This window comes from Arachis stenosperma, chromosome 4 (genome assembly GCF_014773155.1).
Source record: "Arachis stenosperma cultivar V10309 chromosome 4, arast.V10309.gnm1.PFL2, whole genome shotgun sequence".
Lineage (NCBI taxonomy): Eukaryota > Viridiplantae > Streptophyta > Magnoliopsida > Fabales > Fabaceae > Arachis > Arachis stenosperma.
In genome coordinates this window covers 1870807-1931754 of record NC_080380.1, presented here as the reverse complement: position 1 = coordinate 1931754, position 60948 = coordinate 1870807, and the positions used below count along the sequence as shown (strand labels likewise).

At 31.4% G+C, this 60948-nt stretch overlaps 5 protein-coding genes across 9 annotated transcripts in view; 2 read left to right on the top strand and 3 right to left on the bottom strand.

The window, feature by feature from the left end:
- Nucleotides 1–2167: 2167 nt before the first annotated feature.
- On the bottom strand, nucleotides 2168–3949 carry LOC130974391 (stilbene synthase 3-like). The gene is made up of 2 exons (XM_057899266.1): nucleotides 3680–3949; nucleotides 2168–3367 (listed from the first exon to the last, which is right to left on the bottom strand). The coding sequence occupies exons 1-2, from the start codon at nucleotides 3855–3857 to the stop codon at nucleotides 2376–2378; spliced, it is 1170 nt and encodes a 389-aa protein (XP_057755249.1). The 5' UTR covers nucleotides 3858–3949; the 3' UTR covers nucleotides 2168–2375.
- A 6240-nt stretch (nucleotides 3950–10189) lies between these two features.
- LOC130974389 (probable acyl-activating enzyme 16, chloroplastic) lies at nucleotides 10190–22615 on the bottom strand. 4 transcript variants are annotated; one of them, XM_057899257.1, is made up of 18 exons: nucleotides 22268–22615; nucleotides 21544–21735; nucleotides 20518–20632; nucleotides 19708–19795; nucleotides 18728–18939; nucleotides 18244–18362; nucleotides 17562–17711; nucleotides 17399–17466; nucleotides 15988–16093; nucleotides 15222–15380; nucleotides 14493–14546; nucleotides 14333–14413; nucleotides 13482–13619; nucleotides 11667–11826; nucleotides 11406–11485; nucleotides 11154–11299; nucleotides 10561–10618; nucleotides 10190–10473 (listed from the first exon to the last, which is right to left on the bottom strand). In XM_057899257.1, the coding sequence occupies exons 1-18, from the start codon at nucleotides 22400–22402 to the stop codon at nucleotides 10381–10383; spliced, it is 2154 nt and encodes a 717-aa protein (XP_057755240.1). In that variant the 5' UTR covers nucleotides 22403–22615; the 3' UTR covers nucleotides 10190–10380. The 4 variants fall into 4 exon arrangements, with proteins under 4 accessions (XP_057755240.1, XP_057755242.1, XP_057755243.1 ...); XM_057899259.1 differs by lacking the exon at nucleotides 22268–22615 and adding an exon at nucleotides 22007–22080; XM_057899260.1 differs by lacking the exon at nucleotides 22268–22615 and adding an exon at nucleotides 21834–21980 and having other exon boundaries at nucleotides 19708–19800.
- A 9889-nt stretch (nucleotides 22616–32504) lies between these two features.
- Nucleotides 32505–39323, top strand: LOC130977094 (serine/threonine-protein kinase rio2). The gene is made up of 13 exons (XM_057902102.1): nucleotides 32505–32885; nucleotides 33046–33092; nucleotides 33184–33254; nucleotides 33434–33547; nucleotides 33658–33833; nucleotides 33931–34019; nucleotides 35218–35335; nucleotides 35481–35554; nucleotides 36366–36413; nucleotides 37473–37641; nucleotides 37852–37938; nucleotides 38192–38278; nucleotides 38873–39323. The coding sequence occupies exons 1-13, from the start codon at nucleotides 32802–32804 to the stop codon at nucleotides 39050–39052; spliced, it is 1344 nt and encodes a 447-aa protein (XP_057758085.1). The 5' UTR covers nucleotides 32505–32801; the 3' UTR covers nucleotides 39053–39323.
- Nucleotides 39324–41594: 2271 nt separating this feature from the next.
- LOC130973259 (squalene epoxidase 3-like) lies at nucleotides 41595–47790 on the top strand. 2 transcript variants are annotated; one of them, XM_057897706.1, is made up of 8 exons: nucleotides 41595–41992; nucleotides 43330–43441; nucleotides 44943–45117; nucleotides 45270–45441; nucleotides 45573–45791; nucleotides 45944–46219; nucleotides 46443–46721; nucleotides 47550–47790. In XM_057897706.1, the coding sequence occupies exons 1-8, from the start codon at nucleotides 41747–41749 to the stop codon at nucleotides 47553–47555; spliced, it is 1485 nt and encodes a 494-aa protein (XP_057753689.1). In that variant the 5' UTR covers nucleotides 41595–41746; the 3' UTR covers nucleotides 47556–47790. The 2 variants fall into 2 exon arrangements, with proteins under 2 accessions (XP_057753689.1, XP_057753688.1); XM_057897705.1 differs by having other exon boundaries at nucleotides 47518–47790.
- An 11943-nt stretch (nucleotides 47791–59733) lies between these two features.
- Nucleotides 59734–60948, bottom strand: part of LOC130976019 (receptor-like kinase TMK4) — a 4273-nt gene continuing 3058 nt past the window's right edge. Inside the window, exon 2 of the mRNA XM_057900753.1 lies at nucleotides 59734–60586. Coding sequence (XP_057756736.1) covers nucleotides 60069–60586 — 518 coding nt within the window. The 3' untranslated portion in view covers nucleotides 59734–60068. The remainder of the gene's footprint in view (nucleotides 60587–60948) is intronic.

Below are 60948 nucleotides of genomic sequence, written 5' to 3'. Positions count from 1 at the left end.
AAAATTTCAATGCATCTATTAGTTAACTTGTTAAAATTGTTCATGTGACCAGAGAAGCAGAAAATTAGAAAACTGAGGTTGGTCGTATCCAAGTAAGAGAAGAATGTGTCAATAGCTTATCTACATAATGTAGTATATAACTTCTCCCAAGTAATTTTTTTTTTTTTAAATGTATATCTCAATTCTGGTGCCTACAGATTAGATTAGCAATCCTATCTAATTAAATTGAGTAGAGTTAGGTACTTACAAATAAAGAATATATTGTCACTCCTAATTATGAGCAAGGAATGTCACTTGACAATTTAGGAGATCTTAGGCATTAAAATCGGAATTAGGAAATAGGGCGCCTAAGTCCCATTTATGATTACGTAGTTTTTATCCAATTTCATAAGTCATAACTTTGTTGAGAACCTTTATATTTTTACGTTGTTAGTTTGTTACTTACCTGCTTTTAATAGATGGAAATCATTTAGATAAAAATATTTAAAATATTTTTTTTAAATATTTTTTAATAATTAAAATTTAATATATATAATTAATTAGATTGTATTATTTTTATTAAAATTAAATTAAATAAATTGATTTAACAAAAAATTAATAAACTAAATTTTTAACTAATTTAAATTAATATTTTTTTATAAAAAATAATTACAATAATTTTATTATAAAAAATGACTAAAATATTCTTATTATATATATATATATATAATTTTAAAAACTTTAAATTCTAATTTTATAACGACACAAAAAAATTAGAATTTAAAATTTTTAAAATTTATATATATAATAATAATAAAAATATTGTAATAATTTTTTATAATAAAAATATTATAATTATTTTTTATAAAAAAATTTTAATTTAAATTAATTTAAAATATAATTTATTAATTTTTTAACTAAATTAATTTATTCGATATAATTTTAATAAAAATAATATAATTTAATTAATTATATATATTAAATTTTAATTACTAAAAAATATTTTTAAAAAATTATTTTAAACATTTTTATCCGAACTCCCTTAATAAATATGGATCATAGTGCGCTTCGTTGATAGACGAAAATGATGAAGGCAAATTAAAGTATTGAGTTACACTTTTGGCTCTTTTGAGTTGGCTAGCTACTTGCAATATCTCCCTTTTATTGATTTTACTCTAGTCAATATAAGTGGCTTTTCTGCGGCCAATACATAGCTAAACTCTTAGAATATTATTATGTCTAGCTGGATTTGTGTGATATGAACATAAAAGGTAATGTCAAAGAGACCATAAGATAATAACTTAAACCTATTTTATTTAATTTAATATTTATTATTTTATATATATAATCTCTATAATTATAAACTAACACTACAATAATTTTGACAGATAAGAACAAAAATTTTACGACGGTTTTATAAAATGGCCGCAAAATGACAATCTGCGACGCATTTAGCGGCCATTAAAGATTAGAGCTGCAATTAGGCTTATATTTAACGGCGATTTTTTTCAAATTGCCGCTATATTTCAATCAGGTTTGCATTTGACGGCATCTTTTCGAAAATAAGATAATTAGTAATTAATTAATATAAAATAAAATAATATTGAGTTGATTTAGGTTATTTTTTTATTATTTTCCAATCATTTTAAGAGTAAATAAATTACTAATAGCCTTGTTAAGAGATATTTCTTATTAAGTATCGATTATGATCCAAATCGAATCATGATATTGTTACTGGTTAGTCTCTCTAAATTTGATTACGAAATATATATATATATATATATATATATATATATATATATATATATATATATATATATATATATATATATATATATATATATATATATACCAATTCATATTTCATAAAATTAAAAAAATATACCACTTTTGTTGTTTGATTTCAGATAACATCGTCCCATTTGCAACTTCCGTAAAATTAACTTTATTATCTTCAAGCTTGTATGATAACGCTTTAAAAGTTAGACAACAAAGTAACATTATTATATAATTATATAGGATACTACACACAATAACAAAAATTACAAACATAATACTATCAAGCTTTATACTATCATAGCTAATACTTTTTTACTTTATTATAAATGGAACCTCATAGGAAGGTGCTTATAGTTGTTTTTGGATGAAAATGCAACCCAAATATGCTATGTGACATGTTGCTCAAGACTCAAGAGAAAAGAATTTGATTTATACTTTAGTAACAGTTACAAACTTTGATGTTAAATCTTCGCATAAACAAATAACTATAGATAACTTTGTCTAAGTTTTTTCTCAACTAATAATATATGGGCCAATCAAGGCCTTATTTAGGAGCAAAAGAAAACTATTAAAAAATAACACAATTCCATACATGTAGAGATATATAATTAAGCGCGTCAAATAGCCACACTGCGGAGAACAACGGTTTCAATAGTAAGACCAGGACCAAAGCCAAGAAGCACACCCCAATCAAGTCCTTCACCAGTGGTTTTAAGTCCTTCTTCAAGAGACTTCTTCCTCATCAAATCCATAATGAAAAACACACATGCACTTGACATGTTACCATAATTGCTAAGCACGTCTCTAGTGGCTTTCATCTTTTCTGGTTTCAAGTTCACTTTTTGTTCAACCTGGTCTAAAATTGCACGTCCACCAGGATGTGCAATCCAAAATATTGAGTTATAATCAGATATACCCAAAGGATCAAAAGCTTTACTGAGTGCGTCGTTGATGTTTTGTGAAATAATATCAGGAACACTCTTGTTAAGATAGAATGTAAGGCCAACTTCACGAAGGAGACCACCGATGGCTCCATGGCTACCAGGGACAAGTTTTTGATCAGTCGAAACAATCTCAAAGAGAGGCTTCTCAACTTCTGGCACAGGATCAGAACCAATGATAATCGCAGCAGCTCCATCTGCAAACAATGCTTGCCCTACAAGACTATCCATGTCTGTCTCACTAGGACCACGGAAAGTGATTGAAGTATTTTCAGAACAAACGATAAGCACACGAGCATCCTTGTTGTTTTCAGCCAAGTCCTTAGCCAAGCGAAGGACAGTGCCACCAGCAAAGCAGCCTTGGTGGTACATCATGTACCTCTTGACGCTGGGGTCGAGCCCTAAGAGTACGATGAGTTCGTAATCAACGCCAGGCAATGCAACGCCACTGGTGGTGCAGAAAATCAAATGTGTGATCTCAGACATTGGCCGACCCCATTCCTTGATGGCCTTAGTTGCAGCCTCTTTTCCAACTCTTGGTACCTCCCTAATCATCATGTCTTCCCTTGCATCCAACGACGGTGCCTTGTATGCACATATGTTAGGATTCTCTTTCAATATCTCTTCTGTTAAGTACATATGCCTATTCTTGATCTGTGTTCTCTCACCTGAAATAATAATGTGTGATTCACATCTATCATTATCTTTGACAAAGTTTAGAAAATGATATATATAACGATAATAATGTTATTCTTAAATTATTTTGTAGTGACTTGAATCTTTAAGTACCATTTTAATATATAATTTATTTAAATTTGTAGTTATAGAAGTAATATTATTATTAATATTAAATAGTGAATATGATATATTGTATAATATGTTAATTTTGCGTTTTAATTAATATGAAAGTAAAACAATAAAAATTTTTTTTGATAAATATTTAATAAAACAAAACTAAAACACATAATAAAAATACATACAGATGCGCTGAAATTTTTTCTTGAGATCAGTCATGTGCTCGCTATTAGTTACTCTGAAATAATAATCAGCATATGTGCTCTGATCGACACAATTTGATGGATTTGCGGTGCCAATCGCCAATACAGTTGCAGGACCTTCTGCTCTTTGAACATTGCGAATCTCACTCACAGACACCATCTTTTTTCTCAGTTGTGTTTTTTCGATAGAAAAGCTTCGCTATGTTCTTTGGGATAGCAAAGCTTATTAGCTATGTTGTTTGGTAGTTTGGTGAAGACTTAGGCACGGAGAGGGGGATATTTATATGCATCAGATTAGGGGCATATTTGGAATTAAATGGTCGAATTGGAACATATATTAAAACGTGCTCAACTCAAAGTATAGTAATTAAACTCATAATTTCGTAGATTCATACCATCAGCAGATGTATTCTGACTTCTTGGTTGTTTTATTATTTTACTTTGACTATAATTGATTTTATATATATATATTTGTGTAGTTTCAGTATAATTCATGATATTGTCATTATTGTATGTGGATGGCGGCTCAGATTGTTGGCATCGCATATTTTTCTAGTGATATATATATATATATATATATATATATATATTTATATCTTAAATATAAAATTTATCATGATATTTTTTTTAAATTTAAATCGATAAAAAAATATAACATGAATATAATATTTGTTACTACAGTAATTCTAAAAAATAATATTTAAAATTATTTTATATAACATAATATTTATAATTTTATATATATACATAATATTTATAACTATGTATTTATTATGTTTAAAATTATATAATTATTTTAATAATAATTAATAAATATTAAATAGATCATTTTAAATTATTTTTAATTTATTGTTTATATTATTTAGATTTTTCGTTCTCTACTTAACAAAACCGTAAAATTTTATATGTGTGACGGCTATTTGAATAGATGCAGTGGTTGGGCAGCACATGCTTCGTTAGTACCATTTATCCATGTCAAGTTGAAATCTCTTCGAAGCAAAAATGTGGGTGTGTTATTTATTAATTAATTAACTAGTACTTATTGTATATTTATAAGTGATGTTATCATTTTTTTATATAAATTTCATTATTCAAATTGAACATGTTAGTTTGACTTGGCGTGTGAGGGGTTTGGTGAGTGCAATGCAGTCTACCACCACATATGAGGAATCTGGTATTGATTAATTAGTCTTATTTGACCAAATTAAACAATAACATAATTGACTATATTAATTTATAGTTTTTATTAGATAGATATTTTACAATAAAAGAGAGTTTGATGTAGTTTAAAGAAACCGCAATAGTTTAAATAAGGAGTTAAAATCTGATAGCTAGTTAGGGTGTTATTAGTTTTTTAAAAAATTGGAAAGTGATGGGTTTATAAAAATTTAATGTAATTAATATATTAAATTTAAAAATTAATTAAAAATTGATAATTTATTGGCTAAATAACATTTTTCTAATTTTACGATGCTTTTAAAAAAAATATTACAATAATACATTTGTTTAAGATATTCCAATAATTATGTCCATATCAGAAGAGGCAAAGCCGCAAAGGTTGCCAGTCTTCATTGGCAACAATATAAATATTATTTTGCTCTTTTCTTAATAATTAATATATAATAATATAATATACCCACTTGTTAAGAATTATTACAGATAAATGAATAAAACCATAATTGAATAAAAGGAAATACTTTAAGTCTTTAACCAATAAAAAACATTTATCATTTCGTTTTATATTACATTTTTTTTGACGGAAAAAAAATTATTTAAGAAAATAATCAAACGACATTTATATATTATAGAAAAAATATTAGATTTAAAATAGGTTAAATTACAAAGTTGGTCCCTACACTTTTAGTGAAATTATAAATTGGTCTCTACATTTTAAAAATTTGTAATTAGGTTCCTAAAAAAATTAAAATTTACAATTTAATCTCCACCGGTCAAAAAATGTTGATTTAACAAAATATTTTTAGAATATGATGAGAATATTCTGTTAAAATAGAGAATATACTGTTAAATCAAACACTTTTTAAACGACGGAGATTAAATTATAAATTTTAATTATCTTTAGGGACCTAATTATAAGCTTTTAAAGTGTAGGGACTAATTTACAATTTTATTAAAAGTGTAGAAACTAGCGGTATAATTTAACCTTTAAGATAACACAAAAAAATAGATAAATTTTATATTGAATAATGATATAAAAGAAGATACAAAGTTTGATTACAAAGAATCATATATAAGAGAATAAAGATCAATTATAATCTCTTTTATTTTTAAATTTACACAGAAAATACTACAATACAAAAATAGATATTCTTTTTTTCTCAGAATCGGTCTAAATGTTATATAAAACTGTAAATATTTTTATAGATGAAAGGTTCTCGTTGTATTTTCATTACACATCTGCGAAGACATAACTAAAATATCTAGAAAAGGAATTAATATACTACAAAATAAAAAAGAAATATCACAAAAAATTATTTAATATAAATTTGGATCTCAAATCTAAATATCTAAAAAAAAGTAAAAAACAGTGAAATAAAAAAAAATAACAACAAACTAAGAAAAAAAAGAGGAAAAAAATAAGTGAACAAAGAAAAAAAAAAAAAAGGTGACGGTGTGAAAGTATGGACAATGGGAGAGTGGAGGTGGTGGAAAATAGTAATTGGATAAAGTAAGAGCGGGAATGAGACTAAGGAGGGAAGAAGAAGAGATACGAAAAAGGATTTGGACTTTACCATAATCCTACTTTATCAGCGAGTTGAGAATTTTTCAATACTAATCTTATCTACATTCTAAAATTCTAAATCCTACTCTATCTGATCTTATTTGCAGAAAAATAAAAAAGTTTTAAATAAATATAAAATTTAACATTCTAAATTTCATACACATATTAATAAAATAAAAAATAAAAAATTAAATTAAAATTAAAATTAAAAACAATAAAATTTTTAAAAAATCTAATATAAAATTTTAAATAATATTATTATCAACTAGTTTAATGATTATTTCAAATTTTTATAAGAGAAAGATTGTGAGTTTAGTACTCAACTTTTTCACTATCCTATTTTATTCGCAAGCAAACTCACACCACACTTTACCCTGTCTGCAGCGTGTCGGATAGACAACCCTATTCGAACAAATTAGTTCGAATTGAATACCCATAAATAAAATATATATTGCCAACCTTTAGATCACTATTTAGTTTATGTAATTTTTTAAAAATTATTTCTAATAAACTCCTACATGTACTTATGCGCATGCATATTTAAAATGTTAATTTATTTTAAAAAAATAACATTATACTTATAAAATATGAGTTTCAATTGACAAAATTATTTAAACACTACAAAATTATCCAACATTTTCAAATTGTTCCTCCTAATTAACTAACGTAACCTAATCAATCCAAAAATTTAATCTCGTCTCACCCTCAATAATCTTATCGCCAAAACCATTCCACCCACCCATCTATACTCGAGGAAAAAGAAAATAGATGTAGGATCAACCAAGAAACACTTGAAGGGCAAGCTAATAGGGACGGCGGTGAATGCAACCTTTGCATCCTCAGAACACACGTTCAACACCCGCAAGAGCCATCAGCTCTTCAACGACGGTGGTGTAGACGCAAAGATTTCGACATCTGGAGATGATCCGAATGAAAGCTTCGAGCGATGGCAATAAAATTTTAAAAATATTTGGTAACTAAAGAAAATTAATAAAAATAGTTTAAATTTGTCTTATTAATATTTATTGACTGTCGCAATAATTAATGAGACAAATTTTAACTGTTTTTTTTGTCTTTTTAACATTATCGTAAAATTTTGGTCATATTTTTAGCTAGCCCCAAGTGTCATTAAATTGCAAGTTAATTATTGTTTTTGGAAGTATTGAATAATGATATTATTTTGTTACATGTTTAAACAGTATGGACTATGGAATGTTCTAACTAAAAAATTGTCGACTGTATTTATTTATAAAGAAGACACGGAGATAAAGATATAAAAATATAAAATTAAATTGACAAATAAAATATAAATAGAGATATTATGTTTAGAGATACTAAATTAATGTATTTTGTATTTATTTTAATAGAAAAAATATAAAGATACTAATAAAGACACAACTTTTTTTATTATTATTATTTTTGTTAATTTTTTATAATAATATTTTTTATAATTATATTTTTTTCTCAAATTTTTGAATAAAAAATAAAAATAAATTAAATTTTCATAATTTATTCTAGTTTATTACAAAACAATCCTGCTACGTTACCAAGCCAAGTTCTGCCAACTCTTGTTTATGATTGTATTTAATGAAAGTGTCTTTATGGAAGTGTATTTTCTGAATGTGTTTCCTTAAATATGTGTTTAAAATATAATAATTAATTATTGTTGACAATAAGTTGACAGATAATATATTAGTACCCGATACTTTTTCATGACAAAAACACAAAATTTTGGTTGTTATTTTTTGTGTCTTATTCTCAGTGTCTTGTCTTCTCAACAAACGCAGTCATCAATAATTAGTAGAGGCTCTAAAGTACGATACGTTTGGATACACCTAAATAATTAATTGGATTTTCATAAGTAGATAATGATTTTTGCAAACAATATGAACAATAGACTCTAAAATTAACCCAATAAAATAAAAAGACACTCTACCCCCAAATTATCTCCTAAATTCTAATATTAGATAACCATCCGCACACCTATTAAATTGAACATCCAGCCATTATTAAGAACAATCAATGTAAACATCTGTATACCTATTGAATTAAACATCTGATACATTTATTGTTTATATTGTTTAATATTCTGATTGTTACCTTTTTTTTTTTCGTTGATAATGTGTGTTTTATTTTTTATTTGTTTGTGATATTTTTTTTAATTTCTTTTATTGTATCATACGTAGCAACTTTTAGCACGCTATCGTAGAATTGTTATTAGGAACATAAGATTTTAATATTTTATATATGGGACGGCTATTTGAACAGATGCAGTAAGCAGTTGGGCAGCACGTGCTTCGTTAGTAGCATTTATCCATGTCATGTTGAAATCTTTTCGAAGCAAAAATGTGTGTGTTATTTGTTAATTAATTAACTAGTACTTATTGTATATTTATAAGTGATTATCATTTTTTATATAAATTTCATTATTCAAATTGAACATGTTAGTTTGACTGGGCGTGTGAGGAGTTTGGTGGATGCAATGCAGTCTACCACCACATATGAGTGGTATTAATTAATTAGTCTTGCTTGACCAAATTAAACAATAACATAATTGACTATATTAACTCATAGTTGTTATTAGATAGATATTTTACAATAAAATATAAATTAATAAAAAAAGGGTACAAAAAGAGAGTTTGATGTAGTTTAAAGAAACCGCAACATATAAAATAAGGAGTTAAAATCTGATAGCTAGTTAGGGTGTAAGTTTTTTAAAAAATTGGAAAGTGGGTTTATAAAAATTGATAGTTTTTATTGGCTATTACAATAATACATTTATTTAAAATATTCTAGTAGTTGTGTCCATATCAGCATGCATGCAATAATACATCCCCTCTAGTTTGTGTAAGAGGCAAAGCCGCAAAGGTCGTCAGTCTTCATTGGCAACAATATAAATATTATAGTGCTCTTTTCTTAATATATAATAATATAATATACCCACTTGTTAAGAATTATTACAGATAAATGAATAAAACCATAATTGAATAAAAGGGAATAACTTAACCAATAAAACACATTTACCAATTCGTTTTATATTACAACATTAGATCACCATTTAGTTGATGTAATTTTTAAAAAATTATTTCTAATAAACTACTGTCTATACTCAAATATTTAGAATGTTGCCTATTTTAAAAAAAAAAATTAACATTGTACTTATAAAATATGAATTTCAATTAACAAAGTTACTCGAAGACTAAGATTTTAAAATTCGTGGATATATGTCTCGTATCTGTATCCGTATTTCATAGCTTCCTACTCTTCTCCATTTCTATTATCTAACTAACTTCTAGCTCACTCTACCAATTTGTTATATATGAATATGACCTATATACATGAAATAAATATATGCATAACCTCCAATAGAACTTGTTAGCAAAAAAACCTTTCATATGTGCTACTTTACATAATAACTTATCCAACTTGTATTCAACCAATAATTAAGAACTGTAGTTTTTTATTATTCTTATTTTCCTTGAGAAACTTTTAACACTCCTTTATTGTAGAAACCAGGTTTTTCTCAAACTAGACCTGTTATGACTCATATAAAGAAAAACTTTCAATCATAACTCCAAAAAGAAAAACTTTCAATCTAGCCATTGATTAGCAAAGGGTGGTGATCCAATTCATAAACAATTTTGTGCATAAACAGACAAACGTTCACTGAGAAACTGATGCACAACAACAACAACAACAACAACAGCAATAATAATAATAATAATAATAATAATAATAATAATAATAATAACAATAATAATAATAATAATAATAATAAGTGGAGAAACAAAGGACAGCAAAACAAATGGATGATATTATACACTGCCTGTGATATATGTAAGCATTATTATTTATTGAAATGTCACACAAGGAGAATAACTTAAGATTTTTGCACAACAGTCTTTAAATACACAAACACTCGTAGCACACCATTTAAGTTTCGTCACTTGTATAGGTTTTCTATTTGATCCCTGTATTGAGCCACAACTCTATCCCTTCGGATCTTCATGGTGGGTGTCATTAGCCCATTATCAATCTGTCATTTAAGTGAAAGATTAGTCAAAGATATCAATTCTTTTGCACAAAACATAGACAAATACTGCTACTATGAAGTTAATCTAACCGTGAAGGGATCATCAACGACAAGAATTGGACCAATTTGAAATGAAAAATCAGATGTCCTGCATAATAAAAGAAAAGCAAATAAATAATCAACACAAAAATATAGGGGCAAAAAGAGTTGTTAATGAAACGGCAAAGGATGAATTTTATGTTAATATTCTCTTTTTCTCATCAGTCAACCATAAACCACAAAGGACAGACACAGCACCTTGCTGTTGGCATGTCATGTGTGCGCATCTTCAACAGATGTTGGTTTTCAACACTCAGAAACACATGTTTTAACAATAATTTTTTTCCTACTACTTGGAAAATGCTTCAAACACGGTTATGTATAATGTAAATAGGGTTGAAAATGTCAATAAACTTAATGTTACAAATTTTTCAAATGAGCCAGCATTCTTAAGTTTAAAGTAGTAAATATTTGCAGTTTGACACTTATGAAAATGTACGAATCTTAAAATTATAAAAGCCATGCTATTTACGTCTCTGTGTCCATGTTGTGATGGTGCCAGTGTTTCATAGACCAAAAACCTAGTATGGAGTCCCTATGTGTGTGTGGGGATTTAATTCTCTCTTAGTGAGACAAAGTCTTACCAGATGTTCAATTCTTTATATAATAGGCTGGTCACTTTTTCCTGACTGATATCTGAACTGTTTGAATCTATAACTGACAATTCCCTTGCCACTTTTAAGACTTCTTCTTTGTTAGGAACAATTAAAGCTCCAAGACGTCGCTTATCCTGTATGTTAAACAGTTATTAGTTTTGGAATATGAGACTACATGATATATAGTTAAATATAAGTAGTCAGCTTCAATAATTTGAAGACATTAAGGCTCAAATTCACCTGGCCAATAACGACAATTTGCTGTATGAGGGTACTTTTCATGGCAGCTTCTTCAAGTTCACCCGGTTCAACATTTTCGCCTACTCTTGACCAAACAATTTGTCAGTAGGTAAATAAAGGGGGAAAGAAATTATCAACTTTCAGCATGCTGTTTATGCTATAAGAAAGCATCTTTTAAGGGTTTACAAAATTTCGGAGTAACAAGACACACTGACATGGGCTCAAATGCAACAATTCAAAAAGTATGGACTACTGGCCTACCTGTTGAAAGCACAATAGTGTCTTTAGCGCGACCTTCCAGAACTATCACACCACCAGAATGGCGACTCCGCCCAGTTGAATGATGGGGAACAATCCAACCTATATCACCAGTATTCAGCCAGCCATCTCCATCCAAGGCCTGATTTGTAGCTGAAGGATTCTGACATAAGAATAAGACATTTAATGTCGCAACTTAATCACATTCCATGCACATGATGCAAGCTCTTAGCTTACCACTACTAAAAGCACCCAGTGCTAAGTATTTTACAATACTTCTATGGGGTTTTTTCTTCCTTTTTTTTTTAAATTTCATTTAAAATAGAAGAAAAATGTTCAAAAACTAAAAATGTAACAAGTGAAAACCTTGGGGGGAAAAGTTGCTCTAGTGTTTTTCCCTAGCTAGTTAGTGTTTGTTTGGGTGCCGTTAAATTGGTAAAAAAATATCTTTTTTCATTTTTTTTTATTTTTTTGTGTGTGTGGCAAAATTTTAGTAGTAAAAGTAAAAACACTAGAAAAAAAAATCTTTTTTTAGAAGCTACAATTTACATTTTTTTTAAGATCTTTTTTACTTAAAAAATGTTTTTAACATAATAAATAAACAAAAAAGTACTTTTTTATTGTGCCCAAACATAATTGTTAGATAAAAAATATTTTACATGAGATATACAAACATAAAAGTAGATCTTTCAAAAAAAGAACACTTGAAAAAAAAATCTTTTCGTAAAAGTTCACCCAAACAAGCCCTTAGAATAGCTTCCTGAAAAGCATAACACTCTAATAGTCTAATATGTCTATCTATCTATTTATAAAATATTAAATCTGATACCAAGATTGTTGTAAAATATATTCTTGACATCTTAGATAATCTCTAGCTTAGCCACAACATCATTTTACCAATTTGTCATTCTATAATTGAACCTAATGCACATCAACTATTTTCTTTCCTTTCCTCATTTTCACTTCAAAGCTTCCATTATTATTATATGGTTAGAAATGTATTAACATTTTCAAATTGCTCCTCTTTAGTGGACCTTAAGTTACACCTTTCTCCTACTTCGATTAAATTCGCCTTCCAATATTGTAAACCTTTCAATTTGAATGTGAATTAAGTATTATCAGTCACTTAAAACACCGTTTGAGCCACTCTCATTCTTCAAATAAGATTTTTATTCATGCCTATACTAATATAGTTTACTTGGTTTCCCTTATTTCGCAGGGAAAATTCTAATCAATGACTACACTCTATTGCCAAATAAACAGTGTTATTAAGTTAGCATGCTCCATATTTCATGAATTCACTTACATCAGTTAATGTCATTGAATGAGGATTGCATTGTTAATGGCATATAAAAATAATGTATGCTTTGTGCAATGTTGCTGCACAACGCTATTTTTCATATGCCGAATAATTGTTTCTTTTCCTAAATCATTATAACTTTGCAGTGTGTTATTGTTTGTGACATTGGATGCAATAGAAGAATAGTGGATACTATAGTCTGGGCTACGTGAGAGTTACAATGGTAAAGACCGATAATAGTTATTTGTCATTTTATCTCTTCTTATTATTCTATGTTTAATAATATAATCTAATTGATATTTTAAAAATATTAAAAAATCAGATTTTATATACTTATAATTTTAATTTCTAATGATAATTGATCTATATTTTAATTATTTATAGACAATTTTTATTGTATTTTCTGCGCATCGTGCGGGGTCAATCCAGTTAAAAGTAGTTACACTATATCATTGTTTTTCCAACCAAACACACCATAGGACACACATGTAAACTTGCATATGGACGAAGTAAATTACCTTGTAGTATCCCTTCATCAATGCTGGGCCCGTCACTTTCAAAATTCCCTTTGAACCAGGTGGAAGAACTTCACCAGTTTCATAATCTACAACTTTAAATTTTGTATGCCTAATTGGATGCCCAGCAGATCCAATAACCTTCAAACAATTAAGTCTGTGACCTTTTCAGATAAAAGCACCACTCTTCGCAGACTCGAGATAAAAACCAATTAGAAGAATGCAAATTATGCTATTATTACGAGTACCAATGTCTCTACATGGAAACAAATATACTTTGCTATAATAGGGATTAAGGTATCTTATCGGAAATGGAATAAATAAAAGAGAAAACAGATAAAAGGCATGTTGACACACTACATTTTATCTCATTTAGCCTTCCCTTTCCTTAAAAATGGCAGCCCGGTGCACAAGCATCCCGCGTTAACGCAGAGTCCGGGAAAGGGCCGCACCCAAAGAGTGCAATGTACGTAACCTAACCTGATCATTACAATTTCCACAAATTGAACCCATGACCTTGAGGTCACACGGAGACAACTCATTGCTCCAAGGCTCCCCTTCCCTCCCTTTCCTTAAAAAAGAAAAAAAAAATCCCATTCTCAACATATACTATTGTCCCATCAACCCCCCAAATTGAGGGAAAAAGGATGAACAGACAAATATATTGAAGGTTAGAGGGAAAGAACACATTACCTAAAATAGCTTGTTATTAAGAAAAAATGCAAGATTACGTTTAGAAAAATGGCAAGTTTAACCACTTTAAAAGTAGAGTAAGAATTTTAAACAGAAAGCACCAGCAATATGCTTGAAAAAACAATGGCATAATATTGTAGAATTTATATTCTGCTGCTTACATTACATTCAGGTCGCCGAGCAGCAATAACTGGTGAAGTTTCTGTTAAACCATATCCATTCTGCACTTTAACACCAATAGCCTGTATGCATTTGAAACCAATGACATTAAATAAAGCGAACAATATTCTGCTTACTCGTTAAAAAGGTGTAATACCAAACCTCAAAAAATTTGTCAACATGAATAGGTAAGCTTCCACCACCGCTTACTCCAGCCTGCAGAGTGCCAGAAGATTCACTTGTTATGAGCAGAAACATTTTGAAAAATATTTAAAATAAGCAGCATGGCATAAAAGTGTAAAGATGGAACACTACAGGACTAAGGGCCAACCAAAGATGACATAACCAAAACCAGCAGATTGTTTTTTCCCCATTTTTTATTCCCTCCCCCCCCTCCCCCTATTCCAACCCACGACCAAAAAAAAAATTCATTCCAGTTAGGAAACTTTTCCTTACTATAATGGAAACAGAAGAAAACCTTGAGACTTGAGTTGAACTTTACTTGACAAACCAAAGTTCATAGATAATGTTTGCTCGAGTGCTGCTACCAATAAACACACACCCTTTAAATTAAAAAGAGAAACAAAAACAAAAAGTCTCACCGGACTTTCTAAAGCTAATTTACAAAGGAGAATTATGAGCAAGGAAATGGTGGAAAATATTATAGAAGCAAACAACTGACAGAGACTCGAATAGAATAGAATCTTAGAAAAATCTTGATATTTTTGGAATGGAGGGAATACTGTATAAATATTCAAAATATTGGAATAACTAACCACTAACTAGGTTAACTAAGTCAATAGATGATTACTCAAAACTTAATGCAAGGAACAACCAGCATGACACACCTCAAAAATGAATAGAAATTAAATAAGCATATAATAGCAAGACCTTTGATATTCCAATAGCTGAATGGATTTTACTGTAGACCACTTTCTTTGCCAACATATGAATTGGAAATATTATTGCAGCAACTATTCTTGCCCACAACCATTCCAACGTTGAATACAGATAAGAAGGCTGCTTCTCATTCTTTGTTAGACATTTACCCTACAAACATAACCAGAGCTTATTAGAGAAAATATATTTGCGAAGAAGTAGAATTACTACGTATATACTCTTGATCTGATGGAAAAAAGTGCACTGTACTCATAAATAAAACTTGTGAATATAGTAGGGGGGAAAAGAAAATAGAAAAAATTATTGGACATTTATCTACCATACCAGTTATTGACTTATTCAATCCTTCACAAAGCACACACACAGCTTCATCCATGCATTATTTTATTTTTCAATCCAAAGCAAAAGACAGAAAACATGGTTTTTCTCAAGTGACAAATGAGCATGAACTATCTCATGAATGATGTTCAGGAAAGAAACATTAGGGTCAGCCCATAATCTTTTCATTTTTTCGCTCCAGAAAAGGAAGGAAGCTGGAAAAAGACTTGTATAATGCATAGAAACCATAATAGGACTGGTCATTGTGGGAATATTCTTAGAATAACGCCGTCAACCAACATTTTTATGAACATATTTAATGAGTTAAGAGCAACACCAACTGTTTGTGTATAAAACACATTATGTGATAACATCATTAAATGCAAGTGAATTCATGTTAACATTACAGAGACCACACAGTGAGAGCTAATGATCAGACCTCATAAATCCGCTTACACTCCATGTATGCTAAGCTGATCCTAATGAATGTGAGTGCAACAAGCTTTCTGATTAGGGAGCTTGTAGATATCTGCTTCTGGATGCCACTGCAGAAGGTACAATCCACGGAAACAATACAGTCATGTTTGTGAGAAATATAAACCTTCTAAATGAAAAACACAACATGTGATTAAGAAATTTTACAATCTGGTAGGATCTTCAAAAGTACAATATACATTAAAAAAAGAACCCCCCCCCCCCCCCTTTTCTCTCCCCCTGTCCTCTTTGTTTAGTTAAAAAGATCTTTTGGCACAAAAGTTTTCTTCTCAGAGGCACTAATGATAAGATAATCATGAAAGGTTGAGTGAACTCCTTGTCAAAATGCTAGCTGTAATTAATTCTCCTGATGGTGAAATTAACTATATTACTCCTGTCCCCTCACACTATAGAGAAATTGAACTAGGATGCGATTCATTAACAAAACCATGTCTAATGATGAATCTCTATGCACCGGTGTACAAAAAGAGAGAAATTTGTTGATAGAAAAGGGTAAAAAATATATCCTGTTAAGTGTTAACTCTTCAATGACCAAAATAACAGATAGGTGGTGGTAGTGAGGACCAAACTACTTTGAATATTTATCCATATTTTCTCTGAAATATTTAATTTAACAAAGGCAGATTTTTGTAATAACAATTAAAAGACTAAAATAATAAACTGCAAAAATAGAAACAAACCAAAACACAAACATGAAGACATAAGTTCACTTACCAACAACTACAAGCAAGGGGGAAAAGCAATAGCAAAAAGTTCATCACCAAAGTACCAAAATTACTGCTTTTTATCAAACCCAACCCCAAATTCATGTAATAACCTCTACTCAAGCAATTCTCTCAATCATCATGAACAACAACAAAGACGCGTCCCACTTAAATAATTTTCTCATCAATGCTAGACCATAAATACTAGAAAACTAATTCCTTTTCTTCCTTCCAGTTTTCTATTTTCTTCTTTGGATAAAAGAAGGAACTTCATTCTCTTCCTTAGATTGCTTCTTTGTTCCTATTAGCGAATGTGGGTTGTAACATAATTAAGAGACACAACCTCCTCCACAGCATGGGTTTTAATTATGGGTCAGATTGCTTCTGTTTCCTATTGATATATGGGTTTCAATTATTGGAAGGTATACATTGCAGGATGTTTTAGTTCTCTTTTCCATCAGCATATTAGACATTAGCAAGAACTTGATTTATGATCATTTGGACTAGAAGAATGGTTTTTGAATTGGAAAGAAAAAAGAAATTCTCCAACACTAGAACTATCCCTAGAAAGAATTCCTTTTCAACATGCGATATCATGGAGTAGATTATCAATGCAATAGGTATTCACAAGTTCATAGGAAAAGGGTTTACCTATATAATGTTTCATAAACTAGAGGAACTGAAATCAAGTAATGTGGTTGATATTGCTTCAAATCATCCTAGAAGAGAAGAAAATACAGGATATTAATACATGAGGAAATATGTTTGTATAACAACATACAATACATGAAACATCTGATTAAAGTAGAAATACCTTTAAGTTTTTCACAGTTGTGTATACTTGTTCAACACCGTATGAGAAAATGAAATACTCACAAGCTCTTTCATATGCATGCCAAGGAGGCAGCATGCTTAGAAATCTATCCCCAACTTCAGCAGGGACAATATCCCATAAGTTTTTAACCTAGAAATTCATTGAGAATGATATATAGTATCAATGCAAGAATTATCTTCACATAAAACCAAGCGAAACTTATCACTGCGACATGGTAAATGAAATAAAAAAAACAGACTCCAGCACTCAGAAAGCAGGATACATTTTTATCCTCCATTGTTTAGGTTTTCGTGGAGAACATCTGTTTTCTTCTCAAAAAGAAAACCATAATTAACGTTAAAGCACAATATGTGAGTCAATGATAACGGTATTTGTGTGCAGGTGAGAGATAGATAGAGGGGTTGAATACAAAGTCTGTTGGTTGCAGTATAATGTGTTGACTGCCCCGACCCTAACTTTAGCTAGACTCCAGGGTCATATCACAAGTATATTCAGCGAATGGAACATCCCTCAATCATGCTTCACAAAGAAATATAATTCATGCATAATTTAAACACAACCTATTTTGGGATCAACACCCTAATACATAACCTACATCTACATAGCCCGTCTAGAAGTATGATTTGCTGCAACGGATTTTACAAAAGAATGAAAATCAAACCTGATGTAAAAGATTCCGATGAGTAAGCATAACACCTTTTGGATTTCCAGTTGTTCCACTTGTGTATACAAGAGTAGCAATATCATCAGACTTAATTGCTTCATACTTAAATTGATTATCTGTAATCACATCAGAGAGAAGATAAGTTCCACCGAAACCAAGTATGGTTCCTTCTGATGATTGACAGAATGACCAATAAGTTTGCGCAAAAATAAACAAATAAAGTAAGTGTGTGTGTATGTGTGTGTGTATATATATATATATATATATAGAGAGAGAGAGAGAGAGAGATTATGCTTTTGACTTCTCTGGTCATGGCTAGCTAAGACTCTCTTATCGTTTATTTTTCTTCTTCCTCCCCAACCCAACTCTTGTTTAGTAACTGTTTTGGGGTTCTTGTGTTGCCTTATTTGCTCAATAAAGAAAAGGTTTTAGCAATATAAATAGAGTTTGTAAGATTTAGAGCAGGATCTAGGCTACATACCACCATCACGAGAATCAATCAATGCCATGCGACTCTCACATCCCAAGTCTATGACTTCTGTGAATGTGAAGACTGGCACCTCCTTGTTTCCTTCACAAACCAGGGATGATTTGTCTCCCCAAAGAAGAATAATATATCTCATGGAAGCCTTTGCATAGAATGATTTTGCAATCCGATTAAACATTTCAGGTGTGTCCACAGCTAGTGCAACGCTGAATGCAGCAAAGTCAGCCACTTTCTATCGAGTCATCAATAAATATACAGAAGATTTAAGAATTTATAAAATTAATTAAGAAGCATTAACAATAGCAAAACACCATCATAGTCAAAGAACAAGTATATTGGACTGTAATTTCCCATTTGTTGTTTGCTAACAACTCCATCTTGTTCTTGGAAAATGAGTGAGTTGTGAATGTTCTCTCTATTTTTCAATTTCTCGAGTTATCCTCTGGTTTAAAGATCAATATGTCCAACAGTTGCTTATCTGAGATTAATATAATTCCTCATAACCTTTCTGATTTTGCATCTATGACTAGGTGTCCTATTTTGGAGTGGCCTCTTGTTTATCTAGGTGTTTTGCTGGATGACAATCCTAGATCTATTTCCTTTTAGGATCCTAATCTTGAAATATATCTAAACGATTGGGACTCTAGAAAGGGGCCTATGCCTCTCCAACATTCTACCATACTTCTTATCCTTGTTCCATATTCCAGTGAGCATGGCAAATTCAAAAGATTATGGGGAACTTTCTATGGTATGGCGCTTTGGATGCAAACAGGAATCATTGGGTGAACTGGGAAGTTTGTTGTGCCCCCTCAAAAGGAAGGAAGCTTGGGTCTCGGCAAAAAAGAAGGGAAAAAAAAAAACTCCTGCGTTCAAGAAATAGAATTAAGATGCAATAACTATGAAGCATAAATACTAACATGGAAACAGACACATCAGATTTTCAAAATTGTAGGACATGGAAGTATTAACCAAACCTTTCAGAGTGTTGGTATATTTGAAACAGCTCTTCAATTGATGATCTTGTTCCCCTCACGACATTGATTGCTCCACTTGCCATCATGCCTAGACTAAAAACAGAGCATGGATGTCATAAAAACAAAATTATTACAACCATCTAGCCTTAGGAATTGTAAATACTTGACCCCATATATACCGAGTACACACAGTCATGCCCCCATGCCTATTCATATTTCACACTCCCCGTCAACTTATCATAATACAGACAAAGTAAGTTAATTGAGAACTCACAGATAAGTATTTAAATATGATAAGCCTGCCACTGATCTCAACATAAAAATTCATTATTTCACTCATTAAACACAAATCAAAATGCAATCTAGCGGTGAAGATGACAAAAAAATATCTAGCAAGGGAAGTGTTTAGCCTTGTTATCGTCTAAATAATAAAATACTACGGAAATGAAAACTTTGGTAATAACAACTGCATAAGAAGCAACATGAAAAAACTCCTCTTGATAATTTTTATATAGAAATAAGAGTAGTGATCGTTTTACAGAATCAAAAACAAAAAGGAAAGTTTCACAAAACAAGCAATGTCAAATCAATGATGGGCTTTTCATCCCCACAATAACTTATTTACAAATAATCAATTTAAAACTTCGTAAATTGTGCTTTTAAAATGTTAATACTTACACGTTTAGTTTCTTTTTCCCCTTCCTTTTTCAAATTTCTTTTGAAGAAACAAGAGGAGCAACACCACACTAAGAGTGGATAAAAACTAAACTCTGAACTCCTAAAAAAAAAGAATACATAAAGTTCACACACCTTGATCTGCTACAAGCCAGCGACATGAATTATCAGCAAAAAGTGCAATCTTTTCCTCTGGTTTTACTCCAAGAACTCTCAAGCCTTCGGCAAAATCCAATATTGCTTCCTCCAACTGAAACATTTGATATGAAGTGGAAATGTAAGAAAGACAATAAAGAATGATTTGGATAAGTTTCCTACATTGCTCAATATAGGAATGGAAATCAATAACAATGAACATCAATCTAATAGCTCTAATAATTGGAATATATTCACACTCCATAATCTTGATTCTTGATAGCTAAGTAAAATGTTTTCTTTTGAAAATCATATTGTGCACTATATAACATCAATATGATTACATAATATAATTCAACAATCTATGATTAAAAACAATCATATTAATATTCTTTAAGAAGTTATTAGATGGTGTAAGAGAACCCAGTCTAAAAACATTGTCAACTACTCAAGGGTTTTGGAGGAAGCACAATAAAATTCTAACATCTTGTGAGACGAGATGAGAAGGTCAAAGTGTTTGAATGGACACATTGGGAAAAAGACAAGTAGGCACCTGCTATAGAAAAGAGAATAGAATCTTGGTTTAGGCAATCTGCTTATGAGTATAGAATCTGGAAATCACCAACAAAGTAGAGTAGAATGGACAAACGACAGCCAACTAGTTAAGTGTTACAAGGATAGCAAGAAAATTTATAGGAAAACCGAAAGATTTGAATCTAACAGCTCCTCTAAAACTATGGCTTGTGATGTGACAATATAACAATGATGTTTAATAGTTCGTTTTCAAATCGTTAGCAAAAGAAATGGTTATCGCCATAAAGAACTTCCTGCATAAATTACACATTCTAATCATGAATCAATTCCAAATTCCACAACCAAAATCAGATTTTACCTTGCCATCAAAAAAACCAAACGCTTCTTTTCAGACTATGAATGATTACTACTAGGGCACAAGTACATAGTACTACAAATGACCGAAATTTCCAGTATATGGAAGAAGCAAACTATTCAAAATAAACAAATTACCTGTTTATAGGTCATTGTTGAAGGAGGATCATGATATGGATCTATTAAGGCTACTTTATCACCATACTTCTCAGCAGAGGATCTCCAAATGTCAGGAATAGCTTTCCACTCATCCGAGGCCACCGCGCCATTCCCAGAAAGCAGTGAACTTTCTAGTAAAGGGGAGCACCTTCTTATCTGTACTTCCTTTGTCTACATGGAGAAGTTCGTAGTTGGAAGAAAATAAATCAAATAATCAGGACAATTAATAACTGCAAGTTACACCCCAGAATCTAGATCTCCAGAATTACCTCGCACGTTCGCACCTATGTATACCAAATTTAATTTACTTAGAGATTACTAGTTATCTCCCTGAATAAATTACTATGATACTGATGAAAGAAAATGCAATTTTCAACACGCACAATAATCATGATAATATGCAAGTGGAATTTCATATCAGAATAGGAACCTCCACACTTACTGCATCGGCATCCACGTCCTCTTACCAGAAAAAAAATCCATCCAGTTCGAGACAAAATAAATACTATAATATTAAGGGGGGAAAATAAATAAATAATTCAACATGGTACCAAATTTTCCACACCTGCAAGCTAAAGTCATGTGTACCAAATTTCATTGACTTTGAAGCTCAACAAAGCTTTCATAAAAGTCAATAAAATCATGAATGGTACGAAAGGTTGACTCAAAACTGTTAAAAGAAAAGCAGGGAAGAACGAAATACCTTAGAGTCAATTTGGCAGTAAACGCAAAAACGACGGCGTATAGAAGGTTTGATCCTGGCGAAGGTGTTGGTGGTGTAGCGAGAATAGAAGAGAGGAAGCGCGTGGGTGGAATAGGTGAAAGGAATCGTGGACATTTTGTGAATCTTGAGTCAGAAGAATGCGCGAAGAAACCGAAGAAATGGCGGAAGAAGAAAGAAGGAAGCAAAGGACGTTGCAGTTGGAGATAGGAAAGTGGGAAACACTAGAATATACGAAGAGTTACATGTGACAGAGACAGATATGAAGTAAGCCTTGAAAGTGGAGAAGTGGATGTGTCGGTTTGTCGCTCTTGACCCCCTGGATATCCATTTTCAGTTATGACTTATGAGTTATGACCCCTCAACATTTCACTTTTTTCGTTTAGACCACCAAAGATATTGGTAGTTGCGAAAGGACCCCACAATTGATGAAGATTTTTTTTTTCACCAAGGACACGAACTAATTTGTCGTGCAATAACTTATTAGTCAGTCATAGATCTCTTATAGAACTTAAATTTGAATCATTTGTTTGACAAACTGAAAAATACCACCAAAAAAATACTCACCCTTTTGTTGCAACCTATATATTGTATTATTGGATCTCAAGTTATGAATACATTATACAGAAATATTAGATGATAGTAGAATTTATTGTTTTTTATCAGTTAGTTGTAGATCAAAACTAGATTTAAAGACTAATTCACAATCGACGAGGGGTTTTGTTTGTATGTGTTGGTCTTCTTTAACAACGAGCCTACCTAGTTATTACTTTTTGATGTGTTGGTTCCAACGATCAAGACTCCTTTATGTGAAAGCAAAAACAACAAGCAGATAGAATCTATGAAACGGATTCTCATATCAGAGAAAGACAATCACCACCATCACAGCACTCATGTTCTGTCTTCAAATTCTATCACTGTCTAGAGACGTCGCTCGTTGTACACCACAAATAGTTAGACCACAGGAAATCGTGACGATGAAGATCACGACATTGAAGGCAATAGTAGCAGAATGCAAATAGAGTTCGGAAGTTCAATTTCCCACCAACGAATATTAGAAAGCGAGCAGGCAATTTCTCATGGTTTTCCAAGATGAATGCACACTTTCTCTTTGATTGCAGCTTACTAGTTTTTGAAAAGAGTTATTAGATTAAGTGAGATGAGATGAGTAAAATTTTATTTTGGTCTCTGAAATTAGTGTGATTATTTTAATTTTTAAAATTTAAAATTTTCATAATGGTTCTCCAAATTTAGGTTCTGGCACCAATTTAGTCCCTCGATCCTTTTCGGTGATAAATTAATTGGAGTGCTGAAGTGACAAAATCTTACGACTTTGAATGCTTCAACAGTTAGGTGACATGACAACTTTTGATTTTAGACCCCATTTGATCTTGGAATCCTAACTTTTTCTTGCTCCACACTGTCCTTCTCATCTAGCACCATTTTTCATCACTTCTTCTTCTCAAATCATCAACACCATATGCAATTGCTGCTGCCACTACTTCTACACCTCCTTCATATATGTGCTTAATTAGGGTTTACATGCAAATCTCTCTTGGTCGATTTTCAGATAAGGCCCTGCCACTTGAATAAGGTTCTCTTTTCTTTTCTCTTATCTTCTCTTCCCTCTTATATATTTGATAATATAGATCTCGATCTTTCTTTCTTTTTAGATAGATAAATAAATAAATAAACAAAATAAAATTTTCTTTTTCTTTAAATTAAAATTGAACATGGCAAATGGATGGTGGACTAGGAATAATGTGGCTATGAGGGCAACCGACTCAATCTCAGCGTCCCCATTCTTTGCACCTGAGAAGAGAACTGGAGTTCCTAGACACTCCCAACAACAACAACACTCCAACAAACAACAGCAAGAAAAAATGACGATGCAGAACAAAAATAAAAAGTTAGGGTTCTAGAGAATAAATGGAGTCCAAAATCAAATATTGCCATGTTACCTAATTATTGGAGCATCCAGTGTGGCAAGATTTTGCCACTTCAACACTCTGTTTATTAACTCATTGCTGAAAAAGACTTAAGAAATTAAATTAGTGTCCAGACCTGATTCTGATTCTGGGGACCACTATGAGGGATTTTGAATTTCAAAAATCAAAATGGATAATCGTGCGAAATAATCTTGTTGCAAGTATAGTTTCAAATCGACTAATAATTCTCAATTAAAGTTTAATTTTGGTTGTCACAAGTTCAACCCAATAAAAATAATCGAAAGTATTAGTCCCGGGTCATTCTCAATTATTGGTTATGAGGTCAAAAGGGGTTGGGTTGATAAAAATGCAAGGAATTAAAATGACAAGAAAGTAAATCAACAATTAAAGATAACAATTACTAAAAAGAGACATTCATGACAAGGATCGAGAATCAAGACTTTCTATCCTAGTCATTAATTATCATACAATAGTTAACAAGAGTTAATCTTATTTCGTCATCTCCAACATCGGAAGAAGGTATAATGTTATCTTCATATTGAGAGAAAGTCAAATAGGACTAGTTAATCTCAATCCATAAGTAATGTTAATGGATATAAGACTAACTAATCACTCTAAATCACCAATTTAAATTGGGTATTAATGACTTAAGATTGTCCAATTTCTCTTTCCAAGTCAAGAATGCTCAAAAGCTACTTTAAACTCTAATCAAGCATTTTATCAAACACTTGGAAGGCATAGAAGAAAATCATGGTAAATGGTAAGAAATAGTAAAATCTACTACTACCCAAAGCAAAAACATCAATGACATGAAATCATAAAATTGCATTAAAGAAAATCTCAATCCAACAAGAGTGCATCAATATAAAAAGAGGCATAAAAAGGGAAATTAACAAGAGAACTAAGAAGAACAAAGATATAAGAACAATAAATTATAAAGAAAACTAGATGAAAACAAGAATTAAACTCTAGATCCAAGAGGCATTAACCTAATTCTATCATAATTATATAGAGAAGAGAGAGCTTCTCTTTCTATAAAACTACCTAAAGCATGATCCTAAACTAATATAATTGCTCCTCCTTCGTCCAATTTTGTATTCTGCATCAAATAGTCTCAGAAATGAGTTAGATTTGGGTCTGGAAAGCTTAGAAATCGCCCCCAACGTCTTCACTTTAATAAGGTCACGTGACCAGCGTCACGCGTGCGCGTGGTCGATGCATGTGTGTTGCTTGCAAATTTCCTCCTCACACATACGCGTGGGTGACGCGTGCGCGTGGCCATTAATGTCCTCCTCACGCGTACCCGTGTGTGGATGACGCGTGCGCGTGGCCTTGAATTCTCCAAATGCTCATTTCTTCATGAATTCTCCACTTTGCATGTTTTTCTTTTCACTTCTTCCATCCAATACTTGCCTTATAAATATGAAATCACTCGATAAACATATCAAGGCATCGAATGGAATCAAAGTGGATTAAATTTAGCTATTTTAAGGTCTAAAAAGTATGTTTTCGCTCTTAAGTACAAATTAGGAAAAATTCACAAAACCATACTATTTCATTGAATAAATGTGAGATAAGTTGATAAAATCCCCTAAATTCAACACAAGATAAACCATAAAATTGGGGTTTATCACTAGTTTTTACAAAGGGTAGAGTTGGAGTTTTCAAACTTTGATTGAGGGTAATTTTGGAAATACATGTTATTAAATTTTCGATCCTTATTCTCATAAATTTCAGTCCTCTATGCCCCTACTTTTTAGAGGTACCAAAAAAACTAGAATTTTGTTTTTAGAAACTGAAATTTTAGTTTCAGATTTTTACTACCAAATGCAATTGTAATATTATTTTTTGGGGATGGATTCTTCTGGTCCGGATTCTGATTAAAAAAAAAACAATATCCATAAAAATTTGAAATAATATATTTTTTGTAAGATTAAAAAAAGAATTTTTATTTTTATTTTATTATCATATAGTACCAAATTCAAATGTCAAATATATTTTCGGTATAATTTATTTAAATTTACGTAACACTTTATAAAAAATTTATTTAAAATAAATTTATTCAATTTTAAAATAAAAAATCCCAAAAATAATTAATATTCATTTAAATCATTATATAAATTGTTATATTTTTTTGTTTTCAGTATAGATATAAATTATTATATAAATCTTTACCCACCATTTTTTTATATACAACATCCACCAAAATTTAAAAAACATTAGCGAACCTAATTTGTAAGGATAAACGCGGATCGAATTGGATTGGATATAGTCAAAATTTGGATCCAATCCGTACTAAAACTATTGGATTGGATCAGATCCAATATTCACAATTTTTAAATGGCAAGAAATAGTAAAATCTACTACTACCCAAAGCAAAAACATCAATGACATGAAATCATAAAATTGCATTAAAGAAAATCTCAATCCAACAAGAGTGCATCAATATAAAAAGAGGCATAAAAAGGGAAATTAACAAGAGAACTAAGAAGAACAAAGATATAAGAACAATAAATTATAAAGAAAACTAGATGAAAACAAGAATTAAACTCTAGATCCAAGAGGCATTAACCTAATTCTATCATAATTATATAGAGAAGAGAGAGCTTCTCTTTCTATAAACTACCTAAAGCATGATCCTAAACTAATATAATTGCTCCTCCTTCGTCCAATTTTGTATTCTGCATCAAATAGTCTCAGAAATGAGTTAGATTTGGGTCTGGAAAGCTTAGAAATCGCCCCCAACGTCTTCACTTTAATAAGGTCACGTGACCAGCGTCACGCGTGCGCGTGGTCGATGCATGTGTGTTGCTTGCAAATTTCCTCCTCACACATACGCGTGGGTGACGCGTGCGCGTGGCCATTAATGTCCTCCTCACGCGTACCCGTGTGTGGATGACGCGTGCGCGTGGCCTTGAATTCTCCAAATGCTCATTTCTTCATGAATTCTCCACTTTGCATGTTTTTCTTTTCACTTCTTCCATCCAATACTTGCCTTATAAATATGAAATCACTCGATAAACATATCAAGGCATCGAATGGAATCAAAGTGGATTAAATTTAGCTATTTTAAGGTCTAAAAAGTATGTTTTCGCTCTTAAGTACAAATTAGGAAAAATTCACAAAACCATACTATTTCATTGAATAAATGTGAGATAAGTTGATAAAATCCCCTAAATTCAACACAAGATAAACCATAAAATTGGGGTTTATCACTAGTTTTTACAAAGGGTATAGTTGGAGTTTTCAAATTTTGATTGAGGGTAATTTTGGAAATACATGTTATTAAAGTTTCGATCCTTGTTCTCATAAATTTCAGTCCTCTATGTCCTTACTTTTTAGAGGTACCAAAAAAACTAGAATTTTGTTTTTAGAAACTGAAATTTTAGTTTCAGATTTTTACTACCAAATGCAATTGTAATATTATTTTTTGGGGATGGATTCTTCTGGTCCGGATTCTGATTAAAAAAAAAAACAATATCCATAAAAATTTGAAATAATATTTTTTTGTAAGATTAAAAAAAGAATTTTTATTTTTATTTTATTATCATATAGTACCAAATTCAAATGTCAAATATATTTTCGGTATAATTTATTTAAATTTACGTAACACTTTATAAAAATTTTATTTAAAATAAATTTATTCAATTTTAAAATAAAAAATCCCAAAAATAATTAATATTCATTTAAATCATTATATAAATTGTTATATTTTTTTGTTTTCAGTATAGATATAAATTATTATATAAATCTTTACCCACCATTTTTTTATATACAGCATCCACCAAAATTTAAAAAACATTAGCGAACCTAATTTGTAAGGATAAACGCGGATCGAATTGGATTGGATATAGTCAAAATTTGGATCCAATCCGTACTAAAACTATTGGATTGGATCAGATCCAATATTCACAATTTTTAAATGGCAAGAAATAGTAAAATCTACTACTACCCAAAGCAAAAACATCAATGACATGAAATCATAAAATTGCCTTAAAAAAAATCTCAATCCAACAAGAGTGCATCAATATAAAAAGAGACATAAAAAGGGAAATTAACAAGAGAACTAAGAAGAACAATGATATAAGAACAAGAAATTATAAAGAAAACTAGATGAAAACAATAATTAAACTCTAGATCCAAGAGGCATTAACCTAATTCTACCATAATTATATAGAGAAGAGAGAGCTTCTCTCTCTAGAAAACTACCTAAAGCATGATCCTAAACTAATATAATTGCTCCTCCTTTGTCCAATTTTGTATTCTGCATCAAATAGTCTCAGAAATGAGTTTGATTTGGGTCTGAAAAGTTTAGAAATCGCCCCCAACGTCTTCACTTTAATAAGGTCACATGACCAGCGTCACGCGTGCGCGTGGTCGATGCATGTGTGTTGCTTGCAAATTTCCTCCTCACACGTACGCGTGGGTGACGCGTGCGCGTGGCCATTAATGTCCTCCTCACGCGTACCCGTGTGTGGATGACGCGTGCACGTGGCCTTGAATTCTCCAAATGCTCATTTCTTCATGAATTCTCCTCTTTGCATGTTTTTCTTTTCACTTCTTCCATCCAATACTTGCCTTATAAATGAGCGTGCGTGGCTTAATTCCTCCTCACGCGTACGTGTGGGGACGCGTGCGCTGTCTCCAAATGCTCATTTCTTCATGAATTCTCCTCTTTGCATGTTTTTCTTTTCACTTCTTCCATCCAATACTTGCCTTATAAATATGAAATCACTCGATAAACATATCAAGGCATCGAATGGAATCAAAGTGGATTAAATTTAGCTACTTTAAGGTCTAAAAAGTATGTTTTCGCTCTTAAGTACAAATTAGGAAAAATTCACAAAACCATACTATTTCATTGAATAAATGTGAGATAAGTTGATAAAATCCCCTAAATTCAACACAAGATAAACCATAAAATTGGGGTTTATCACTAGTTTTTACAAAGGGTAGAGTTGGAGTTTTCAAACTTTGATTGAGGGTAATTTTGGAAATACATGTTATTAAATTTTCGATCCTTATTCTCATAAATTTCAGTCCTCTATGCCCCTACTTTTTAGAGGTACCAAAAAAACTAGAATTTTGTTTTTAGAAACTGAAATTTTAGTTTCAGATTTTTACTACCAAATGCAATTGTAATATTATTTTTTGGGGATGGATTCTTCTGGTCCGGATTCTGATTAAAAAAAAAACAATATCCATAAAAATTTGAAATAATATATTTTTTGTAAGATTAAAAAAAATAGTACCAAATTCAAATGTCAAATATATTTTCGGTATAATTTATTTAAATTTACGTAACACTTTATAAAAAATTTATTTAAAATAAATTTATTCAATTTTAAAATAAAAAATCCCAAAAATAATTAATATTCATTTAAATCATTATATAAATTGTTATATTTTTTTGTTTTCAGTATAGATATAAATTATTATATAAATCTTTACCCACCATTTTTTTATATACAACATCCACCAAAATTTAAAAAACATTAGCGAACCTAATTTGTAAGGATAAACGCGGATCAGATTGGATTGGATATAGTCAAAATTTGGATCCAATCCGTACTAAAACTATTGGATTGGATCAGATCCAATATTCACAATTTTTAAGGTTGGATCCGATCTGACATTTACGGATCGGATCGGATCGGAACGGATATCGAATATATCCGCAAAACACAAAAATATTTTTAAAAACTTATTTTTATTAAAAAAATCTCAATAAAATTCACGTTTTCTCTTCTTTTAAATATGTTTACTGTTAAAATAATTTTAAACATACATTTTTTAATAATAAATTAAAATAATACAACATATATGATAATCATTAGTTGAAATAAAACATAAAAAGAATATTTACTTATTTATTTCTTTATTTTTGTGGATACGCGGATATGCGGATCGGATATGCGAATACCAACACAAAATCTGCAATCCGATCCGAAAGCCTTACGGATCGGATCCATATTCGTAATTTTCAGATCGGATTCGGATAAACACCGCGGATATGCGGATCGGATCCGATCCATGAACACTCCTACTAATTTGAATAAATAGTTTAATTAAGTATTTTTTTAAAAAAATAACTTAAACAATAAATATTTATATTAAAAATAGTTTATAAATAAGTTATTTTGTATTTGGTTTTTTAATTTTAAAAGTACTTATTTTAAAAGAAATGTGATAAAAAAATTTATTATGAGAAAAGTCATTTTTTTTAAATTTCTCTGTACTTAAATATCTTTTTAAAAAACTATAATTTAATTTTAAAAATTGTACCAAATATTAATACTACTATTTTTTATAAATAAAAAAACTCAAAAAAATAACTTTTAAAATTTTTCACACATATGTTAAATCAAATTGTTTATACACTTGTCATATCTAATTTCATATTCACGTATCCTCCCAAGAGCTAGAGGCAAAAATCCAATAATAAGAAGACCTCATTAACATGTTGGCTGGTAAAAAACAAACACTTCATGTCAACACCCTAGTAGTGAACACAACATGTGTCTCATGATTGTTATACCGGTTCTAAAAATTACACCAGACCAGTTAGTCAGATTAGTCTGACTGAGAACTAGAAATTTTTATAGTTCGGCTCAATAAAAAAAATTATTATTTCAGACGTTTGAAAATCGCTAAATCAATTGAAAATTGACCGGTCGAATCGAACCAAAATCCAACCAATTTTGATGAAATGACGCCATTTGGAGTTTTTTTAAACGAAAAAAAGATAACAGATTCCTTCTTTTATGCTCATTGTCCAGCCCTTTTTCTTAATGTGGTTGTTCATGAATCGGATCGAATCTACATATTTGCGATGTTTTTTCGAATTCGATATGAAAACAGCGGATATTGATCCGATCCACAAAGCTAATGGATCCAATCCAATCCGCACACTAATAGGATCAGATTGCGAATTTTATGTAAGTATCCAAATATTCGCGGATCCGCAAAAATAAATAAATCAATAAGTAAATATTCTTTTTATATGTTATTTCAATTAATAATTATTATACATGTTATATTATTTTATTTTTATTATTTAAAAAAAATATGTTTAATAATATTTTAAGAATAAACATGTTTAAAAGAGTGGAAAAAGATATTTTATTAAATTTTTTAATAAAAATAAGCTTTTTAAAATATTTATATGTTTTGTGGATATATTTGAGATCCGATCTGTAAATGTGCGGATTGGATCCAAACTAAAAAATTGTGGATATTGGATCCAATGATTTTAGTGCGGATTGGATCGAGATTTTGTCTATATCTGATCCAATCTACATTTACCCCAATAATCTCCTCACACTAACTTACATGTTCCTTTTCGGAAGTTCAGAGCTTTTCTTGTTGTCCTTAAACAAATCCTAGCCATCTAGCCTCCACCATTGTCGTAGGAAGTGAGATATTATCGCTGTCCATTGCATTGTCGTCGCGCTCTAAGTCTCCAACCCCTGTGTACTCTCATAATCTCACCAATTACATCATCCTTCTCGACTTTGGTATCCGTTGTTTTTTTGTCTATTCAATCGCGGGTTACGTGGTGTAGGTTAGGCAGTTTTTTTTTTAACAACTTTAAAAAAATAAATTCTTATCCAATTTTACTATCAAATCAATTTTCATCTAATTCGGAGTTGTGAGGGCAACACATAATAGACAACTCACCCACTTAACGATTAGACATTTTCCATTAGTTTTTAATGTTAGATTTGAAATTGTGTTATCCCAAAACTTGCAAAGATAGAAATCAATTTAAAATTTAAAATTTTTCAAAAATCACTATATTCGACGAGATAAAGATTTAAAAGTAAAGTGGACGAGTGAGTATTTATTCTTAAAAAAAAATACATATGATTAGAAATTAAACTCTTTTTATTATTAAAAAATACAAGCTAATTTCGTTATCTTCAAAACTCAAAAAAGCCATTTTTATTAGTTTATGGGTTTTTTAAGTACTTATTTTTTAATTTGTGGTTGATAAATTTTTAGTAACAAAAATAAAAATACTAAAATAAATTAAAAATATCATTTTAAAAAAGTTATAATTTACATTATTTTAAAAAAATTAAAAAATATTTTTTCATAATAAATAAAAAAATATTTTTATATTATCATATACAAACATAATTAATAAATAAATTTTTTTTTACAAATTATTTTTATTTTTTTATAAGATGTTTTAAAAAAAAACTAAAAAAATATTTTTTAAAAACTTCCTCAAACAAATACTAAGAAAGTAAGAAACATAACGCAAACCCTTTCCATCGTCTCTCTCACGCACAACTCCAGCCTCCAGCCCTCCACTCCAAAGTCGACAGTCCTCTCACTCAGTCACGCCTCGCCGTCGCCGCCGTTGGTTCACGTCTGCCCCTGCTCGCCTCTGGTTCGCCGTCTTCTCTGTTCCGTCTACTCTGGTTGGCTTCTCCCCTGGTCCGCCATCGCCGCTGGTTCTATTTGGTAGGGCTTCGCATTTTGCTTCTCTTTCTCTTGTCAGAAGCAGTTTGTTTTCCGTATGCAAGAAGCTTAAACGAGAAAGGAGAAGTGGAACGACAATGAAGCTCGACGTAGATGTCTTGAGATATCTGTCCAAAGACGATTTTAGGGTTCTCACTGCTGTTGAATTGGGCATGAGGAATGTACGTTTTTATCACCTTCCTCCCGATTTTAGTTTGAACTTAACACTCATGACTTACTAAAATTTAGGGAAAAAGAAACGATTAAGCTATACTTATTGTTTTTATTATTAGTTTGTGTTTTTATTCTTAGCTTGAGTTATTAAAATTCTTTTCCTTGCAGCATGAAATTGTTCCTACTGAACTAATTGATCGAATTGCTCGTCTCAAGTATGTTCAGTGACTTTTTGGATTGAATTTCATCTTACATATTTTCTTAATTTATTGGTGTTTTAGTTGTGTTTCTACTGAATGTGTGCAGGCATGGGGGCACGTACAAGGTTTTGAAAAACTTGCTCAAGCATAAGTTGTTGCATCACGACTCTTCTAAATGTTGGTTGCTTCTGATGTCTATTTGATTATGACTAATTTTAGTTTTAAATTGCTGTCACATATGTGAAAATAATTGTGATAGATGGTCCGGTGCAAATTGAATTTGAAACATTGAAATTAATAATGTATTAGAGTTCATATTGATTGGCCTTCTATTAAACCGTAATTTACTTGTGCAGATGATGGATTCCGGCTTACATACCTTGGTTATGATTATCTTGCCATTAAAACAATGGTGAACAAAGGAGTGTTTGTGGGTGTTGGTCGCCAGATTGGCGTTGGAAAAGAATCTGGTACTTCTTTTGTGCTTTGGCAGAACTAATGTAGTACTTCGATATTGTGATATGATCCTCTTCAATTATATTTGAGTATTTTTTCTGATTTGGCATTGGTACTCTGCCAGATATATTTGAGGTTGTCTGTGAAGATGGGACTGTTCTAGCTATGAAGTTGCACAGGCTTGGTAGAGTTTCTTTTAGAGCTGTCAAATCAAAGCGTGACTATCTAAGACATCGAAGTAGTTATAACTGGCTGTATTTGTCTCGGCTTGCTGCACTTAAAGAATTTGCTTTCATGAAGGTTTTCCTTCTCAATAATATTCCAGCCTTTCTATTTAACAATATGAATTATCATCTTTATATATGATATTATAACAGCACACGTTTTTCTTGAGCAGGCTTTGGAAACACATTCCTTTCCTGTTCCAAAGGCTGTAGAACATAACAGACACTGTGTAGTCATGTCACTTGTCCAAGGTTATCCTCTGTGAGTGTCCTCCTCATATTATCCAAGCATGCTTTAATTTTACGCTACACCTTTACTGCATTTCAATGCTAATTGTTTGTGTAGTGAGTCTGACCATAAAGTGCATCTTATGGGACAAATATACTTTTTATAATTTAAATGCATTGAAGTGCAACTGATTAGGGTTACATTCATGTTGAATATGTCGACTAAATTTTGGAAATTAGAGCGGGATTGTTCAATTCCTTCATTGTTGGACACTGGTTTCCTGTTTATCATGGTACTTCTGGGAATTATTTGTAGGGCTTTGCAGGGTACATGGTGTTGAGAAAGTTGGTAGCGGTTAGTGGTTAGTAGTTGTGTTCATGAAAGTAGTTGAGTAGGTTCCCTATATTTATTGTACTCTTCTATATATTGGTGTTCGTCCCCTCCATTCTTAAGCACACAAGTAATGTATACCCTCTCTCATTTGTAGAGTTGTTCTACTATTTCCAAATGTTTAACCATGGAAATTTACTTGTGGATATGCTTGATCACCTTGAGGATCTTGCTTTTCTTTCACCTTGTGAAAATGATGGTGTTCTTATATATTTAATGACAAAATTCTGTTCAAATAAGTCTTATGGTATAAAATTAGACATCCAGCCTCTACTTATATATGTTTAAAAATTGGAATGTTTGGTTTTATGATGCGTTATTTTGGTTTATTAGCTATTATTTTTGTAAAGAGGATCCTTTGTCCTCGGTATGTTGGTAATCTTTCTTTCTTCTTTTGTTTTCTTTTTAATTTTTGAGTTTATCTTAAAAGGAATGTTTAATGATGTATCGGGATGCTTTGTTATAGCTTATGGGTATGGTCTTCAATTTATTTTCTACCTTAGTTCGCACCAAAACCATTAGGTAAAAATTTTTAAGCTGTGTTTATCACTAGTGATTAATTTTGGCATTAAGCATGTGCTGCGTTGTCTTTGAAAATAATTTTTTAGATTGTTTCTTTTAAGAATTTTACGGTGGGTTTAACTAATAGAAATTTTTTATGTAATACCACTATGTCACTCTACTTTCACTTTGTCCCCTAGAACATATGAAGTTTCCTTTTCACATATTTGCTATTTTAATGTTTTCTCCATTTTCAGTTATTTTGGCCCTATTTTGTGTTATTTTTACCCATTTTATTGTTTTGATATTGCTCCTGTGTCAATTGTTTTTGCTTGTTCAGTGTTCAGGTGAAGCAATTACAAAATCCAGAGACTGTTTTTGAGACTATTCTTGGAATAGTTGTTAGGCTCGCCGAGCATGGTCTGATTCATTGTGATTTCAATGAATTTAACATCATGGTATGCCAGAGTTACCTATGCTGTACATTTGTTGGTTCTGCTCATTTGTCAGCTTATCTTTTTAGGAGAGTATTAAATTTTAGAATTTCCTGATATCTGTTGTTTGATTCTGCTTTTGGTTTATGCTGGTTTCCATTCATTGTAGATTGATGATGATGAAAAAATTACCATGATTGATTTTCCACAAATGGTATCTGTATCACATCGTAATGCACAGATGTAAGAGTCTCTCCTCTTTGCCAGCCTAATTATGTACATCTCATTGTTTGTCATTGATTTCATGTACACAAATGCTAACTTCTATTATCACCCTAGCCTTAAAAGGATTTTTCATTTAGTTATATTTAGTTCGTATATGCCTATACAAGCTAAGTAGTACAAGAATAATATAAGATGGTAGGTCTTGTCCAGTCTAATTTCCCTGTAACTCTGCTTTCGTAGTAATAGTAGTAGTACAAGAATGATATAAGATGGTGTTTGAGAGGCCACCACTCTCCTAGGTCTTGTCCAGTCTCATTTCTCTCTTCCCTCTAACAAAATGACCATACGCCACTACTCTGCCACAATTTAACATTTATGCACGTTCCTCTTCTTTGAATCAACAATGTAGCCTTAGGAACTAATGCATTAGAGAGAGTTGTTACAGCGTTGCAGCCTTTATTGTGAAAGAGATGATTGAATTTTGCCTTAAGTGGGCAGGTCGTATGTGAAGACCCCTAAAACTCCCAATAAGGGCAAATATGTTAGATGAACGATAGTCCAATAACTAGAGTAGGATATCTAAAAAAACCATAGGTGACTATGAGAGACCTAAACTTCCATTGAATCTTGAATTCTTGATACAATATTTAGGTACTGTCTAATGCATGTAGGAGACCTCTGTCCAGTGGGATAAGACGTAGTTGTTGTATTGTTGGACTTTACATTAGCTTTAGGCATCAGATATATGGTATTAAAAGGAAGCCAAGAATTATTAAGTTTCAAGATATCATCTTATGTTTTAATCACTTGTTATTTATGCTTGTTTCAGGTACTTTGACCGTGACGTTGAATGTATCTTCAAGTTTTTCCAAAAGAGGTTTGTAATCGATTGATTTGCGTAGTATTTGTTAAAAGATTTACTTTTATTTATCATTGTTTGTAGATTGTTGCTGTCTTGGTAATCTGAAAAATAAGTTTTAGTGTCCAATCAAGGACATGCTTGGAGGACTTGGGCTCTCATGCGCTATTTCCTTTTAAATCTTCCCTTTTTCCTATCCTTTCTTGATATATAGTGCTTCTTTAGACCATGTCTTTCATATTTTGGTAAAAACTTAGTAATTCTTTATGATATAATAAAATAAATTCATCCAAAAAGAAGGGGATTACAATGATAGGAAGACAATTTCCTGTTCAGAAAACTAAAGATGAAAATTACATAAGAAATAGCCAAACAAAACTCAAGGAAAACAATACACTTGAAGCCATTCAATCTATAGGAAAATTCACAACGTGCAAATGATCATTGACCGAGCACTAAAATGAAGCCAAAGTCTTTCTTCTGTCAAAACATTTTTGAAGACATGTCGAGAACTGCCATTCTATTTGTTGTTACCCCAATAATGATAGATATGTATGGCATTTGATTTTCCTCTCTATGTAGAATGCAATTACATTAAATTCAGCTCGCATTAATGTTGTGAGATATTTCAAATGCTTGTTTGTATTTGGTTTATACTACAAATGATATACATGGGATCTCATTCTTTTGTTAGATAATCTAATTCTCATTTGTGAATATTTGAAGATCTTGTCCATGTCGATTCAATGTGGTTTGCCCATAAGAGTGAACTCTTGTTTCGTTGCCCTTTTTGTACTTCATCTAATCATAACTTTTGTCTTGGTATATCTAGAGACAATAAGTTTCTACTTCTTAATATATGTCACTGTCTTGTGCCATAGTTTACCTTAAAAAAAAATTATGTTTTTTCCCTCTTCGTTTTTGTTATTTTGTACATCTCTTTTCACCATACTGCATCTCCTAACTTGATAATACATCAAACGCATACTTGGTTTGCTGAAGATAAATATTTTGGATCTAATCTTTGATGTTCAATCAGGCTTTTTTTCACAATTTAGTTCCACTTCCCTATTTCAGGTTCAATCTTTCTTTTCAAGAAACCATTGATGACAATGATGATTCTGATGAAGGGAAAGATGAAGATGGAAGGCCCTGTTTTTCTGAAATAGAAAGAAGTGCTGGTTTTTTAGACAAGGAACTTGCTGCTAGTGGCTTTACTAGAAAGGATGAAGAAGATATTCAGAGGGTATAATGATTTTCTTGTTCTATATAGGAAGGGGAAATTATACAAGCATTTTCTTTAAATGAAAAATGCAAGATGCTTTCCCTCCTTTTTCTTCATTTGTGAAATTGCTTCCATACTGGTGGATTGGCTTTTCCTATTTTATTTATACACATGGGTGTCAATTTGTCATGCTTTTGATTGTTCCTCAATGCTCTTCAAATTTTTGTGCAGTTCATTGAAGGTGGCGCAGAGGCTGAAACAAACTCAGATAGTGAAGTTGACTCAGTGGAAGACCTGAATGAATCAATCCTTCTTCAGGTATATAAAAGGATAATTTTGATATAATAGATGGTGAAAAGTAGATATGTGTGACTTTCTCCGTATGCTAACTATATTTTGGAAATTAAATTTGAATAATGAATACATCTAATATTTAGTACAGAGACAGTCAAGCAGCTTGCTCGTGTTTTTCCTGCTCGTCTCAGTTGTTCATTTCTGTGTTTTTCAATGTTGATATAAGATTGTTGCTTTATTTGTACAAAATGACACCATGCTTTGGTTAAATAACCAGGATGAAGAACATGAAAACAAAGGAAAAGATGAGAGCTGTGAAGCTGCTGAAAGCGGTGCATCTGAAAGGGAAGATGCAACTGATGAGGTAATGATTTTGTATTTCTTATTACCTAGTGGCTGGTGGTTATTTTAATGATAATGTTTATGCTGCATCTTTTTCTTCGGCCAAATATTTGATTTCAAGAATGAAGTCCAGGATTCATGATGAGTTTTTGGGGGAATATTATGTCTTTGGCTTATCAACGTAAGGAATGCAGTGCTGCTCTTAGTGTCAGTGTATTTCTTGTTCATTTCAATATGAACGCCATTATTTGTCATCAATAAGTCATTCATGGACTTGAAAATTAGGATATTATCTGGTTGTGAATCTAGTCCGGTGTCCTTTCTTCAGTATGTGGAACATGGAGACATATTATTATAAATGAAATTTGCCAATCGTAGGCTTTTGTTGTTTAGGTTAACTTAGTATAATATATAATATTATTTCCCTGATTTGAAGGGCACTTTGCATGGCCCCTTGAATTAGTTCACAACTTCAGTTAGATTTAGTTTTGTCAAATTCTAAATGACGACTCCATTATTATGAGTTAAATAACAATTATGCGATTGTGGTTTATATAATGCTTTTTATCTGGGTCCATGTCAAAATCATGATGGTAGTGGTGGATTTGGTATACAGGAAGAAAATGAAATGGAAAACGAAGCTGAACTCACGAAGAGTTTGAACAAGCAGAGACGACATGCCATAGCAGCAACTCGTAGGGGTCGAAAGAGCCACGCATCCAGGAATTCATACAAAGACAAGGGTGGCAGGTCATCTCTCAATTCTAAGCTTCAAAAACAGTTGAGCAGTTGGTGAGATATAACATCCATGTGGCTGTTGAAATTTATTAAAGATGAATTAGAAATATATTTCATGTGCTTTCATATGGTCATTCTATCTAAACGAATGAAGTTTTGTAGGGCATAATGTCCCTGTAGGCTTATATCTTATGGTAGAACTTACGTTCGGAGATAGAGAAGCAAATAGGCTATTTTTATTTGTTTGGGGTGATATCTTTTATATTGTGGATATTATACCACTTATGAAATGAATAATATATTAATATCACTCAGCTCGATAAGAAAAATCTTTTCATATGTATTTTGTATTGAGGGTGATATTTCCAAATTAGGAGCGACATCAATATGAAAGTAGCAAGGTTTATATAAATGTTATATAATCTAAAATGGAGTAAATGGTTAAATTTGTTTCTGATAGATTATTCTTTTTTTCAATTAGTCATTAAAAGGTTTTTTTAATCAAATTTGTTTTTTAAAAATTTTAGTTTTTACATTAGTTTTTGTGTCACATTCGTCATTTATAGCATCAGAATTTGTCTAATATATATTTGACAATTTTAATTGACTATTAGCGTGATAATATGATAAATTTATAAAATTAGATCAAATTAACTTTAAACTAAAATTAAAATTAGATCAAATCAATTTCAAACCAAGAAGAACGATTTTAATATTTTGAGGTTCTCTTCAATTTGGGCAATTGCAAATTTGGCCATTCCTAACTCCTTAGAACATCCGGAATCTTTTATTCGTAAGGATCCTGCCATTAGAACATCCGGAATCTTTTATTCGTAAGGATCCTGCCATGTGAATGTCTTTGCTTTTTGTGTTTTGACCAGTTTTCCAACACTTTATGGGTTGCTCCAATGGAGACTTCGCGGTCGTTCGAGTGCCTCCATCCCATTCTGTCCTCTCCGTGGTCATCTGCTGAAGCTGGTGAAGCAGTTATCTTGAGAATGATATCCTCGTGTATAAGACCATTTGATTCCTAACAAATACGATTACAAGATAAATTAATCTTCCTTACAAAAGCATCAATTCAATTCGAGAACCTCTAAAATAATAAAAACTTGTTGAAGATTAAAGTGTCTAACTTAAAATATCTTAGATTGATTATTCAATTTTTAATATGCGTATTAAATGAATAAATTTCTAACAAATTTTATTATATAATAATTAGATTTTCGATAAATACTTTTAAAAATAACTTGGCCCTATTGATAAAGGGATCAATTTGTCTCCGAGACCTTTAAAATAATAAAAATTTATTAAAAACCAAAATGTTTGATTTAAAATTTCTTACGAACCATCTGAATGTCAACAAAGAAAATAACAAATTAACCAAGTTGGGTTGGTCTAGTGGTTAGCTCACTAGTCCGCTTAAGCAAGTGTCGGAAGTTCGAATTCCGCTTTGTGCATGTAGCAACCCATTGGCCAGCGACAAACCCTTAAATGGAGCTCAATACCGCGGCGGATTAATCCTTGACCTGTCAGGTTGGCGGATTTCGGCTGAGGCTGGAGCGAATTTTTGGCTTTAAAATAACAATTGAATTTAGAACGTTATTTTTATACTTATATTTGAAATGTTTGTTCATTTTTCTTTAAGTTATAATTTGGATTATATTTGATTGATTAGAGACTTGGACAATGTTTAATTATATATTTTAAATAATGTTTATTTTGCTTTAAAACATATTAGTTATATTATTTTGTTTCAAAAACTTTAGTTTATTATTATGTTTATTAGATATTTAAAATTATAAATACTTTAATGTTTATAAATTTAAAAATTATAATTTTTTATATTTTTAAAAACTATAAATTTATTGAAATGTTTATAAAATTATATCTTTTTTAATATTTAATAGTTTAATTTTTTTTAAAAAGAAATTTAACGAATTTATCCCAGCAACCCGTCAATCCGCTTTTAAATAAGATAAGTAGAAATTTGAGACTTGTTTTTAGACAAATTACTATTTTAGAAATTGACTACGTAATAAAACACCAAAATATCAAGAGTAACCACTGTACCAAAATAATTATGATAGAAAACGAAGGAATTCATAGGACGATTATAATTATAAAAATTAAATAACTAAAAAAGAGATTGTTAAAAATAAAATAAAAAAATAAAAGTATATACGGATAAAATATTAAATTATTAATAATAAAATTATAAAAATAAGACAAATGATAATAAATAATAAATTAATAAATTAAAAGTTAAATAAAAAGTTTTAGGATTTAATATATAAAATATTAATTAATAAATAATATTAAAAAATTAAAAAAAATATTTTAGAAGAAGTATAGGAACCAATAAAATATTTATACAATATATATAATGAGGGTATAGGGATATTATTCAGTAGGATATCAGATATTTATTATCTTTTATATCTATAAAATATACTATGTCATGATAACACTCATCTCAAAAACATACATTAATAAAAAAAAATAACATTAATATAATAATTATATCTCTAATACTCCATAAAACTTCATTATATATATTGAACAAATATTTCATTCTATACCTCCTCTTTATTATTAAGACCACTTACTTATTATCCAAAAGCTTGAGAGCATGTAAACCAGAGCCATGAGACTTGCGTCATTGAGCACAAGTACGCAACTACCAAAAGCACAAAGAAGCAAATGAGTAGAGAGATCTGAAAAACCCTTCCGGATTTATCTTCATTCAACAATGTGCGATCTCGTTCTCCGCTCCAAATGCCTCAACCACTTCAATTTCAGTTTCACCTGTAACAACAACAATCTAATTCTCATTAACAACTCTCTTTTCCTTCGTATTGAATCCCATTCATCCACAAGAAACACTCATATTTGTAAAGGCCGAAAGCTCAATGACTCTGGCAGTGGCACTGGTGCTGACGTCATCATCGTCGGCGCGGGTGTGGCTGGTTCTGCTCTCGCTTACACACTTGCAAAGGTGATTCCGCCCCCCTTCCAACTTCACCTAAAGCCAACTGAACTCGCATCTTTCTCATGATTTTATATTTGATTTTTGGTCACAAAACTAGCGGAAACATTGAATTTAATATTTTAATATAAAATGTTACTTTTTCCTTTTACACTTGGCAATATTATTTGATGAGCACTACTTTGCTGTGGGATTTGGGAAATGGAAACTTTATAATGATCATGTGATGTTACTGTATATTCTAATTTGGGCTAAATTCTGATTTGGTCCTTAAAATGTTTTTTTATTTTAATTCCAAAAAATTTAACAGAATAATTAATGTGGATTTTAGTTAAGTCATATGTTATTTGATGTGTGAGAAAAACATAATTAAAACCTTTTTATAATATTTTTATAATTTTTTTTTATACAACATTTCAAATTCTAACCATCAATCATCACCCTTCCGAAATCAAATAAAAGGTTGATGGTGAATCAATTTTACTTATATACTGAAATCAAATATTATTGGCTATTTAATATGCGAATTATTTGTATCAAGTTTAATGGTAAAAAACATTAAATCCGCTTAAAACTTTTTTGTGATTGAAATAAGATATCCAGAAGTGTTTAGAATAGGACATTTGCAAGGTTAGGGGACAAATTAAAATTTGGCCTAAACATAGAGACCAAAATAATACTTTACTTTATACTCTTTTTAGGCCGCGTTTTCATTTTCCGTTTTCATATTGTAGTTTTATGGATTTTGGATTCTGCAAAGAAAAAGAGAAAACAGTGAAAAGTGAAAACAGGCTCGAAATTGTGTTTACTTTAATTCAACAATATGCATTGTGATTTTGTGACCCTGAATTATTCTTATTCACTTTCTTGGATTTAAAAATGCCGCTTGCCTTGCTTGGAGCTTTGAATATAACTACTTAAATCTTTGGAGTATCTTATTATTTTTCTTGGTCCTTTCGATTTAGCATGTTCTGTTTTCAACAATGGAAAAGTTGTTGATGAACAAATAGGTGAAATAGCACTTTCTCCTTTTTCTGTATAATGTAGAACCACACTAACGTTTGAAAAGAGGATAACAATTTTGAATTGCTATACTCTATAATCTGAACCTTTTGGAAGATATTTAGATATGATAGATTGATAGGCATCTTTTTTTTTGACATAATGTTTGTGAAAATTTATCGTTGCTATGTAAGTGGATCATCAAATTCTGTTCAATCAAATATGTACATCTCTATTTCTTTGGATTTTAATTTTCGAGAAACTAGACTTGCCATAGGAGGATTCATGTTTGGGATTGGTTAAATCCTAGATCATTCATAAGCATGCTTTTTGAAACTTTGAAGGATGGAAGGCGTGTCCATGTTATTGAGAAGGACTTGAGAGTGCCAAACAGAATTAATGGAGAACTCCTCCAGCCTGGAGGGTACATAAAGTTAAAGGAATTAGGGCTAGAAGGTATGTATCCAGTTATCATAAAAGACTATTCTGGAGCTAGGTTTTATAGACGAAGATAGTGTTGTGTCTGCATAGCTGACAAATACTTGACAAGATCAAAACAAGTGTTGGACACACATTCCCACTTGTTAATTGAAATAAATAAATAAATAAATAAGTTGTCTTTTAACTTTGATATGGACCAAGTATGGGCACTTAAGTTTCTGCCTCTGATTTTTTTTTTTTTTGCCAATAATTCATTCAAAATATAAGAATTATTTGATAGTATTTGTGCACATATTTTTTATGGAGTAACCCAAACAAAAGACCATACCCAATACTGGCCAACTTAATAAAAGCAATATTACTTGAAAGTTGAGGTTCGTTTTGATATCCTTTGAATTTTTCAAATTGAGCCCTAGACTCTTTTAAGTCTCAGTCATGCCTTTAACTTCAATATTGGTTTCATAGGCTCTATGGTTCTCTTGGGAAGCATGGAAACTAACAATTATTGGTAGTTTGGCACCAAATCATATGATGATATTCTAAATTTTGAGCCCTGTCAGTGTGCCTGTGTCGGTTGTGTTATCTCTTTGTCTTGCAATTTCAAGAGTTTGGTGTGTCTCTGTTTTCATGTGGTTTTGTATGTCCATGCTAGGATAGATGCTTTATAATATACTTATTTTCCTGATTGCCTTTAATATTGCATATTGAAATGATAACTTGTTATATAAAGTGAAAAGTTGTCTTTCCTATTTGCTATCGCTCCACTTTGTATACTTCTTAGACTACATCTGATCTAACATTGGATCCCTGATATTATTTCTTATGGCTTCAAAATCCTTGTATTATATGATAATTAGATTCTTCCTTATTGAAGTAGTTTCTAAGTTTATGTCACCCAACTACTACAACAACAGCAACAACAACAACAACAACAACAATAAGTCACTAACAATCCCAAGCTTCCTTTTGGTGGTATCATTTAGAAGTGTGCCGAGAATGTATCTTGAAGTATTTTAAAGTTTCTTCTACTTGGTTGATATCTTCTACTTGATCCACTTCTCCCATTGCCTTTATTAATCTTCTTTTGCCACTCCTCATTAAGTACTATGCCTACTCTTTCATATGCTTTGCACCTAAACTTCTCGTATATGTTTACTCATCCACTTCGGCATCACATTGACATTTCATTGCCTGGAATTCACAACTACAGAGCATAGCTAGACTTTAGAGCTTGACATATAAACCTATTACCACTTCTCCAGGTGCCTCGGTCAAGAAAAACTGAATATAAAACTATACATTGTTATTATTGTTATTTGTGACCTTTTTAATTTAATTTTGCATGGCTATAATTTATTTCTCTTTAGGAGTTATCATGTGTTATGCTTCTGCAATTGATACTAGTATTTGCTTTAGTTATTTAATTGTGGAGGAAGTTAAGCTGGTTGTGTATCTGAAATTCTCTTTCGTCAGTTACTCTTGAAAAGTTCTGAGCCTGTATGTGTTTCCTTTTCAGACTGTCTGGACCAAATCGATGCACAACAGGTGCTAGGTTACATTCTCTACAAGGATAGAGAAAATATTAAATTACCTTATCCATTGGAAAACTATCATGCTGATGTGGCTGGTAGGAGCTTTCACAATGGACGATTTATACAAAGGTTGAGAGAAAAAACTAAGGCACTCCCATGGTAGTCTCTCTTGCTTTTGTCTTTTGTTATCTAATTATTATAATTATTTAATGGGCTAAAATTAGGAAATAATCAGATAACTTTTTATTGTAATAGCTTTCTGCTCAGTATTGCTTTCCCCGATAATCTCATGTGCTCTTTACATTGTTCAGTGTACAAATGAATGAAGGCACTGTAACTTCTCTTCTTTGGAAGGACAATAAAACTGTTATTGGTGTTCAGTACAAATCTAAAGATGGTAAAGAGCACAAAGCTTATGCTCCCCTCACAATTGTTTGTGATGGCTGCTTCTCAAAGTTGCGTCATTCTCTCTGTCACCCCAAGGTTGAATTGTCTTGTAAATAAGTCATATGGCAAATTACTGTACTGATATGGTGAATGTTAGAGGATTATCTTGGTTTTGCTCAAGTCTCAAATTGACTCCCACAAATATAATTCTGTTGGTCATTTTCCAGGTAGAAGTACCTTCTTGTTTTGTCGGTTTAATCCTGGAGAATTGTCAACTCCCATTTGAAAACCATGGCCATGTTATTCTGGCAAATCCTTCCCCAATCTTATTTTATCGTATAAGCAGCACAGAGGTTCGCTGCTTAGTTGATATACCTGGTCAAAAGGTACCTCCTATAGGTAATGGCAAAATGGCCAACTTCTTGAAGACTATGGTGGCTCCTCAGGTATCTGTTACTATCCTAGTTTGCATGTGATATTCCAATTGCAGCTTACTAGTAGTCGAGTATGCAGTTTTACATGCCTCTACAAACTGGAAACAATGTAAACATTTGGTTTTCTTGTGCTCGGTTTCTCGTGTTCTTTTCCTGTGATACAGATTCCAGCTGAACTTCATGATGCTTTCATATCTGCAATTGACACAGAAAATATTAGAATCATGCCTAATGGTTATATGCCAGCTGAACCTATTCCTACTCCTGGAGCTCTTTTAATAGGTGATGCTTTCAACATGCGTCATCCTTTGACTGGTGGAGGAATGACAGTGGCACTATCTGATATTGTTGTGCTGCGAGATCTGCTTAAGCCGCTAACTGACCTAAATGATGTAGATTCATTATGCAAATGTCTTGGATCCTTTTACATCTTGCGTAAGGTAAGCTAGTATTTACATTTTAGCTTACATATTGTTTCAGGATGGAAACTTATATATCTCATCTCTAAACTGGTTCATATTGAGCGCAATTTATAAGTCCTAATGATGAATGTTTGAACACATGGCGTAATAGAAGTTTGTCTTTGAAGCATTATGATAAACGGTACTTAGAATCTTAATCTTCATACCATGTAGATTTTAACTCATGACATGTACTTTGCAGCCTTTGGCATCTACTATAAATACTTTAGCTGGAGCCCTATATATAGTCTTTTCTGCTTCATCTGATCAAGCTAGTAACGAACTACGCGAAGCTTGTTTTGACTACTTGAGCCTTGGAACTATTTTCTCATCTGGACCAATGGCTTTGCTGTCTGGTCTGAATCCTCGACCTCTTAGTTTAGTTCTCCATTTCTTTGCTGTAGCAATCTATGGTGTTGGCCGTTTGTTGTTTCCTTTTCCCTCATTTAGATGCACTTGGATCGGAGCTAGATTAATTTTGGTGAGTTCCTCCTTCAAAATAAATGGTTCTGGTCTCTTCATTACCTCAATCATGGAATATGGCTTTCGTTACCTTTTCCAATTTGATTTTCCCATTGTAGTATGTTTTTCTTATGTTCTAATGGCTTTAGTAATTAACTAAAAATTTCAAGGTTTTGAATACCGAACTAGTCACCGGTGAAGCTAAAGGTTCAATGGTTGAGAGGTTCAACTGGAGTTGAATTAGATATAACAAAATAAAAATAAATTATCATTTGTACGTATGAAAGATACAGACGCTGACAAATATACCTATATAAGAATAAAACGACAATTGAAACCACTAAGATGGCTTCCGTGTGCCAAGAGTAGTGGTGACAATTGTCGTTTTATTCTTATATGGGTACATTTATCAGCGTCTGTATCTTTTATGGGTACAAATGGTAATTTATTCAATAAAATAATATACTTTGTATGAAATATATATTTTTTATTTTAAGAACTTTTTTTTTTAATTATACTTTTTAACTGTTTTTACTGATTTTTTAACTGATTCACTAGAATATGTTTTTTACACAGAACTAGACCACTTAGATGTCAGGTTTTCGGTTAACCCAATTGAACCTGCCAGTTCAATTTGGTTCTCAGAACCATGGAAAATTTTATGTGATGATTCGAATACATTATGTCATAGTTCATTGCAATTCGCTCCATTATTTTCAATGTTTTTATTTCTTAATTCTTATTCACAGTTTAGGCTGACAGTGATGCATGTTGACATAATTAAATTGTTATTGTAACTAATGAATATGTTTCAGTGTGCATTTGGCATAATATTCCCCATCATCAGGGATGAAGGAGTGAGGCAAATGTTCTTTCCAGCGACAGTACCAGAATTTTATAGGAGTCCTTCTGCTCGGTGATGCTTTGACAAGTGCCGAATCTGTATATTGTACTATTTGAAACCTCATGATCAGATATGGTGAAGATTCATAGACCTACTGTTAGGCAAAAATTATTATGATTTAAAAAAAAGTTAATTTAAGTAAATAAATATAAGATATTATCAATTTATGAAGTCAATTTCAATATATTAAGGGAAAGGTTCTAATGGACACTATTAAAAGGAGCCGTTTTTATTCAAAATTTGAATTAGGCCTGAATTATAGGACATGCTATTTGCGGGAGCAGCTATCAACATAGAGCGTCAAAGTAGAGTACACAAGGAAATTAGAGTGAGAACAGTTAATTCAAGTTTAGAAAAAATTGACAAAGATATTATAGAAATAACTGTCAATTAAGCATTAGGTTAGTTTATAAATAGTTTTAAGCAAACATTGTAAGAATATCAATTCTTTAAAAACACTTGGAAATTCAAAACATTCTCAATCCGTTGACATCATAGAATAAAAATTGAAAATTTTAAGTAATTTTTTTAAACTCAAAACACTTGTAAACGGTTTTTTTTCATTTTTACTAATAAAATATCTCTATTTTACGTGTTCTTTTCTTTTAAGTTTAGCTTTTCTTTTTCATTCTTTCTTTAATTTCTTGTTTTTTAAAATTTTTGCAATTTGCTTTGCCTCAAATACCTAATATTTCATTGTTTATTTGCTAATTTATTCTTTTTAATTTTTATTGACATTACAATTATGATATTGAGATACTCATATTTTTTTTAAACATAAACAAAACTTAAATAGAACACCTACCAAATATTATTATATTACTATTTCTGTTCCAATTATGAAAATTTTCAGGATGAGCAATCATGCCATTAAGGGTTTAACTCCAAATGAAATAGAATAGGTTAAGTGGTAATTGGTATTACTAATTTCAGGGATGAACATTGTGTAGAGCAAATGAAACAATACCAATTAAGTTAGCTTTTTTCTATTGCAAAAATTTATCTGCATATTAAAATAAGTCACTATATATTTATATTTATGTATAAATAAATATGTAATTTAATTTATTTTTAATATATATTTTATATTTTGATGTATATTATATATTAATAGTTAATTTTAGTATATATTTAACATAATTATTTTTATTGATGTGCATTGTTTTTAAAACTTTTTATCAAATTGCCACTATTTTCAAATTATTTATTACCGTTTTATCAGTGTCACTTTCTAAATTTTAGGTGTTGATTGGGAGGTGCCTTTGTGCATTCAACTAGAGAAACTCTAATCCAAAAGCAACAAACATATTCCATAAAGAGACACCAAACACGAAGACGTCTTCTTCTGGAGTTAGAGATTAGTCTCAAAATAATTTCTGAAGTTGTACTCGAGTCTCAAAATAATTCCTAAAATTAATAATTTTTTAAATTTATCCCTAAAATTACACTTCAGGAGTCATAATCAGTGACGGATCCAAAAAATTTTGGTAGTGGGGGCAAAATTTATATAACATCATAATAATTTTTTATAATAAAAATAATATGTGTATATAAAAAATTAAATATTAAATCATCTATTAATTATTATATATCTGTGTATAAATATATATATTGTTTAACTTATTTTTAATGTATATTTTATATTTTAATATATATTTTATACAAATAATTATTTTTTATGTACATATAACATGATTATTGTTATAATTATATTTTATTATTGTAAAATATGATTAGCCTTCAAAATATCTAATATATAAATTACAATACTAAAATAGTAATTTAAATAATAACATATAATTTAAAATTCTATTGTTTTAGGTTTTATATTTTAAAAAATTACATAATTTTTTCTTAACACAGCCATAAAAATTTCTCTCTTTTTATATATATTACTAAATAATTATTTAAAAAGTTACTTCCTAACACAATTAGAGGTCGACTCTTATTGATATTTATAGTTAAAAAAGTTCTTTCAATTAATACAATTGCTATGCAAAAATTAAAGCTAATTTGAAAAGAAGATAAATAATATTCTTTTGAGTTGATTTTTAAAAAAGAACACTAATTTCGTTTAAATTTGAGAATTGATCATTCTAACGAATTTCTAATATAAAATTTTTAAATTAACGATTCAGTACCAAAAGTTGAGAAAAAATTTATTGTGGGGTCAAATTTAATAATCTAATGGGGGCAAATAAATATTATTATCATATACTATTCAAAAAAATTCCAAATTGTAGTGGGGGCGCTTGCCCCCACACTAATGTATATAGAACCGTCCCTGGTCATAATAGTCATTGAGAGATTTTCCGTTCGTCGAAATTTTAAAACGACGTCGTTTTGAAAAGTAAAAAAAAAAAAGAAAAAAACATTGGAAACAACGTAGTTTTATGTTTATTAAAAAAAAAGAAAGAAAAAAATAAAAAACACGTTAAACCCCACCCCCTTCCCCTCCCTTTCCCTTCCCCAACTCTTCCCCTTCTCCAACCTACCCTTTTTCCGTCCCCTTCTCTCACTCACAAGCAAGCTTTCCTCAACCCTTTTTGTCGCCGGCCTCCATTTCGGTGCCGCGCCGATTGTCCCTCCCTAACCTACCCTTTTTCCTTCTCCTTCTCTCACGCTCCCAATCTAATTCTCTGCACCACCACGAGATCCAAGTGCTTTCCGACCTCGCCGCCCATATTTCACACTTTTCCACTATTTTAAAGCGCTCTGTCAACCACCCCCAACCCTCCGTCGCTACCATTATCGCTCTCGAGCCCGCCGCACTCACCGACAACTCTAAAACCCACCAATAACTCCACAACGAGGCAGGCGCTCCAGGCCACAAACAGAATGTCTCTCACGGTCAGCTCCAAGTACTCTCTATTGTCCCGACTGACAGTCCCTCCCTACTTGTCGCCGTCTGCTCTCTGCTCTCCTCTTTGTCTCCCTCTGCATTCTTCTTCTATTCTCTGCGGCAAAGGTGAGTTTTTTTATTATTTTTTTAGTTATTTAATCATTATTATTTAATATTTTGGATGATTATTGCTACTGGTGATTGTGTTTTAATGTAGCTGCCAAGGTTGATTTTTTGTTGTTTTTGATTCTGTAATTGTTGTTATTTTTTTGTGATTGTTGCTATTTAGGTTGATTGATGTTTGTTATTTAGGATAATTGATCTTTTCTAATTGTTGTTGATTTTTTTGTGATTTTTTGTAATTGTTAGTTTTCTTAACTCTATGATTTTTGTTGGTTCTGATGATGTTGTTCTTGTTGCTACTATGAAATTAAAGAAGAAGAAGAAGAAGAACAGTGAAGAAGAGAATTGGTGAAGATAAGGATTAGTTATTTTTTATAAATATAAAATAACGTCGTATTGGGGATTAGGTTTTTTTTAATAAATACAAAGTGACGTCGTTTTAGTCCAGCTCAGTTTTTCAGTAGTTTTTCAATAGTAAGGATGGACGAAAATTATTTCAATGACTACTATGAGTCCCGGTCTCAGAGTGCAATTTCAGGGACGAATTTGAGAAATTATTAACTTCATGAATTACTTCGAGACACGAGTGCAACTTTAGGAATTATTTTGAGATTTATCTCGCAAAGCATAAATGTGCCTTCCTAACTTGTCAAAGTTTAAAAAAATCTATTTATAATATAAAAATGATATTTGCAGTGTGATTAGATTAATTTGAAATGTGAAATAAATATAATTTGTAATTTTATCTAAAACTGAACTAAAGTCAAGATAAAATTTAGTGGTTCGAAAAATAAATTTAAAATATTTAAATTACAAAATTTTTAAATTTAAATAACTACAGTTAAAATAATTATATAATTTTAAATATAATAATAAAAATATAATTATAAATATTAAATTAAATAAAATACTATCTATGGTAGAATAATATAATTATAATAATATAATAGATATATAATAGAAAAAGACAAAATCACATTCAACGATGTTTTTTACTGCAAGTTAAAGGTGTTTATGAGTCGGGTGAAATCGAGTTTGATGTGACACAGATCCACCCCGAAATATATACCAGGTCTATTTGTTAGACCCGAACCCGATCCTAAATCAGATGAAACCTACACACACTTTCGGGCCACAATTATACCGGATAAAAACTGGGTGAACACCGGGCCGTTAACATTACTTTCTTGTAAGCTAGCATGTGAAAATATCTAAATTTCTAAGACTCCAACTATTATTTGACATGATAAAATTCACTTAGAAAAATATAATAAAGACCAACCCTTCCCTAAAATTAAAGTATAACCACAATCAATACTAATATTGTCTAATAACACCAAATATTTAAATCAATACAAATAACATAATAGAGGTAATGACCAATTCGGTACCCGAAAGATTCAAACGCTGACATTTTGGTACTTGACTATTGTTATTGACAAAATAGTCCCTAAAAGATTTTAAAATTTGACAAGCGTATCATCGAGCTTGCCGGAGTAAATTTCCGGCAAACACAATGCTGACATGGCCATGGTGACCTGGCAACCACCTTCCAAACCCTAATCCCTCCCCCCTCTCTCCATCGTAGCCCCCTGTCCCTTTCCCTCCCCATCACAGCTTCCTTCCCTCTCCTTCCCTCTCATCTCATCTCATCTCATTTCTGCAATGAAAAAGAACAAAAATCTAATATCTCAAAATTCCATCCTTTCAAAACAACCACAAACCAAAACTTTTGATTCTCTCTCTCTTAGATCAGAGAAGAAGAAGAAAGAGGAATAATGGATCTAGCACCAAAGAAGCTACAATTTCTGAACATCTCAGAAATCTTGAGAGAATCATCTCAATTTCAAAGAGACCACAAAAATTTTGCTACCTTTTCTTCCTCTTCGCCTTCTCTCTCATCTCCACTGTCGCCGTCTTTACCGTTACTTCCCTCTATACCAACAAAGTTGTCTCTTTTTCCTCCAACATTTCTGCAATTCCCAAAATCTTCAAGCGTTTGTTCATCACTTACCTCTGGGTTACGCTTTCGATGTTTATCTGTAACTTTATCTTTGTGATTTTCTTGATTTTGCTTATTATAGCAGTTGATACAGAGAACTCGTTTCTGCAGTTTTTCACAGTTATTGTGGGTGTGTTGGTCATTGTGAATTTGGTGGGATTGTTGGCGCAGAAAGTTTTCTACTATGTTTGCAAGAGTTACCATCACTAAGGGATTGATAAGAGTGCTTTACATGATCATCTTGGTAAGAAATTTAGGGGGTTTGTAGGTGAATTTTTTCTTTTTCTTCTTTTTTTAATGTAATTGATGGAATAGTGTAATACATTTAGAAAAAAACACAAATGGTATTGGTAGATTATAATTTGAATTGTGATATTGTATTCTATTGTGCATACTTCTATTTGTGCCTTTATGTGATCTGCGATAGGAGGGAGAGGGAAGGGGGCTGCAATGGGGAGGAAAAGTGAAAGGGGCTACGATGGGGAGAGAAAGGGAAGGGGGAGTGTGCGTTGGGGCTGCGATGGGGATGGAGGGGGAGGGGGTTGCGTTGGGTAGGAGAGGGCTGCGATGGGGAGGGAGATGGAGGGGGAGTCTGCATTGGGAAGGGAGGACTTAGGGTTTGGGGGTGGTTTGCCATGTCACCAAAATACGGTGGCCATGTCAGCATTGTTTGACGGAGATTTGCTCTGGCGAGCTCGGAGACACGCTTGTCAAATTTTAAAATCTTTTAGGGACTATTTTGCCAATAACAAAAGTCAGGTACTATTTTGTCAGCGTTTGAATCTTTCGGGTACCGAATTGGTTATTACCTTTAACTTAATATTATGCATTAGTCTAAAGTCTTGTGCATTTTAAACATAAAACATTAACTTATAGTCTTATAATGACTAATAATACAAAATATTAAGATTTATAATACTTAAATTTCACATAAGAATAATCATCATCCATCACTAATAACGCAAAATATTAATTGTGTATGATGACTGGACTACCGGGTTGAGTTCGAGCGATCCGAGTTATGGCCCAGACCCGACCCAAAATAATGACTGTGTCTATTTTTTAGACCATTACCCGACCCTAGACCTGGTGAAATCACATCAAATTAACTCTTAAAAGGTTCGGGGTCGGGCCGGATCTTCGGACCGGATCGGACCATGAACACTCCTACCGCAAGTAAGAAACGAAAAAGCTAATGAATTATATCTCAAATGGCATAATATTTTTATACTCATCTAAAAAATTACGAATTCGAGTCTCTCTATCTTTGATAAAAAAAAAAAAAGAAAATAAGAAAGAGAGAGCAAAAGGGAACGAAGAAAAACAACATTTTGTGGTATAACTGCTAGTTAATGCATTAAAAAAATTAAGGGTTATTGTTATAAGTATCCTAAGACACTTATTAAAATGTTCTATTAAACTTATTAAAATGTTCTATTAAAAAAGTTTATATAGAAATAAAAAATATAAAATTTAAATTCTTAATACATTTATTTATGTACTTATTATTGAAAAATTAAAAGATATTTACTAATTATAACTTAACAAGATCTCTTAGCAAAATCCATAAATCAATAGTTGTCTTTATCATTTGAATGAGATACATGAAGTTGTTAATTCTTTGCTTTTTTTTATTCTTTCAATTGCAAACCATGGTTTCTTTAAAGTTTAAAATGAATTGTCACATTTCTAGCAAACAAGAAACAGCTTGTAATCATAGTTGCACATAGATTTTGGTTAGAATGTTCTCTAAATAAATAAACTTCTAAAATTAATTAGTGCAATCCCTTAGAATCTTACGTTAACGGATTAATTATTTTATTTTTTTATGGTACTTCAATTATTGCAATGTAATGAGTGGACTTCCTAATTATACACAATTGTCTTCAACAATGATTATAACTCGGAGCCAAGAAAAAAAAAATTGATTTAGGCAAAAGACAAGAAATATTTAGTTTTGCTAATAAGTTACGAAAACATACACAAGTAGAAATATTTGACAGAAAAATAAATTTTTAAAGCTTGCCATGATATTAAATCCATAAAATGTTATTTTCTCATAAGGCATTTTTTACTTTCGTATTGTAAACAAGTGTTCAAAACTAAACCTATATTTATATTAAAAACAAAAATGTTTGGTAATTAAACAAAATTTAGCCAAAATCAGCCAGAATTTTTATTTAGTATTATTAATTGTAACAATTAGTGAATACTAACTAAGATAAATTTTGACTTTTTTTTTGTCTTTCTAATATTATTGTATTAAGAAAATTAAAATTCTTTTAAGTTACTCTCTTAACTATATTTTTAATATTTAAATAAAATAATTCTACGTGGTATTTATTTGGGAAATGGTAAGTGATGAATAAATATGAATTTCCTAAATCATTATCCTAACTATGAGATTTTTAAATAAATAATTTTTTTCGTATCCTTTTAATTTTTTTTACGTCTTCAAAAATAAAAAATACATTTCAATTTTACTCCTCTTTTTAAATTAATAAAATTATTAGACATACTATTAACAGGCCGTGTCATCACTCTTTTTTATATTTATTTCATGTTTTTAAAATAAAACTGCATTTGAGTTTTTACTTCTTTTGTTCTTTTTTTCCCTTTTGGGAGAGTTAGGAAGACAATTGGACATACATGGGACACGTTTTGTTTAACTTGCGAACATGTTTTCTCAATTTATCATTTTTAAAATTTTTGTTGTAATATTTATTCCATTCAGAAGAAATGAATAATACTTGTTAGTATTTAGAAAAGATAAAAATTCACATTCAGAGATTAATTTTATAGTTAATAATTGAGAATTGATAATTTAATCAAATCTATTAAATTATTTAATATTTCTTATCTATTAATTTCATATATAGTTAACCGTATCTGAATTTTTACTATTTATAAATACAGGAGAAAGAGAAAAAATATGACTAAAAAATTTAGATATGGAAGTGATATGAATGATATGTTTTATTATAGTAATTTTTGGTATTTTTTAAAATTGTAAGAGGCAGTATGATTTCTGTACCTCAAATTTTTTAATTTTTTTAACACAAATCGGACTATTCAATTTGTTTAAAAATTAGACAGTCCAATTTCTGTACCTATACAAATTGAATGATCCGATTTTTACTTCTCTAATTGAACGATTCCATATTTGACAATAACACTCTATCAATTCACATTTTAAAAATATCCTATTACCATTTCAATATTAAAAACATAAAAAAGTGGAAGAAGCACATGCAAAACCGCGGTTCAACTACCTTTTTGGCAAGACCCAGAAAAAAAAAAAAAAAAAACTTTTACGGTAGGAGTAGTCCTAACGCGGCAGTTTGGTGTGTGCAATCGTTGTTGCGGCGGTGAACTCATTTCGCAGCAAACTAAGGAAAGGAAAGAATCTAAATGGTCAAATCAAGTCATGTATGGGCGGTGGTGGGCCTTCGCATTCGGTATGTCTTTTTTTTTTTTTTTTTTTAATAAAGGATGGTGTTGAATTTAGAAAGTCGACCCGCCAATGAGCCTTAGCTCACATGGCATATCTCCCCTTCCTCACCTCAAAGGTCGCAGGTTCAAACCCGACCGGTTGCAATTAGGGAGAATATTGTGGTAAGTGTGAGGAGTGTGTGGGTGTGTTGTGTACCTAGGATTGGGGGTTGTCCAATCCATTGAGGTACCTAGGATTGGGGGTTGTCCAATCCACCGACAAAAAAAAAAAAAAAAAAAAAGAAAGTCGACCCGCACCATGTGCTTCATTCCAAAACCACCTGTCATCTTTGCTCTTTCGAAAGTTATTTTTAATATAAAGATAAAGATAATATTTTTGTTAAATATTAATATTTAAAATAGAATAAATTATCAATTATGTTCTCGATTTTGTAAAACGCTGATAATAATAACTCTAATATTTGTTAACGATAATTATATCTTCGAAAATTTTAAAAACGCAACAAATTTACCCAACCGTGAAGAGAGTCCTTCTCCGTTAAACGGAGCTTGGTGATGTGATATACGAAATTTAAACGTGGCATCTGTTAAGGGTTTCAGTCCCGTTTCTCCTTTATATGGAGATGAGAGAGAACGTTTTCTTCAATTCACCAGAAAGATAAACCCTAACGTTTTTTCCAATTCACCAGAAGTATAGGCATGTTCAATAACAATCGAAGGACACAGTCAATGGAAAATAGTAGCTCTGAAGGGCTCGAAGAACACGGGAGCAAGCCTTATGACGGGACATGCTTCTACCATCTTCAGGTAATGGCGTTGAAGTCGAAGACGAGGAGAAACCCAGGGATCGGAGATGGCTTTTCAGGTGTCCTCTGTAGAAGGTATGTATGAATTTTCTGGTAAATCTGTCCCCTTTTTCTATTGAGAATTGAGCTTGATGAATGGCTTTTGTGCTGGGCAGACGAAGAACACTAGGTGCCGTTATTTTTAATGGATGGGCGAAACCAACGAGAAATCTGTTGGGCTGGAGGAATTATCCAAGAATGAAACACTAGTATGCAATGAATTTGGAGTCTTGAAAAGGAGATTTACCAGTGTTGAGACTGAGACTATACACAGAGATAGAAAGATGATGATAGAATACATGAAGAGAGTTGAATTGTTTCTATGCATCATTCTGTGTGAAATTGTACTGAGTTTGATTATGAGTGTGATTTGTTTGGTTAGATAGGATAAGGGATGCATGCAGGACAGTTTTTATTAATGGATGTTATGTGTTATTGTTTTGTGGAAGTTATGTTGACATTGTTGTAGATATTTTTCTTGCTTGTTAATAAAGTGGATATGTGTTTTACACTCAATTGTAGCTATTTTTCGTCATCATTGTTCTGTGGGGTAGGTTGCGCTCTACCAGATGGTTGGGCCTTCTATGTTTCTTCCTGCATTTTCTTTCCCGACCATCAGCTTCTTCAGGATGAGATTGCCCCTCTTCGCCTTCAACGTGTGTCTCATGGTTGTCTCCTAAATTGGATTCCTCATTTTCAACTGTTGCAGCTTGAGTTTGACTGGGTACGTTATCAGTAGCTACGTCATCTTTCTCCGATTGACCATTCCCCCCCCCCCTTTATTCAACATTGATTTACCCTCCCGTTGCTGTTGCTCCTCATACTGTGGGAGATCATCTTGATGATTTTTCTGATTTTTTGAAGAAGCTCCATCTACTTCTATATCTACTTCTATATCATCTGGTCCTCCATGTTCCTCATGTTGTGGGAGATCCTCGTCATAATTTTGCTGATCTTCTGAAGGAGGTCCCTTAACTTCATCAACTAACTCTGGATCGGCGTCAACAGGATGCTCAAAATACAAGTGGATCCTGTTTTCATTCTTCAGTGTAGCATCACACAACTTAACCACATCGGCATCTCTTCTCAGCACCCATAATCCGTTAGCTAAATCCATCCCTAGGTCCAACCAATACACTTCATTATACCTAGTATAACCTAAATCCAGAAACAAACCCTCAACAAGGAACAGATTACATGTATCAACATGCACCCTGTCGATCATACTCACTAAACCACCGTTATACCTCACCACACCATCCACATCCTTCTCTAGCCAACCCCGATGGTGATATACAAATGTGATATGAGTTGCCATCTAACAAAAATCATCAAATAAGTCACAAACAGATAAATCAACATATGAAGACACCCATTATCGAACCGCCATTTCAAAAAAAAAATTTCACTTCATTACCAATAATATGCAAACCCTAACGCACTGATAACAAGAAGAACGGAAACAAATGATGCTTACCGAAACTTTTGTTGTTCAATGGAGATTTCTTCACCGAGTATCAATACCAAACGTGAGATTGCATGTGATGTTAATAATTCCAAGAGGCGAATGCAGAGACACACGAGACGAAGAGAAACAGAGACTAACACTAAGAAACTCTTCAGTTTTCGCGTCCTAAATGGTCATAGTTAAATGGAGTGTTTCATTTAAGGTTAGCCTGGTCATTTACTTCAAATTGGACAATTAGGGTTTCATGAATTAGGGATAAAGGAAAAACGGTACGGAAGCCCTTAACGGATGCCACATTGGAATTCCGTCTGCCACATCACCAAACTCCGTTTAACGGAGAATGACTCTCTTTACGGTTGGACAGATTTGTTGCGTTTTTAAAATTTTCGAGAGTATAATTGTCGTTAATAAATATTAGGGTTATTATTGTCAGCGTTTTACAAAATCGGGAGTATAATTAGTAATTTACTCTTTAAAATATATTACAGTAGTGTAAATATGCAGAAAATATTAATACAATATATAAAATATTTTATTATAATTTGATATGTGTCCAACACGTACTTTATAACACACATCTTGTATATTGATTCTCGACTTACAATTTATTTACATATAATTATATCAAATAATTTTATTTTTAACAAAAATACTAATATTTTTCATATAAAAAAATCAGTCTTACTTTTTTTATTTTTTTCAATCATATTATTAATGTTATGTATATTTAAAATTAACTATTAAATTAATCATTTACTAGTATTTTGTTAATAATTATATTTATAGAATTATAATTTTTTTAAAATTAAGATAGGAAAAATTTAAAATTACTATACAAAAAATTTTTGCTTGGTTGTCTAACATTTTCGGTTCTAGAATATAAAAAGGTTGGAGGTTTGAAGTAGCGTAACATGCGCTATGATTTACGCTCTTTAGTTGAGTTTAAGGTCAGCTATCAGCATTCAGCACCTACTCAACTTAAATCTCCGAGCAAGGCCTACCAAACCAAAAGCAAAACAAAGATAAAAGAAAAGGACAAATTGCCAAGTGGAACTTCAACGCGTTGAGAGTCAATCTTCGACATAATCCTTTGACTCAAATTTGAACCGTCCGTGTTTTGTGCAGCTCTGTCAAGCAAATAATGATTGCAGCAAGATCCTTTTAATTTGAGACTTAAATTCACAGTGTCTATGTTTTGGTTAGTTCCTGTTATTGTATTTAATACAAAAGGGGCAGCAACCAAATGAAATAAGAATAATGTTCAACATTTAAATCTTTTTGTTAATCAAGTTCAACTAAGTTAGTATAACATAACAAAAATAAATTATAATTAATATTATTCTAAATTTTATTATTTAATTTAATTAGACTTAATTTATAAAAAGAGTTGGATATATAACATATAATTAAAAAGAATAAATACTCTTCTGAGTAAAATTTGTTAAAAACGATATCATACAATTAACATTTTTTCTACGGGCGCAACCATCCACTGCGTCTAGAAGACTAGAACCAATCTACAGACTACAGTAGTCACCAAAAAAATCTACAGACTACAGTATTAAAAAGAATCAATAGATCATCAAACTTTAATCGAAGAATGCAAGAAGCCAAGAATGGTAAATAAAATACATTTTTAAAAAATAAATAAATTATATTTCTGATACACTTTGGTGGTGCCGGTTGGTCAAAACATCTTAACAAGCTTCCCAAAATTATTTCGTTTTTGTTACCGGCAATCCATTGAATCAAAGGAGTCAGCAAACCCAGAAGGTTTCGCCGGAATGCTCGATTGCGTTTGTGAGGAGAAGGACATGTCATTGAACATGGTGGAAGTACCTTCATTGGCTTGCCACCTTCTGAGAGCTTGAGGAAGGCTCATGTGGAGATCAATGCCATAACCTTCTTCTTCTTCATGGTTTGTAGGCTTCCATTGCTCTACAAGGGGGACCAACACATTCACCGCATGCCCCATATCAGGCCTTTGGTACGGTTCGCGCGCAGTGCAATGGCCTGCAAGCTCAGCCACCTTATAAATGCTCTCCATGGTTTCCTCGTCAGGATCAAGGGTTTGATCAATTGCCTTTGGGATGTTCTCCTTGTTAATTTGTACCCTGCGGAACCATGAAACCAAGTGTGACCTATCATCAGGCACGGTATCATCCAAGGCCCTTCTGCCTGTAATAAGTTCCATCAAAACTACCCCAAATGCGTAGACGTCGACTTTTGTTGTCACTCTCCCAGTAGCTGTGGCAAGAAGCAAGAAACAAGATTACATTAGTTGCAAGTAAAGGAATGAGTGACTTTCTCTGGTTTTTTTTTTTTTTTTTGGGAGCAAAGAAAGGAGAGATGTTATTTGAACATTTAAAAGTTGGTATCCATTTGAAAAGCAATAAGATCAAAAAGTAAAACCGAACATCCCTTCTTCTTTACATTAATGATAGTTAAACTTGACCATCATTAACGAAGAGGGGGAGTAAAGTTTCCTACTAGAGACTCAGGTGCAATTTTTTTCATGTGAAATTGATATTTGAGAACTGTTGGATGATAATTTAGTCAAATATGTCAAATTATCTAACCGTTCTCAACTATCAACTTTACATGAGGAC

What these genes read in the sequence shown, in the direction of transcription:
- LOC130974391 (XM_057899266.1), bottom strand. Translation starts at nt 3,857, where the DNA reads ATGGTGTCTGTGAGTGAGATTCGCAATGTTCAAAGAGCAGAAGGTCCT. An exon ending in GAAAAAATTTCAGCGCATCT is followed by an intron (nt 3,368 to 3,679) that starts GTATGTATTTTT and finishes TTATTATTTCAG; the next exon opens with GTGAGAGAACACAGATCAAG.
- LOC130974389 (XM_057899257.1), bottom strand. Translation starts at nt 22,402, where the DNA reads ATGTCCACGATTCCTTTCACCTATTCCACCCACGCGCTTCCTCTCTTC. An exon ending in AAATTGTCGTTATTGGCCAG is followed by an intron (nt 11,300 to 11,405) that starts GTGAATTTGAGC and finishes TTTAACATACAG; the next exon opens with GATAAGCGACGTCTTGGAGC. An exon ending in TATAAAGAATTGAACATCTG is followed by an intron (nt 10,619 to 11,153) that starts GTAAGACTTTGT and finishes TTTATTATGCAG; the next exon opens with GACATCTGATTTTTCATTTC.
- LOC130977094 (XM_057902102.1), top strand. Translation starts at nt 32,802, where the DNA reads ATGAAGCTCGACGTAGATGTCTTGAGATATCTGTCCAAAGACGATTTT. An exon ending in GCATCACGACTCTTCTAAAT is followed by an intron (nt 33,255 to 33,433) that starts GTTGGTTGCTTC and finishes TTACTTGTGCAG; the next exon opens with ATGATGGATTCCGGCTTACA. An exon ending in CTTGTCCAAGGTTATCCTCT is followed by an intron (nt 34,020 to 35,217) that starts GTGAGTGTCCTC and finishes TTGCTTGTTCAG; the next exon opens with TGTTCAGGTGAAGCAATTAC.
- LOC130973259 (XM_057897705.1), top strand. Translation starts at nt 41,747, where the DNA reads ATGTGCGATCTCGTTCTCCGCTCCAAATGCCTCAACCACTTCAATTTC. An exon ending in TCGCTTACACACTTGCAAAG is followed by an intron (nt 41,993 to 43,329) that starts GTGATTCCGCCC and finishes GAAACTTTGAAG; the next exon opens with GATGGAAGGCGTGTCCATGT. An exon ending in AAAACTAAGGCACTCCCATG is followed by an intron (nt 45,118 to 45,269) that starts GTAGTCTCTCTT and finishes TACATTGTTCAG; the next exon opens with TGTACAAATGAATGAAGGCA.